Genomic DNA, 72,089 nt, shown 5'->3' with positions numbered 1-72,089 from the left:
GCTGACCTCACACTCTTAATTAAATATCCAGTTTACTACCACTAATGTGAACTGCCAGCTCCATTATCTATTAAATAATTTTATTGTTTTCTAGATTTTTCTTAGAACATTTTAAAAAATCGGGGGGAGGAGCCAAGATGGCCGAGTAGGAACAGCTCCGGTCTACAGCTCCCAGCGCGAGCGACGCAGAAGACGGGTGATTTCTGCATTTCCATCTGAGGTACCGTGTTCATCTCACTAGGGAGTGCCAGACAGTGGGTGCAGGTCAGTCGGTGAGCGCACCGTGTGCCAGCCGAAGCAGGGGCGAGGCATTGCCTCACTCGGGAAGCACAAGGGGTCAGGGAGTTCCCCTTCCAGGGGTGACAGACGGCACCTGGAAAATCGGGCCACTCCCAACCGAATACTGTGCTTTTCCGACGGGCTTAGGAAACGGTGCCCCAGGAGAGTATAGCCCGCACCTGGCTCAGAGGGTCCTATGCCCACGGAGTCTCGCTGATTGCTAGCACAGCAGTCTGAGATCAAACAGCAAGTCGGCAGCAAGGCGGGGGGAGGGGCGCCCGCCATTGCCCGGGCTCGCTTAGGTAAACAAAGCAGCCGGGAAGCTTGAACTGGGTGGAGCCCACCACAGCTCAAGGAGGCCTGCCTGCCTCTGTAGGCTCCACCTCTGGGGGCAGGGAACAGACAAACAAAAAGACAGCAGTAACCTCTGCAGACTTAAATGTCCCTGTCTGACAGCTTTGAGGAGAGCAGTGGTTCTCCCAGCACGCAACTGGAGATCTGAGAAGGGGCTGACTGCCTCCTCAAGTGGGTCCCTGACCCCTGACCCCCGAGCAGCCTAACTGGGAGGCACCCCCCAGCAGGGGCAGACTGACACCTCACACGGCCGGCCAGGTACTCCAACAGACCTGCAGCTGAGGGTTCTGTCTGTTAGAAGGAAAACTAACAGAAAGGACATCCACACCAAAAACCCATCTGTACATCACCATCATCAAAGACCAAAAGTAGATAAAACCACAAAGATGGGGAAAAAACAGAGCAGAAAAACTGGAAACTCTAAAAACCAGAGTACCTCTCCTCCTCCAAAGGAACGCAGTTCCTCACCAGCAACGGAACAAAGCTGGACAGAGAATGACTTTGACGAGCTGAGAGAAGAAGGCTTCAGACGATCAAATTACTCCGAGCTACGGGAGGATATTCAAACCAAAGGCAAAGAAGTTGAAAACTTTGAAAAAAAATTAGAAGAATGTATAACTAGAATAACCAATACAGAGAAGTGCTTAAAGGAGCTGATGGAGCTGAAAACCAAGGCTCGAGAACTACGTGAAGAATGCAGAAGCCTCAGGAGCCGATGCGATCAAATGGAAGAAAGGGTATCAGCCCTGGAAGATGAAATGAATGAAATGAAGCAAGAAGGGAAGTTTAGAGAAAAAAGAATAAAAAGAAACGAGCAAAGCCTCCAAGAAATGTGGGACTATGTGAAAAGACCAAATCTACGTCTGATTGGTGTACCTGAAAGTGACGGGGAGAATGGAAACAAGTTGGAAAACACTCTGCAGGATATTATCCAGGAGAACTTCCCCAATCTAGCAAGGCAGGCCAACATTCAGATTCAGGAAATACAGAGAACGCCACAAAGATACTCCTCGAGAAGAGCAACTCCAAGACACATAATTGTCAGATTCACCAAAGTTGAAATGAAGGAAAAAATGTTAAGGGCAGCCAGAGAGAAAGGTCGGTTACCATTAAAGGGAAGCCCATCAGACTAACAGCGGATCTCTCGGCAGAAACCCTACAAGCCAGAAGAGAGTGGGGGCCAATATTCAACATTCTTAAAGAAAAGAATTTTCAACCCAGAATTTCATATCCTGCCAAACTAAGCTTCATAAGTGAAGGAGAAATAAAATACTTTACAGACAAGCAAATGCTGAGAGATTTTGTCACCACCAGGCCTGCCCTAAAAGAGCTCCTGAAGGAAGCGCTAAACATGGAAAGGCACAACCAGTACCAGCCACTGCAAAATCATACCGAAATGTAAAGAACATCGAGACTAGGAAGAGACTGCATCAACTAACGAGCAAAATATCCAGCTAACATCATAATGACAGGATCAAATTCACACATAACAATATTAACTTTAAATGTAAATGGACTAAATGCTCCAATTAAAAGACACAGACTGGCAAATTGGATAAAGACTCAAGACCCATCAGTGTGCTGTATTCAGGAAACCCATCTCACGTGCAGAGACACACATAGGCTCAAAATAAAAGGATGGAGGAAGATCTACCAAGCAAATGGAAAACAAAAAAAGGCAGGGGTTGCAATCCTAGTCTCTGATAAAACAGACTTTAAACCAACAAAGATCAAAAGAGACAAAGAAGGCCATTACATAATGGTAAAGGGATTAATTCAACAAGAAGAGCTAACTATCCTAAATATATATGCACCCAATACAGGAGCACCCAGATTCATAAAGCAAGTCCTCAGTGAACTACAAAGAGACTTAGACTCCCACACATTAATAATGGGAGACTTTAACACCCCACTATCAACATTAGACAGATAAACGAGACAGAAAGTCAACAAGGATACCCAGGAATTGAACTCAGCTCTGCACCAAGCAGACCTAATAGACATCTACAGAACTCTCCACCCCAAATCAACAGACTATACATTTTTTTCAGCACCACACCACACCTATTCCAAAATTGACCATATACTTGGAAGTAAAGCTCTCCTCAATAAATGTAAAAGAACAGAAATTGTAACAAACTGTCTCTCAGATCACAGTGCAATCAAGCTAGAACTCAGGATTAAGAATCTCACTCAAAACCGCTCAACTACGTGGAAACTGAACAACCTGCTCCTGAATGACTACTGGGTCCATAACGAAATGAAGGCAGAAATAAAGATGTTCTTTGAAACCAACGAGAACCAAGACACAACATACCAGACTCTCTGGGATGCATTCAAAGCAGTGTGTAGAGGGAAATTTATAGCACTAAATGCCCACAAGAGAAAGCAGGAAAGATCCAAAATTGACACCCTAACATCACAATTAAAAGAACTAGACAAGCAAGAGCAAACACATTCAAAAGCTAGCAGAAGGCAAGAAATAACTAAAATCAGAGCAGAACTGAAGGAAATAGAGACACAAAAAAACCCTTCAAAAAATAAATGAATCCAGGAGCTGGTTTTTTGAAAGGATCAACAAAATTGATAGACCGCTAGCAAGATTAATAAAGAAAAAAAGAGAGAAGAATCAAATAGATGCAATAAAAAATGATAAAGGGGATATCACCACCGATCCCACAGAAATACAAACTACCATCAGAGAATATTACAAACACCTCTATGCAAATAAACTAGAAAATCTAGAAGAAATGGATAAATTCCTCAACACATACACCCTCCCAAGACTAAACCAGGAAGAAGTTGTATCTCTGAATAGACCAATAACAGGAGCTGAAATTGTGGCAATAATCAATAGCTTACCAACCAAAAAAAGTCCAGGTCCAGATGGATTCACAGCCGAATTCTACCAGAAGTACAAGGAGGAGCTGGTACCATTCCTTCTGAAACTATTCCAATCAATAGAAAAAGAGGGAATCCTCCCTAACTCATTTTATGAGGCCAGCATCATCCTGATACCAAAGCCTGGCAGAGACACAACAAAAAAAGAGAATTTTAGACCAATATCCTTGATGAACATTGATGCAAAAATCCTCAATAAAATACTGGCAAACAGAATCCAGCAGCACATCAAAAAGCTTATCCACCATGATCAAGTGGGCTTCATCCCTGGGATGCAAGGCTGGTTCAATATACGCAAATCAATAAATGTAATCCAGCATATAAACAGAACGAAAGACAAAAACCACATGATTATCTCAATAGATGCAGAAAAGGCCTTTGACAAAATTCAACAACCCTTCATGCTAAAAACTCTCAATAAATTAGGTATTGATGGGACGTATCTCAAAATAATAAGAGCTATTTATGACAAACCCACAGCCAATATCATACTGAATGGGCAAAAACTGGAAGCATTCCCTTTGAAAACTGGCACAAGACAGGGATGCCCTCTCTCACCACTTCTATTCAACATAGTGTTGGAAGTTCTGGCCAGGGCAATTAGGCAGGAGAAGGAAATCAAGGGTATTCAATTAGGAAAAGAGGAAATCAAATTGTCCCTGTTTGCAGATGACATGATAGTATATCTAGAAAACCCCATTGTCTCAGCCCAAAATCTCCTTAAGCTGATAAGCAACTTCAGCAAAGTCTCAGGATACAAAATCAATGTACAAAAATCACAAGCATTCTTATACATCAATAACAGACAAACAGAGAGCCAAATCATGAGTGAACTCCCATTCACAATTGCTTCAAAGAGAATAAAATACCTAGGAATCCAACTTACAAGGGATGGGAAAGACCTCTTCAAGGAGAACTACAAACCACTGCTCAAGGAAATAAAAGAGGATACAAACAAATGGAAGAACATTCCATGCTCATGGGTAGGAAGAATCAATATCATGAAAATGGCCATCCTTCCCAAGGTAATTTACAGATTCAATGCCATCCCCATCAAGCTACCAATGACTTTCTTCACAGAATTGGAAAAAACTACTTTAAAGTTCATATGGAACCAAAAAAGAGCCCGCATTGCCAAGTCAATCCTAAGCCAAAAGAACAAAGCTGGAGGCATCACACTACCTGACTTCAAACTATACTACAAGGCTACAGTAACCAAAACAGCATGGTACTGGTACCAAAACAGAGATATAGATCAATGGAACAGAACAGAGCCATCAGAAATAATGCCACATATCTACAAGTATCTGATCTTTGACAAACCTGACAAAAACAAGAAATAGGGAAAGGATTCCCTATTTAATAAATGGTGCTGGGAAAACTGGCTAGCCATATGTAGAAAGCTGAAACTGGATCCCTTCCTTACACCTTATACAAAAATCAATTCAAGATGGATTAAAGACTTAGATGTTAGACCTAAAACCATAAAAACCCTAGAAGAAAACCTAGGCATTACCATTCAGGACATAGGCATGGGCAAGGACTTCATGTCTAAAACACCAAAAGCAATGGCAACAAAAGCCAAAATTGACAAATGGGATCTAATTAAACTCAAGAGCTTCTGCACAGCAAAAGAAACTACCATCAGAGTGAACAGGCAACCTACAAAATGGGAGAAAATTTTCGCAACCTACTCATCTGACAAAGGGCTAATATCCAGAATCTACAATGAACTCCAACAAATTTACAAGAAAAAAACAAACAACCCCATCAAAAAGTGGGCGAAGGACATGAACAGACACTTCTCAAAAGAAGACATTTATGCAGCCAAAAAACACATGAAAAAATGCTCACCATCACTGGCCATCAGAGAAATGCAAATCAAAACCACAATGAGATACCATCTCACACCAGTTAGAATGGCAATCATTAAAAAGTCAGGAAACAACAGGTGCTGGAGAGGATGTGGAGAAATAGGAACACTTTTACACTGTTGGTGGGACTGTAAACTAGTTCAACCCTTGTGGAAGTCAGTGTGGCGATTCCTCAGGGATCTAGAACTAGAAATTCCATTTGACCCAGCCATCCCATTACTGGGTATATACCCAAAGGACTATAAATCATGCTGCTATAAAGACACATGCACACGTATGTTTATTGCAGCATTATTCACAATAGCAAAGACTTGGAACCAACCCAAATGTCCAACAATGATAGACTGGATTAAGAAAATGTGGCACATATACACCATGGAATACTATGCAGCCATAAAAAATGATGAATTCACGTCCTTTGTAGGGACATGGATGAAATTGGAAATCATCATTCTCAGTAAACTATCGCAAGAACAAAAAACCAAACACCGCATATTCTCACTCATAGGTGGGAATTGAACAATGAGAACAGATGGACACAGGAAGAGGAACATCACACTCTGGGGACTGTTGTGGGGTGGGGGGAGGGGGGAGGGATAGCATTGGGAGATATACCTAATGCTAGATGACGAGTTGGTGGGTGCAGCGCACCAGCATGGCACATGTATACATATGTAACTTACCTGCACATTGCGCACATGTACCATAAAACCTAAAGTATAATAATAATAATAATAATAATAATAAAAGAAAAAAAAAATAAAGTGCTGGGATTAGAGGCAAAAGAAAATAAAAATAAAAATAAAGATAACAATGAAGACAAAAAAAAAAAAAAAAAGACAAACACTTAGATTTCATCCTAATTGGAAGTTTGAGTGTTTGGCACTGTCTTGTGTACATGCTAGCAATAAGGCATGAAAGGTTTAAAATCTTTGTTGATCTTATTAGAAATTCTTTTTTATATTAATTTTCTTGGTTGTAACTAAGGTTCTTCCAGTTGACTGTATTTGGTCTTAAGCTATAACAGACTGCTAAGGCAGAAGATAAGAATTGGATGTTCTCGTCGATCATGTATACATCTTCCTGAAAGAGATTATTTAAATAGATGCCTAATAAATTATAGTATATTCTTACAATAGAATTCTATTTTGCCATTTAAAATGACACTGTAAGGAAAAATTTATTGCCACAAGGTGGTCTCTGCAATGTATTTTTAAGGCAATAAAGGTAGTCACAAAATAGCAAAAAAAAAAAAAAAAAAAAAAAAGAACATTTTAAAAAATCATAAAATTTTCTAGGCTCTAAATTTGTTTCTAGATTTTTTTATATTTTGTTATTATTATACTTTAAGTTTTAGGGTACATGTGCACAACGTGCAGGTTTGTTACATATGTGTACATGTGCCATGTTGGTGTGCTGCACCCATTAACTCCTCATTTAGCATTAGGTATATCTCTTAATGCTATCCCTCCCCTCTCCCCCCACCCCACAACAGGCCCTGGTGTGTGATGTTCCCCTTCCTGTGTCCATGTGCTCTCATTGTTCAATTCCCACCTATGAGTGAGAACATGTGGTGTTTGGTTTTTTGTCCTTGAGATAGTTTGCTGAGAATGATGGATTCCAGCTTCACCCATGTCCCTACAAAGGACATGAACTCATCATTTTTTATGGCTGCATAGTATTCCATGGTGTATATGTGCCACATTTTCTTAATCCAGTCTATCATTGTTGGACATTTGGGTTGGTTCCAAGTCTTTGCTATTGTGAATAGTGCTGCAATAAACATGTGTGTGCATGTGTCTTTATAGCAGCATGATTTACAATCCTTTGGGTATATACCCAGTAATGGGATGGCTGGGTCAAATGGTATTTCTAGTTCTAGAGCCCTGAGGAATCGCCACACTGACTTCCAAAATGGTTAAACTAGTTTACAGTTCCTCCAACAGTGTAAAAGTGTTCCTATTTCTCCACATCCTCTCCAGCACCTGTTGTTTCCTGACTTTTTAATGATCGCCATTCTAACTGGTGGGAGATGGTATCTCATTGTGGTTTTCATTTGCATTTCTTTGATGGTCAGTGATGATGAGCATTTTTTCATGTGTCTTTTGGCTGCATACATGTCTTCTTTTGAGAAGTGTCTGTTCACATCCTTTGCCCACTTTTTGATGGGGTTGTTTGTTTTTTTCTTGTAAATTTGTTTGAGTTCATTGTAGATTCTGGATATTAGCCCTTTGTCAGATGAGTAGGTCGTGAAAATTTTCTCCCATTCCGTAGGTTGCCTGTTCACTCTGATGGTAGTTTCTTTTGCTGTGCAGAAGCTCTTTAGTTTCATTAGATCCATGTATCAATTTTGGCTTTTGTTGCCATTGCTTTTGGTGTTTTAGACATGAAGTCCTTGCCCATGCCTATGCCCTGAATGGTATTGCCTAGGTTTTCTTCTAGGGTTTTTATGGTTTTAGGTCTAACATTTAAGTCTTTAATCCATCTTGAATTAATTTTTGTATAAGGTGTAAGGAAGGAATCCAGTTTCAGCTTTCTACAAGTGGCTAAGCCAGTTTTCCCAGCACCATTTATCAAATAGGGAATCCTTTCCCCATTGCTTGTTTTTGTCAGCTTTGTCAAAGATCAGATAGTTGTAGATATGCAACATTATTTCTGGGGGCTCTGTTCTGTTCTGTTGGTCTATATCTCTGTTTTGGTACCAGTACCATGCTGTTTTGGTTACTGTAGCCCTGTAGTATAGTTTGAAGTCAGGTAGCGTGATGCCTCTAGCTTTGTTCTTTTGGCTTAGGATTGACTTGGCAATACGGGCTCTTTTTTGATTCCATGTGAACTTTAAAGTAGTTTTTTCCAATTCTGTGAAGAAAGTCATTGGTAGCTTGATGGGGATGGCATTGAATCTGTAAATTACCTTGGGCAGTATGGCCATTTTCACGATATTGATTCTTTCTACCCATGAGCATGGAGTGTTCTTCCATTTGTTGGCATCCTCTTTTATTTCCTTGAGCAGTGGTTTGTAGTTCTCCTTGAAGAGGTCCTTCACGTCCCTTGTAAGTTGGATTCCTAGGTATTTTTTTCTCTTTGAAGCAATTGTGAATGGGAGTTCACTCATGATTTGGCTCTCTGTTTGTCTGTTATTGGTGTATAAGAATGCCTGTGATTTTTGTACATTGATTTTGTATCCTGAGACTTTGCTGAAGTTGCTTATCAGCTTAAGGAGATTTGGGGCTGAGACAATGGGGTTTTCTAGATATAGTCATGTCATCTGCAAACAGGGACAATTTGACTTCCTCTTTTCCTAATTGAATGCCCTTTACTTCCTTCTCCTGCCTGATTGCCCTGGCCAGAACTTCCAACACTATGTTAAATAGGAGTGGTGAGAGAGGGCATCCCTGTCTTGTGCCAGTTTTCAAAGGGAATGCTCCTAGTTTTTGTCCATTCAGTATGATATTGTCTGTGGGTTTGTCATAGATAGCTCTTATTATTTTGAGATACGTCCCATCAATACCTAATTTATTGAGAGTTTATAGCATGAAGGGTTGTTGAATTTTGTCAAAGGCCTTTTCTGCATCTATTGAGATAATCATGTGGTTTTTGTCTTTGGTTCTGTTTATATGCTGGATTACATTTATTTATTTGTGTATGTTGAACCAGCCTTGCATCCCAGGGATGAAGCCCACTTGATCATGGTGGATAAGCTTTTTGATGTGCTGCTGGATTCGGTTTGCCAGTATTTTATTGAGGATTTTTGCATCCATGTTCATCAAGGATATTGGTCTAAAATTCTCTTTTTTTGTTGTGTCTCTGCCAGGCTTTGGTATCAGGATGATGCTGGCCTCATAAAATGAGGTAGGGAGGATTCCCTCTTTTTCTGTTGATTGGAATAGTTTCAGAAGGAATGGTACAAGCTCCTCCTTGTACCTCTGGTAGAATTTGGCTGTGAATCCATCCGGTCCTGGACTTTTTTTGGTTGGTAAGCTATTAATTATTGCCTCAATTTCAGCTCCTGTTATTGGTCTATTCAGAGATTCAACTTCTTCCTGGTTTAGTCTTGGGAGGGTGTATGTGTTGAGGAATTTATCCATTTCTTCTAGATTTTCTAGCTTATTTGCATAGAGGTGTTTATAGTATTCTCTGATGGTAGTTTGTATTTCTGTGGGATTGGTGGTGATATCCCCTTTGTCATTCTTTATCGCGTCTATTTGCGTCTTCTCTCTTTTCTTCTTTATTAGTCTTACTAGCAGTCTATCAATTTTGTTGATCTTTTCAACAAAACCAGCTCCTGGATTCATTGATTTTTTGAATGTTTTTTTTTGTGTGTCTCTATTTCCTTCAGTTCTGCTCTGATCTTAGTTATTTCTTGCCTTCTGCTAGCTTTTGAATGTGTTTGCTCTTGCTTCTCTAGTTCTTTTAATTGTGATGTTAGGGTGTCAATTTTAGATCTTTCCTGCTTTCTCTTTTGGACATTTAGTGCTATAAATTTCCCTCTACACACTGCTTTGAATGTGTCCCAGAGATTCTGGTATGTTGTGTCTTTGTTCTCATTGGTTTCAAAGAACATCTTTATTTCTGCCTTTATTTTGTTATGTACCCAGTAGTCATTCAGGAGCAGGTTGTTCAGTTTCCATGTAGTTGAGCGGTTTTGGGTGAGTTTCTTAATCCTGAGTTCTAGTTTGATTGCACTGTGGTCTGAGAGACAGTTTGTTATAATTTCTGTTCTTTTACATTTGCTGAGGAGTGCTTTACTTCCAAGTATGTGGTCAATTTTGGAAGAGGTGTGGTGTGGTGCTGCAAAGAATGTATATTCTGTTGACTTGTGGTGGAGAGTTCTGTAGATGTCTATTAAGTCTGCTTGGTGCAGAGCTGAGTTCAATTCCTTGATATCCTTGTTAGCTTTCTGTCTCATTGATCTGTCCAATGTTGACAGTGGGGTGTTAAAGTCTCTCATTATTATTGTGTGGGAGTCTAAGTATCTTCGTAGGTCACTAAGGACTTGCTTTATGAATCTGGGAGCTCCTGTATTGGGTGCATATATATTTAGGATACTGAGCTCTTCTTGTTGAATTTATCTCTTTACCATTATGTAATGGCCTTCTTTGTCTCTTTTGATCTTTGTTGGTTTAAAGTCTGTTTTATCAGAGACTAGGATTGCAACCCCTGCCTTTTTTTGTTTTTCATTTGCTTGGTGGATCTTACTCCATCCCTTTATTTTGAGCCTATGTGTGTCTCTGCACGTGAGATGGGTTTCCTGAATACAGCACACTGATGGGTCTTGACTCTTTATCCAATTTGCCAGTCTGTGTCTTTTAATTGGAGCATTTAGCCCATTTACATTTAAGGTTAGTATTGTTATGTGTGAATTTGATCTGTCATTATGATGTTAGCTGGTTATTTTGCTCGTTAGTTGATGCAGTTTCTTCCTAGCCTTGATGGTCTTTACAATTTGGCATGTTTTTGCAGTGGCTGGTACCAGTTGTTCCTTTCCATGTTTAGTGCTTCCTTCAGGAGCTCTTTTAGGGCAGTCCTGGTGGTGACAAAATCTCTCAGCATTTGCTTGTTTGTAAAGTATTTTATTTCTCCTTCACTTATGAAGCTTAGTTTGGCTGGACATGAAACTCTGGGTTGAAAATTCTTTTCTTTAAGAATGTTGAATATTGGCCCCCACTCTCTTCTGGCTTGCAGAGTTTCTCCCGAGAGATCAGCTGTTAGTCTGATGGGCTTCCCTTTGTGGGTAACCTGACCTTTCTTTCTGGTTGCCCTTAACATTTTTTTCCTTCATTTCAACTTTGGTGAATCTGACAATTATGTGTCTTGGAGTTGCTCTTCTCGAGAAGTATCTTTGTGGTGTTCTCTGTATTTCCTGAATTTGAATGTTGGCCTGCCTTGCTAGATTAGGGAAATTCTCCTGGATAATATTCTGCAGAGTGTTTTCCAACTTGGTCCCATTCTCCCCGTCACTTTCAGGTACACCAATCAGACTTAGATTTGGTCTTTCCACATATTCCCATATTTCTTGGAGGCTTTGTTTGTTTCTTTTTATTCTTTTTTCTCTAAACTTCTCTTCTCACTTCATTTCATTCATTTCATCTTCCATCGCTGATACCCTTTCTTCCAGTTGATTGCATCGGCTACTGAGGCTTGTGTATTCGTCACGTAGTTCTCGTGCCATGGTTTTCAGCTCCATCAGGTCGTTTAAGGACTTCTCTGCATTGGTTATTCTAGTTAGTCATTCACCTAGTTTTTTTTCAAGGTTTTTAACTTTTTTGCCATGGGTTCGAATTTCCTCCTTTAGCTCAGAGTAGTTTGATCTTCTGAAGCCTTCTTCTCTCAACTTGTCAAAGTCATTCTCCATCCAGCTTTGTTCCGTTGCTGGTGAGGAGCTGCGTTCCTTTGGAGGAGGTGAGGTGCTCTGATTTTTAGAGTTTCTGGTTTTTCTGCTCTGTTTTTTCCCTATCTTTGTGGTTTTATCTACCTTTGGTCTTTGATGATAGTGATGGGTTTTTGGTGTGGATGTCCTTTCTGTTTGTTAGTTTTCCTTCTAACAGTCAGGACCCTCAGCTGCACGTCTGTTGGATTTTGCTGGAGGTCCACTCCAGACCCTGTTTGCCTGGGTATCAGCAGCAGTGGCTGCAGAACAGCGGATATTGGTGAACTGCAAATGTTGCTGTCTGATCGTTCCTCTGGAAATTTTGTCTCACAGGTATACCTGGCCATGTGAGGTGTCAGACCGCCCCTACTGGTGGGTGCCTCCCAGTTAGACTACTCAGGGGTCAGGGACCCACTTGAGGAGGCAGTCTGCCCGTTCTCAGATCTCCAGCTGCGTGCTGGGAGAACCACTAGTCTCTTCAAAGCTGTCAGAGAGGGACATTTAAGTCTGCAGAGGTTACTGCTGCCTTTTGTTTTTCTGTGCCCTGCCCCCAGAGGTGGAGCCTTCAGAGGCAGGCAGGCCTCCTTAAGCTCTGGTGGGCTCCACCCAGTTTCAGCTTCCCCACCGCTTTGTTTACCTACTCAAGCCTTGGCATGGTGGGTGCCCCTCCCCCAGCCTCGCTGCTGCCTTGCTGTTTGATCTCAGACTGCTGTGCTGGCAATGAGTGAGGCTCTGTGGGCATAGGACCCTCTGAGCCAGGTGTGGGATATAATCTCCTGGTGTGCCATTTGTTAAGCCCGTTGGAAAAGCGCAGTATTAGGGTGGGAGTGACCCGATTTTCCAGGTGCCATCTGTCACCCCTTTCTTTCACTAGGAAAGGGAACTCCCTGACCCCTTGCGCTTCCTGGGTGAGGCGATGCCTCACCCTGCTTCGGCTCACACACAATGTGCTGCACCCACTGTCCGGCACTCCCCAGTGAGATGAATGGTACCTCAGTTGGAAATGCAGAAATCTCCCATCTTCTGTGTCGCTCACGCTGGGAGCTGTAGACTGGAGCTGTTCCTATTTGGCCATCTTGGCTCCACCCCTCTTCTAGATTTTTTATTCTGTTTGATTGGTCTGGCCCATGCCAGTTCCTAGTTTTAATGTATTACAGTATCTTATAGGGCTAGTCTGCTTTTATTACTTTTGTTCCCCAAGTTTTCTTTGATATCTCATATATTTAAATTTTTAAGCACTCAGTTTTTCTGTAATATTTAGTACATGTAAAATGTTATATATTAGATTATAATTATTGGAACATAAAAGCACTACAAAAATAGGAGTTACCGTTTTATAATATTAGAGTGGGGTAGACCTTTCTAAATATGATGCAAACTCCAGAAGCCATAGAATAAAATAATTCTAATATATACAAATACAAATACAAAAAAATAACATAAGCAGAATCAAAAGCAAGGAACAAACTAAGGCAAATGTTTTTAAACTCATCACCAAATGAAGATTTCTTTCAAAAATAAGCTCTTACAAATCAGTAAAAAATTTGTGAAGGATGTAAACAGTTCAAAGGAAATAATATTGAAAATGTCTCTCAAATATCTGAAAAGATGTACAACTACTTCACTCATACTAAGAGAAATGCAACTTAAAACTACTAATACACCATTTTCAACAAGTAGGCAAAGAAAAAACATTTGCTAACATTGTATTAGTGAGTACAGATGAAAGTCACTCTCACATATGGCTAATTAGGTGTGTCATTGTTTACAACCTCCACAAAAGGTAATTTCACAATACTTATCAAAGTTAACTCAGCAACTTTATTCCTAGGTACTTACCTTACATATATACTCATATTTGTGTAAAATGACCTATACACAAGTAAATGAATTTTACCATTGTAAGAATCAAAGATTAGAAATAACATAAATCCCTCAAAGGAAGACTGGTTAAAAAATTATGATACACCTATGCAGTGGGTAAGATTATTTTACACAGCTTCAAAAATAAAAGAAGCAGCTCAATATTTTCTTTTTTGGGTACATTGTCAAAACACACAGTTAAATGAAGAAAAGCAACAAAGCAACTTTCTGAACAGTGTACACAGTAGCTACCTTTTGTGTGACTAAATTGTATGCTTATTTATACATAAATATGTCCAAACAAGGTGTTTTTCAGAATCAAAGAGAGCGCTATTAATAATCAATCTGTGACAACAGCCATCACTTGGAACCAACTTGAGTAGACCACAATAATCTATTACCTATTTATCTCTCTATCTATCTATCTCTCTATCTATCTATCTAGCTAGCTAGCTATCTATCTGTCAAAGTTAACTCAGCAACTTTATTTATCTACCTACCTATCTATGTACCTATGTATCTATCTTTATCTATCTATCTGTCTGTCTGTCTTTCTGTCTGTCTGTCTCTAATCTTATGTTGACTTGCTTAAAACACAGAGTATCTCTGGAGGGATACACAACAAAGTAGTAATAGTTGATAACTCTTGTAAGGGGAACAGGAAACAGGGTAGCTGGAGGAAATGGGGAAGAAAGAGACTAACTTTTCACTATGTACTTCTTTGTATATTTTGAATCTGGTACTATTTGTAAGAATAAACCTATTCAAAATACATAAATAAATAAGTGTGAATGGTACATAGCATCAAATACACCTCTCTCCTCCTTTTCACCACTGCCTCCTCACAAGTATGTTCTTTTACCCCTTAATTCCTGTTATTCCCTTAGAATCTTTTGCCTTGTCTGATCCTTAGAGTCTAAGGTAATATTCAGTCCTAAGATAAAAACTACAGGACTACTTAAGGTCTCTACTACCTTCCTGCCTCTTGATGTTAAAAAAAAACTCCAGAGCTTGCCCTAAGAGGCTGCTATGGTTTGAATGTGGTCCTAATTTCATGTGTTGAAAACGTAATCCCAAATGTTGCAGTATTGAAAGTGGGGCCTTTAAGGGGTTGTTGGATTATGAGAGCTCTGCCCTCATGAATGGATTACTTCATTCATAGGTTAATGGATTAGTAGGTTATCATGGGAATGGAACTGGCAGTTTTAAAAGAAGATAAAGAGAGATCTGAGCTGGCAGGCTCAGCCCCCTTATCACATCATGACCTTCACTGCCTTGGGACTTAGCAGAGTTCCCCACCAGCAAGAAGGCCTTCACCAGATGAAGACTCTCTACCTTGTCTTACCGGCCTTCATAACTGTAATAAATACATTATTTTCTTTATAAAGGACTCAGTTTCAGGTATTCTGTTATAAGCAAAAGAAAATGGACAAAGGCAGAGGTAAATGAATCTGCAGAGAACATGGGACAATGAATATCATTGGCATTTACACGTGTTCTCAAGAATCTCTGGTGGGAGGTCATGAGAGAACTTTGGGGACTTATAATGATTATTATGTTTATCATCACCAATGGTAATTCTCTAGGCAGCAGTTCTTTTTTTCTTTTTGAGATGGAGTCTAGCTCTGTCACCCAGGCTGGAGTGCAGTAGCATGATCTCGGTTCACTGCCACTTGCGCCTCCAGGGTTCAAGCGATTCTCCTGCCTCAGCCTCCCAAATAGCTGGGATTACAGGCACCCGCCACCACGCCCAGCTAATTTCTGTATTTTTTAGTAGAGATGGGGTTTCACTGTGTTGACCAGGCTGGTCTCGAACTCATGACTTCATGATCCTCCAGCCTTGGCCTCCCAAAGTGCTGGGATTACAAGCATGAGCCACCGTGCCTGGCCTAGGCAGCATTTCTTAAGTGTATTCTGTGAAATATCAATCTCTCAAGGTACTATTTAATTTTTTCCCTTGTGGCCGACGAAGTTTGCAAAACTAGTAAAATATATCCTTTTTGGATGACGATGGTACACACTGATATTTTAAGAGCCTGATTAATTTTACAATAAAAAGGTCCTCTTTAATTTGCATTTGAATTAGAGTTTCTAAACTTATTTGACCCCAGAATCATTTTTACCCACCCATCTCTCCAAAATTAGTCATGACCTACTGTGGCAGTGTAAGGTAGAAGCAGCATAAATTGTAATAACCAAAAGGGGACAAATGTTGGAGCAGTGAATAATAAATGCCAATCTGAATTTGTAAAGTTAGTTTCTTAGAAGACTAATTGTAAACATATGATATAATAAAAAACATGAGATGATAAATAATTCAGCAAATAAAAAACTTGCTAACAATGGGTGTTTTGAAACTTGAAAACAATCCTCTTCTGTAGGCTGGACACTATCAATTATCATATTTTTGCTCTTCACATGTTTAGCAGATCCTGTGATTGCCAAAGTGGTCATCAGGTCAAGCCCTTTCTGAATGAGCACAAATTTAAATTACACAAGTCTAAATCAGTGTCAAATTGCTTGAGCATGCAACCTCTAGAATAGGATTAACAAACTCTGTATTCTGATTTTGTTTTTCCCTAGAATGTCTAACACAGTGGTTGGCAATGATAGAATTAAAGGGTATGTTGGGAGGGAGTGAAAAACAAGAAGAAGAAAAGAAAAGATGTGACCATGGTCAGAAAATAGAAAATAAAAAGAGGAAAAATAGGTGCTGTGGCAGCTGTCTGAGTCCATTTGAGTTTCTATAACAGATACCTTAGCTGGGTAGCTTACAAACAATCAAAATTTATTTCTGATGGTTCTGGAAGCTGGCAAGTCCAAGATCAAGTCTTAGGCAAATTGTGTGTCTGGTGAGGATCCACTTCCTCATAAATGGCACCTTCTCACTGTGTCCTCATGTTAGAAGGGGTGAGCAAGCTCCCTTGGCCTTTATTTATTTATTTATTTTTGAGATGAGTCTTGCTCTGTCGCCCAGGCTGGAGTGCAGTGGTGCCATCTTGGCTAACTATAACCTCTGCCTCCCGGGTTCATGCCATTCTCCTGCCTCAGCCTCCCAAGTAGCTGGGACTACAGGGGCCCGCCACCATGCCTGGCTATTTTTTTTTTTTTAATTTTTAGTAGAGATGGGGTTTCACCGTGTTAGCCAGGATGATCTCAATCTCCTGACCTCGTCATCCACCTGCCTTGGCCTCCCAAAATGCTGGGATTACAGGCGTTAGCCACTGCACCCAGTCCCCTTGGCCTTATTTTATAAGAGCACTAATCCCATTCATAGGGGATAGGCCTCTCAAATTTTGGTCCCACCTTCTAATATCACTGTCTTGGGAGTTAGGATTCCACCATATAAATTTTGGAAAGACACAAACATTTAGACCATAACAACAGAGATGGACACTTGCTATGTTTCAAATGTCACTTAGTGGCCTCAAAAGTGAGGGTCATCTGTCCTGGACTGTAAGTCTTCATGTTCTCTGTTCTCATGCTAGGCACTTTTGAGTCTAGATAGAGGTGATATGTTTATTAGATAAAACTATTTGTTGAGTGGTCAGCAGTGATTTCAAATTTGGCTCTAAGGTTTACTGGCTCTAATGGGATGATTTAGAAATCAGAAAGGCAGCATGGCGATCACTCTGGGTTAAGAATGTGAGCTCTGAAGTCGTCTTTAGGTTTAACTTCTGGCTGTACTGTTCAGTAACTGTGCAATGTTGAGAATGTTGATTTATCTCTGAAGTTTGTTTCCTTGCACACAAATGGAAATAATAATACCTTCACCATATATTGCTATAAGAGATAAATGAGAAAATATCAGGTACAGTGTGTGGCGCATGGTATATACTCAATAATGGCTGTGTTTATTGTTATTATATTACTTGTAATATAGTTCTCCACCTACTGTAAGGTGGTTAATACCTCCATGACTTGGCTTATTGAAATAATAATGCTTTTCTAGAGCGATTTGCCTCATACAGTATGAACCACAAACTCTCTAGAATGCAAATTTTTAAAAATCTTCAATATTATGTACAACAAAAATTTCTTTATTCTTTTTTGTTGTCAGGACTGGGGACCTTCTATTAGCCAGTATTCCTAGTATGATGGATACTTTGCTTAATTTAACAAGTATTTAATTTAAAGAGAAACAAGGACCTCCTCAGTGTGAAAGTTATGCTAAAACTCTACCCTAATGAATCTGGCATTCTGCTCTTTAAATATTTTGGAGTTTACTTTTGTATACGGTTCAAAACTGTGAAGGAAAGAAAAAGAGGCTATAGTGAAGTTACTGCTGTTTTGTTTTTAAACCACTCTTTGTGGAGAATATTTTAGATAACCATATTTTTGAATTACTAATTTAGAACTGGGGAAAAAGGAGGTAGGAGGGAGATGGGGCAGAAGAGAAAGGAAGGGGATATTTTTGTTCACTGGAGTTGAATATCTATGGCATGGGCTGTGTGATTTTGGAAATATTTCTTTAATGTGGGTTATGAAATGTTGTTTTAATTTGAGTTTGTTATTATAACCAATAAGATTGCTATCATGAGCAAAGTTTACCTGCCCCGAGACAGAATTTTCCAAATGATTCTTTATTAGTAATAAAATAGCCAAATCTCATTAAACACTTGAACTAATTGAATAGGCTTTGATAAGATATTTAGCTCTTTCAGATAACTTATCTCTGGGAATTTTGTTTGTCATCTAATATGGCAGGTATCATTATTTCCACTTCAATGATGAGAAACTCAGGGCCGAAATAGTGAACTTGGCTTAAGTCTAGTTAGAATAAAGATAAGGACTTCCTGCCTCAGGTCCACAGCAAACATGTACTAAGTGGGCTCAAAACAACTTTGTCCAGGATAATGATGCATTCATAGCTGCTTGAGCTGCAGGCAAGGCCACTCACATGACACCTCTCTTCCCTTAACTCTGTGGTGCTTTCCTATTCTCCACACAGTGGCCAGAAAGGTTTTATAAAAACAAAGATCCTATTCTGTGTACTCTGCATATTTCTGTGTCTCCTCATCTTCCTGATAAAGTCCAGATTCCCAAGGGTATTCCCAAGGATAAAGTGACAGGGATGACAAGGCCCCCCACTTGTTTCTTGATGATTTCTTCAGCTTGAATTTATTCTGTTCTCCCTCCCTCTCTCTTTAGCTGCTCTGAGCTTCTTTTATTTCTACTTCTTATCTCTTTATTTTTTCTTGCCATCCTCCACTACAGTGACATCTTTCATTTTTAGAAAGCACAACTGAGCACTTTCGACTCTGGGCCCACCCGCGTGCTGTTTCCTCTGCCCACTTTTGAGCAACTTTCTTCTACTCTTCCTTGAGGTCTCAACCGAAACATCATTCCAGAGGAAGGGTTTTTCTACGCAGGTCAGAATTATTTGCTGTATGTTCCCATAGCTGTTTTTATTTCTTCTGACAGTACGTTTATTACACTTACACTGTCTGCTCCACACAGGCAGACGACATTTATGTTCTGTTCATCTCTTCATTATTGCCAAAGCTCAGTGCTTTCACATAATAGAAATCATTTCTTGAATGAATAAATTAGTGGGCAAATGAAGATTTCTCTTCCTCTGTTCTTAAATTCAATGCAAACCACTTTGTGTTGGGTATGACGAGATTGATCCTAACCCTGAGCTTTCAAGGGAGACAGACAGCTTTTAGACAGCTTTTTGGTGACATTGCTGAATATTTTAAGTTCCATGGTACTGAATAGCTGAGGAGGAGTTCTCTTCTTGAATTTCAAGCAGCAAGTCTCTGTCTTGGCAATTAAGCGTTTAAAATTTTAAATTCTCTGTCCCCCAAATACAGGAAACATTGATCTTACAGGAAATATGTAGCTATATTGAGAACATGCACCCAAAGTTCTGAGATTAGTGGGAGCCAAGAGCTGTATCAAAATGCAGCCATTTGTGTTAACTGATAGAGTAGGCAGTCCACATTCTGTGAACTCAAAGTGTAGTCCCTGGACCAGTAGTATCAATATCATCTAAAGATTTGTAGGCAATGTAAGTTCTTAGGCTCCACCTCAGATCTACAGAATAAAAAACTAAAGGAGTGACACCCAGCAGTGTGTGTTTTAATGAATCTTTGATTCTGACGTCTGCTCAAGTTTGAGAACTGCTGTCACAGATTGTGTAGGAAATCCTTCCTAGTGTATTCCTACACAATCTATGACAGCAGTTCTCAAACTTGACTCAGTAAGAACTTAATATTGAGCAAAAAGGGGCTCGCACAGCTGGGAAAAGACTATCAGCTGGGAATGACATGGGGTAAGATGTCATTTAATTTGAAATAGGAGCTGTAGAATGGAGAGTATTTCCTTAACCACAATGTAAAGTGTTCCAGGCATTTTTTCATGAGAGTAAACTAGGAATGGATTATCAGAACTCATCTCAGAGTCTGCATAGTTCATTGTATTTAAGCATGTGTAATAAAATGTTCTTGGCTTTCATTCAAAAGGTCGAAGATCACTTTCTTATATTATGATGTATCAGCAGTGGGATTGGGGTGCTATACCTGATTATTACAGTCAGACTTGGGCATGCAAAACAAGCAGCCCTGACAGAATATTGTAGTTAAAGCAGAAAACTCAACTGAGGACAAAACTCACGAGGGGAAATTGGAGGTACTCTTATGGCAGTTCTGAATGTCATTTTAGTTGTAATTATCGAGTATCCTGGCAATCAAGACAGTGATAAAGATGTGACACACTTTGTGCATTTTTAAATAGCCCCCTGAGCTTCATTATTGCCTCTGTCAGAAGAATAAGAAGAAAATTTGTTTTTTGTCTTATTGTTATATTCCATTGAAATATTTTCCCAAATATATAAGCACGATTGGAAGAAGCTTGATATCTGCATCAGCAGAGTCTCCATAGTCTCCTCAGCTTTTGTAATTCCTTTTATTTTATTACACGTTCTTGTACTTTCTGCAGCATACAAAATTGACTTTAAGTAGCAACAAAAATATTCACATACCTGATCCTGAATAACAGTCATAGCTTTGTACTGTCTACTCTTCAGCTCATATAAAAAAGAAGTGATATTTATGGTATATGAATTAAGATTACTCATTCTATTTCTCTATGGATTTTAAATTATATACTTCAATTAAATCTGACTACCAGGAAATATTTGGGCAGTGGGAGCCTAGTGTTTTGCAAAATTGCTTTCACTGATCTATCCCTTAAGAGTATGACTTTTTCCTCTTGTAATTATTTTAAAATGCACAATTATATTCCTTTTTTTTCCTTTGTTCCTCTCCCTTCATTCCCTCCCTTCCTCCCTCTCTCATCCCCTTCCTATCTCCCTTCCTTCCTTTCTTTCTTTCATTTTTTAAGATGAGTACAGGAAATAATATTGAAAACTCTCTATTATATTTTCTACACACATTTCATTGTTAACATTATTCTCATTTTTAATTTTACCTATATCGAGCACCACGAAGAAAACTTTCTTTAGAAATCAGTAGCAGAAAAATTTTGCTCTGGTGAGGCACTGGTATTTTTCTTCCTTTTTGATAGTGATAATTATATGACTGACTTCTTTTCTTTTTACCTAGGTTAAAAAAAAAAAAGCTCAAAGATAAATATTAAAGGCAGCTTTACTGGCCTTTCAGAATGTTCATATGCTTCTATCATAGTTCTGAATATGTAATAAACTTTCATTTCATGTATCATTTTTACATGATTAAATGCAAGAATGAAATAAAAAAGCTTACTTTTAACTTATAATCAAATAACTTATAAGCTTAAGAATTATGATTACTCGTATTTCCCAGATAGCAACCAAATTGACAAGTCTTAGCATTCATATGCCCACATATCGAAAATAGAACACCAATTTTTTATAAAAATAAATTTAACCATGGCTGAAAATAATTTTCAGTGTGCCATATCCTCAATAAGTCTCTTAGAATCTCACTAATTTGTTTTCATTATTGTTATTGATGTTTTTGGAGCTCCAGTCACGCTATCAGTTAATGTGCGGTACTTACATTGTTATTGATTTTTTTGATATGGGCACTCAACCCAGAGAAATATTTACCAGTAGTTCTGAAAGAATCCATCTTTAACTTTAGAGCAATTGTTCTAAGATCTCAATAAGAAAACCATGATTATATGAAGTTTTAGTTCATTCATTTTCACTGCTATGTAATGTTCAATACCATATTTGTAAGATCTATTTTTCTGTCCATAGATACTTCAGTTCATTATAATATTTACTTCTACACACAATATTATAATGAACATTCTAATGGGGACCCTTATTAATCATTCTTTCAGCAAAGTTTTGTGGGTGATAAAGTTTCTTAGATGGGAAGCCTAAAAGTATATTTATTTTTCATTGACTGAAAATAATAACTTCTTCAGGTAAAGAACTTTAGGTTGACAGTTATTTTAACTTACCACTTTGAATCTATGACTAATTTCCTTCTATATTTTGTTGCTAGCGACATGTCTGCTTTGAGTCGAAGTCATCCCTTTGTGACAAAGCTTTTTGGTAATCTGGTAGTCTTTATGATTTTTAGTATGCATTTTTAGTGTGAATATTCACATTCTTATAAAATAGTCTTAGCATTATATTTTTGAATGTTATAAACCTGTCATTCCTTCTGGTCTCTTCTGTTGGAATTTTTATTAAAATGTTTTCCATTAGGATATTTTAAGTGCTTTTTCATAACTTTTAATTTCTTTGTCTCACTGTGATGTTTTCTTGGTAAATTCGTTATTACTGTGTTCCATTTTGATTAATTTCTCTTTGACTTCTATTCAGAGTTTATTTCAGTATACTCTATTTCAATTAATAGCTATATTTATATCCATTTATATTCCATATTAGTTTATTTCTCATATTCTCTTCCTTTTCCCTTTAGTTTTATTTTATCCCTAAATACCACAGAACACTTATTTTAAAATCATTTTTGGATTGCTTTATTTCCTTTTTATCAGGATAAATTAATCTAGTTTATTTTCTTGGCTGTATTTATGGATTTTCTTCACGTGTAACAAAAGTGCAATATGCAGACTTATCTTGACTGGAACATTTTTCTTTCATTTTTCACTCATACTTGAATATTTACCTCTCTCAATATAATATTGAGGTTATTTGTGAGTTGACTCCTTCCACCTCCGTGAAGCTTTCACTCCTAAACCAGGTCACATCCAAGGTTTAAAGCTCCTGTCCCATTTTAGATTATAACTAGGTTTGTTCAACTTCTAGCTGGAAGGTGGTCATCTCTGCTTTCTCTTATTTTCCTCATTAAAAACCTTTATGAAAGCAATATCCTTGAATAAAGGCAACAGCTTTTTAAAAAGCCTGTCTTTGTATACAAAGAAAACCTAATCTCTGTCTAGTTGCCAAGCAATGAACTTAATGCTGGTCCCTGGTCTCTGTGGGTCACTTTGAGTTTTCATTTTCTCACGGGAATGTCACTTCAGCCATCTCCTCTCCTGTGTCCAGACCGAGAGTCCAGAAGACTTTAGCCCCACTTGCTCCTTTGGTATTTGGTTCTGTCTTTGAACTACAATGACATTTTACCTTTTTTAAAAAAAAAAATTAAAGCTATGTCTTTTTTATTATATTGAAAAATATTTGATCAATTATTGACATGTTTGGAGCAGAAAGCTTGTGTGTGTGTGTTGGGGGATGTGGGTATGTGAAAATTATCTCGCAGCTTCATCTTACCTGAGTATTGTTTCTTAATTTCATAAATTTTTTCACATATAAGGATAGCAACTCTTTCATTGTCATTTTTCTACGAATATTTTACTCAGTTTGTCCCTTTATAAGTTGTAGTTTTGATTACAAGTCTTTTAAACTTTATGATTTCTGTCTTTACTATTCCACTTAAGAAATATCAATCTATATTTTATTCTAGTGCTTTTATGATTCTTAATATTTTTAAATGCCTGTATGTTCAATTTTTCTAAAATATATTTTGATTTGGAATAGTAATATACTACTGTTCCTAAATCATTAATATATTGTTAAATATACTTGTTAATATATCTTAAATATGTTAAATAACCCATCATATGTTCACTGACTTGAAATGTCATTCTAACATTCTAGTTTATGCTAGATAATTCTTTTTTCTTTTCTTAGAGATGAGGTTTCACTATGTTGCGCAGGTTGGTGTGGCAATTCACAGGTGCTATAAGAGTGCACCATATCCTCTAACTCCTGGGCTCAAGTGATCCTCCTGCTTTAGTCTTCAGAGTAGCTGGAACTACAGGCAAATGCCACTACACCCTGCTCTTCTAGATGATTCTTTATATTATATTCTAATTAACTCTTGATTTCAGTACCATTCATTACTTTGTAATGAATTTTAATATAGAGATGTTGCTTCAATAAGTTGCAGACACATGGATAAGAAAGACCAAACTGTGGACCCTGGTGGAGTTTCCTAAAGTATTGCATTTTGAGACCCAAGTCGAATGGCCAACTGTGCCCACCTTCTACCACATGTATGGTTCAACAATTTCCATTTCATGCTCTGGAATGAATTATGAGAATAGATAATTTGCAAATCAGTAAGTTATAGCAGAAAGACTGATAGGTAGACCATATTCCACCACTTACTTGTTGTGTGATCTTCTTGGTCCTATCTTTCCTCATCTGTAAAATAGGATTATATACTCACTGAACAAGGATTTTATGAAAATTCTACTTAATAAATGTAGGCAACAAGGACATTTATCACCCTATGAAGTAAATAATTAATAGAAAATAATTATTGTTTGCAGCAATTTTTTTCTACTAAAAATCAGTGATAAAATGTAGCACGCAGAACTACAGGTGAATATTTCTCTGGGTTGGGTGCCCATACCAAAAACATCAATAATAACAACGAGAACAGATTAGTAAGATTCTAAAGACCTGCTAAGGATATGGCCCATTGAAAATTATTTTCAGCCATGGTTAAATATTGTTTTTGTAAAAAATTGGTTTTCTGAGTTCTGTATGTGGGCATAGGATTACTAAGATATGTGTCATTTGGATTGCTATGTAGGAAACAAGGAATGATCACGTGTGGGAATTTCTATCTAAAGCTGAGCTTTTTCTGAGTCTTAATTCCTGAAATTAAAAGCAAAAAATAAGTTTTTTAACCAATAGCTTGATGAAATATGTTTATACCAAACTAATATGTTGTAAAAAATAGTTCATAAATTTAATCTTCCATAACTTGAGTTATAATTAAAAAAAAGAAAATTTCACTCTTTTTAGATGGATTGAAAAGTAAAGATTTATTTGGGAAGAATATAAAAGAGAAAAAAATTAAGCACTAAGATACTACAAGGGGCTTTTCTTACTTACTTACAATAACATTGCTAGAGTGCTGAAGATCTAATTACAAAAGCAATATATGTTAATTGTAAGAAACTTAAACATAAATAAAAATGTAAAGAAAATAATCACTCATCAACCCACAATACATATAATATTCAGTCATTTTTCTAAAGATAATAATGAGTAAATATGGGGTCATAATAGCCAAATGATTTGGTAATAATACAACAGTAACATCCAAAATGTTATTTTATATTGTTTAATAATATGATTTTAATAGTTGCATGATAATCCATATATAGCCTATGGGTTTTTATTTTTTAGATAATTTGCTATGTAGAACATTTAGGTTGCTTCCAACATTTAGCTGTGATATGTGATACTGCATTAGAGGTAATTAGTAAGTGGAAGTTAGGTTCCAATGTCAGCATGCAAGGCAAAATCTCATAGTAAAAACTGCATCTGAAATTCTCTTAAGCAGTTGCCACCTGTGATATTGATGTTCAGCCTCTCAATAGATTCAACGTGTTCAATTCTTCTTTTAGAGTGTCAGTGAGTATTGTTTTTATTATTTTTTGTTTACAGGTTACAAAAAAATGACACTGACATTTTTTAAGCAAAAGAGTTGTTTATTAGACGATTATCAAGAGATTATCCTTTACTGGGAACCAACAGGCAATAGGATTTGATAAATGGGCAAAAACCAAGAGGCATTCAAAGGCCAGGCTGCATGAAAGAGTCTAGTCTGTGCTTCAGTACTTCTGCTGTAATAGATTGGGACTTCAAATAGCTATTCTGTCTCTGCATCCTTTTCTTCTGATTAAAAGTTCTAGTGGATTGAGCTCAGGTGATGTCCACTGCTTAATTGTACCAGGAAGTGGACAAAGATAGTTTTGTTTTTTTTTTTCCTTTTGGTGGGATAAACCATGAGCAAAAAGAGATAGAAAATGCTCTCCCATGAGAAACTTAATCATGGGGAAATTCCACCCGAAGGGACATCAGGATTCTAACAAGGGGTGGGAGAGCATTTGGATACCAGGAAGCCAAGAGCAACAAATATTGCAGTCTAGCAGGAAAAAAAAAAAAGTTGTGTGTGTGTGTGTGTGTGTGTGTGTGTGGTTAAGTGCCAGAAGAGAATCTGGCTAGAGTTTACAGGTCACGTTGTGTGAACTAGAATATTACTTAGCAAAATGACAGCTCATTGCTGTAAGAAACACTCTGGGACATAGCTCTCTTTTTGTGTTCACTCTTTAGCTTAAGCTCGTAGAATGGAATGACAGGATTTATAATTATTTTTACAAAGGATTTAATGGCCAAAGCTATGTAAGTTAACCTTGTATATGCTGGAACTCCACCTTATGAATAACAACTAAAATCTTTTCTAAGATAAGCAATTTTAGAATATATATATTTTGGGTGGATATCCAATTCTATGAAGTCCTAACTGGATAGAAATGATTTCCTGACTCAACCCTAGGATAGTGTTTAGGGAGCACTTGAACTCGAAATTTCTTAAGATAGTAGAATGTCTCAATAAGATATATGAAGATTTGCCATTTTCTGGTATTTTACAGCTTTCCGTAACTTTGCCTTCACAAACAAAATTTGGCCTCTTCACAAAATTTGGCCTCTTCTATTTTCCTTATAACGTTGTGTCCATTGGTCCTGAATTTCATTATATATTTTATTCTCCACTTCAATGCATTCTTTTCACTCTTAACATACTTTTACTTCATATGCAGAAGAAGCAATCAATTCCCTAAGATAAACTACTCTGTGTCCTGGATTTTTCTTTGACTTCCATGAAAATCTTAGGTTGAAACTCATTCTATTCTCATCCTTATTCCCTTCCTCCTTGCCTTTGGAATGTTGTCTTACCTGCTTGCTCTTTATAAAATGATTTCTCTCACTTTCATTTCACTATCAAACTTTTGAATAAAAATCCAACACCTTCCATTTTTTCAGCACTCACTCTCTATACAATTGTCACACTTCTGTCTCAAAATTACTTTCGTGATAGTCAATAATGAACAAGTAACAAAATTCAGGAGCACTTCTTGGCTTGTACTTGAACTTCTTGGAGGCTTGAGCACCAGAGGTCATACTCTCCTTGAAAATGCAGATTTGTATTACTTATTAATCTAGCCCAAATATTTTAAGTACTTTAATAACTAACCTTGTCCTCACAACACCCTTTAAGGTGGTACCATGATTGCCCCCATTTTACAGATGAGAAAATTGAGGACCAGAGAAGTTAAACGCTTGTCGAAAGACCATTTCAAATGTCCTTGATTCTTTGCTTTCTTATCTCTCATGTGTTAGACTTCTTTGCTGGCTTGCTCCTGGCTTCCTCCTTCCAGTACCCTCTGTGAGCATTTCATTCCTCAAGACCGCTGTTGATCCTCAGTTTGTCGCTTTATTCATTTACTTTAAATAAAGTGATCCTATATTGTTGAGAAGATTATCATCTTATTGAAGAACAATTCTTACTACTCTTGTAACACATTTTGCTCATTTTGAATTCAAAGTTCTGGTTTATTTGACCATTCACATCTAAAAGGTCATTTTCCTTTTCTTCTGCTATTACATCTAATACCTATTTTTTAAGGCCTACCCTTTACTGATCTTCCATGTCTTGTCTGGACTCCAACAACTCTCATTGTCTGAAACAGTCTATTTGGTAATTAATGACCTCTTGCATTTTGTATTTGTTTCTTATATGCATGTATTGTACTTTAAAACTGTACAGAAAGATCTTGCAAGGATAGGGATCTGTGTTTTAATTACTTTATATTCTTTTTCTGTCGTTAGTATTTAGCATCTAACATAGTAGTGAATACACGAAAGGTAATTTATCAGCTAAGTTATTTGGTTACAAACAAGAGAAAACAACTATGGGTAATATAAGCAAAAGCTAAATTGCAGTAAGGATTTTTGGAGCTCATGTTGTTGATAGGAGATGAGGACTAATGATCCATTAGCCACTGACAAGAATGCTGCCACTGGTCAAGATGGAACTCCAACTACTTTCCATATCTTAACTCTTTGCCAAAGATTAAAATTATAGGAAAGAACATCTGATGGCCTGCCTGAGATATGTCTACTTTCTCCCTAAGGAGAAAAGGCTGCTAATTAGAATCTAACCAGGTTGTATTAGATAGAAAAGAGGTCATTCCTCCAAAAGAAATTCCTTTGCTGTTAGAAAAGATGTTAGAAAAGGAAGAAAGATATTGGGGAATAAACAATAAATAAGTTTGTAAGAGGTGCTGAATAAACATTTATTGAATGAATTAGTCAGTAAACTTGTGACATTAATCACCACACTTAGGTTTAGTTTTGCACGATTAGCCTGATGTACTTGTGTTTATTTTTTCTATATAGAGCTGAGCCAACTGGGGACTGAAAAAATTCAGAGAGAGAGAACAATGAAATTCAAGGGCATTGTAAAGATGAATTTAGAACCTCCAACAACAGCAGGCCCTCATTTGGATGCTTGGATTCTAAAATGTTTGCTAAAAGGTAAGTCAGAGCATTTGGTCATATGTCATCTAAACTACCCTTTCACCTGTACCTAAGATGTACGAAGAGGCTGAATGATATAGATACTGGTTTCAAGGTCAGTATAGTAAGTTGAAAAGAGTTATTCTAACCCAGCTCTTTACTGTTAGGCATTCCTTTCCTTCTCTGATTCCTTATAGGTGAAAGAAGGGATTGAAAGATATGAAATGTAAAGTCCCACCAGTTAAAAATTCCACTTTTCCAAAGAGAAACCCTCATTCATATTTTATATAGTTTTAAGGTGACCCATGGCTAATTATTCCTTGCTGGATATAGTTATAGAATCTCCATACTCACACTAGTTAAGGAGGTGAGAACACTTACCAATATCAGAGGAAGCAAATGAAACATAAAACCTTCTCAGCAAACTAACACAAGAACAGAAAACCAAACACCGCACGTTCTCACTCATAAGTGGGAGCTGAACAATGAGAACACATGGACATAGGGAGGGGAACATCACACACCGGGGCCTGTCAGGGGATGGTGGGCTAGGGGAGGGATAGCATTAGGAGAAATGCCTAATGTAGATGACGGGTTGATGGGTGCAGCAAACCACCATGGCATTTGTATACCTACGTAACAAAACTGCACATTCTGCACGCATATCCCAGAACTTAAATTAAAATATACCTTACTCCAAATTATTAATCTGCTAAGTGAAAGGACTGTAATTACAATTTCCTTAAATTCCATTTGTTGGCATGCTGCTTGAAACTATTCTAAAGTTATTTCAAATATACATATTTATGACAAATGACAAATCCATTCAAATAAGACAGTAAGGACTCCTCCAGAATTATTTTATTTATATTTCATCTCCCTTCTAAAACTCATTGGTATAGTTGTGCTTGAATTGATAACTGTTAATCAAATTTTTACTAAACATCTTAAGTCTTATCAGCCATATATTATCTTGATGTTAAATAATATAATACAGATGATCTAGTATAAAGGAAAGATTAAAATCTCAGGCTCTAATATCATACAGACCTGGGTTAAAATGTTTATATGAATTATCAGGATTCTCCTTAGGAGGAGCAATAGATTAGTTTCGAAGGGATATACTTTGAGAGTAAAGAATGAGACCCCCCAAGAGCATGCTTAAAAACAACAGAAACAGAGAGCCAGGACAGGAGTTTGTTTCTTTCCTGATAGAAAGAGTGGGGAAAAGGGCCAAGTCTAAAATTGGCCAAATCCCAAGGAATGCATTGTGTAAGTAAACTTCTTGATGGAGAAATATGTATCTGTAGCTGAAATCAAGGTAGGGCAAAAGAGACAGTACATGTTACAATGTCTGATTTACTTTAAATTACTTCAGCATAGATAGTATGACATGATGTACATACCAATTACCTTACATTTCAACTCTAGAGGTAGACTATTTACTGAATAATGCACCTTGCAGGGGTGGTCAGCTAGCTTGTACCTATAGTTCTCTGTACTTCTCTGAACACCTGAGGCTTTTCATTCTATTATTACTACAGTATTATATTCACACACTCTATTACACTTATCTGTATATTTATCTGCTTTTCTTATTTGAGTTTGAGGTTTGGGGATGGATGGTCCAGGACCATAACCTTACATATTTTTGTAAACTTAACAATTATCAGGGTGCCTGGCACACAGTAGGTATATCATAAAAGTTTCCGAGTAAGTGGTAGAGCAAATGTAGAATGAAAGCTTTTTGAGACCTCTGTTTTTATAGTAGTCACTCTAGTTCAGATATTTGGTTAGAGAGGGAAGTGGAGCTAGTGATGCAGTTTAGCTGTTTGCTTGCATTTTATCCTGTGTGGAGATGTTTGTTTTGTTTTATATTATCCTTTTCCCCTAAAAGAAGAAAAGTGGCTTATACATACAAATAAACTACAGTAGGATAAAAAATAAACAGGTGAATAAAGATGAATGAAGGTAAAATCAAGATAGGAAATTAAGATATACCAGGGATACAGTTGATATGAAAAGTTCATACAACAAAGATGCTACATATTTGATAAGAAGTGAGACATAATAGTGGTTCTGAGCTTCCCTTTAACAAAACAAAGGGAGAAACAAGCCCAGTAGCAAAACTTGCAGTGTTGATGGGCTAAATACAAACCACATACTAAGAAGAATGCCAATTTTTACTTGATCCTTAATTAGGCTTTTGGACATTGTCATACCTGAGAAATATTTCTACCATAGGTGTTCCTTGCTTTGTTTTTCAGCTTTAGTATTTGTGTTTGATTTTTTAAAAAATTATTTCAATCTCTGTTAAATTTCTCTGATAAATTTATGAATTTATTCTCTGTTTTCTTGAAGTTCACTGAACTTCCTTAAAACAGCTATTTTGAATTCTTCGTCTGAGTGATTATGCCTCTCCATCACTTTAGGGTAAGTCTCTAGCACCTTAATTTGTTTGTTTGGTGAGGTCATATTTCCCTGAATTTTCTACTTGCAGATGTGCAATCATGTCTGCACACTGAAGGATTAGGTATCTATTTCAGTCTTCACAGTTTGGCTTTGTTTGTGCCTGTCCTTCTTTAGAGGGCCTTTCAGGGATTCTAAACATACTGACTGCTGTGTTCCCTGATTCTCTGTCCATTCCAGTTGTCCCAGCACTAGAAGACATTCTAAGCCCAAGCTTATTCCAAGTCTTGCAAGGACATCGAAGTTGATGCAGCTTTCTAGCCCAGGTGGACCTGGGGAAGAACCAAGTAGGATACTGAGTCTGTGTGGGGATGCTGGCCACGGTCCCCTGAGTCCAGAAGACTGTCCCGCTAGCTCAGATTGTTGTACCTCCCAGCAGATCTTTAAGTAGGTGGAATAGGTCACCAAATTCAGTAAGAGAGACTGGAGTTTGAGACTGAGATTCTCCCAGGATCTTCTGTGGGAAGGAGGCTGATGGACTTATCTTTTTGGCTAAGACGGATGTGCATCACCCAGCAGGTCTCTGCATGAGTGGTGTAATTTCTCAACTTCAAAAGGAGGGGCAAAAGCTGAGACTATACTCTCCCAGGATCTACTGTGAAATGGAGGCTGCTGTGCCTATCACATTGGCTCAGGTGGGCATGTGTCTCCCAGCAGGTCCTTGCACAAATGGAAAGTTTCCTAACTGCAGCAGGAGAGGCTACAGAATAGACTGGGCTCCCATGGAATCTACTGTGGGACAGAGGCTGAAGAACCTGGTCTTGGCTCAGAGGAATGTGTGTAACCCAACAAGTTTCTGCACAGGTAGGATAGTTCCCTGGCTGAAAAAGAAGGGGCCAGGTAAGGCTATTTTTATTACAGTAATTAGTTGGTAGTACTTGAATTGAGATCATCTCTATTTAGTTTATACAATAAATCCATGTCATCAGGATGTAAGATATTATTTCTATTTTCTACAGCAGGTGGTAGAAAAAGAATACAGCTCATCATCAGGAATTAGTTTAATCTGGTAAGGTACCAATTGTAAACAAAGAAAATATGAATATAAAATTGTTGACTGAGCACAAATATTTGTCTCCCCTATCAGGACCTTTTAATAATCACAAAAAATACAAGATGAAAAAATGAAAAGAATAATAATTGTTCCAGGAAAAATTTGAAATTCTGGCCAATCTTTTCATGTGCCCCCAAACAAAAAGTTTGGGAGCGAATACTAATCCTTATAAAATACATGGGGGCTGGTGGCAGACCGTTAGGGGAAAATACTTTTAAATTTCTAGCTCAGAACTTTCCTGAAGCCCATGTGGCTGAAATATAAATAAATAGTTTTTAAAATAAAATATTGATTTGTATTTACAAAAAATACTTGCAAAATTTAGCTTTTCAGCCGAAGAAGGTGGTATATACTGCAGAACACTTGTAACTGCATGGGATATGTAAATTCATGAGATGTGAAACCTGCACTCTTTTGTCTGTCTGAAGTTAAGCACTGCAAATTTCCAGAGGGCTCAGTTTAAGATTTAGTCCGTTGACTAATGTTCTGCAATAGTATGCAGCAATAAATTAATTGCTTGAGGATTATCTTCTGTTTCGATATATAGTGGTAAATATGAGAGCAGAGGACATTAACGGACAAGAAATGTCAACAAATCTGAAAGAGAGTATTTGGAGACAAGTCGATGAATGAAATAGAACAAAGCATTCCACAACACAGAATTACTGGGGAGGAACTCTTCCAGACAATAGCAAAGAGCAGCTTCTTCCAAGCTGTTTCTGTGTGGTCTGAATAACCCAGATACCAAAAATAAAAAGACATTGTGGAAAGGGGAAATTACAGGGCTGTTTGACTTATTAATATAAATACAAAGAACATAGAGTCAAACAGTGTCTAAAACTAATAAAGAACTATAGCCAATTTTGGTTTATCCCAGAATATAAGGAAGGTTTAATATTAAAAAATCCATAAATATGTCTAACCCCTTATCATATTAAAAGAAACAAGAGGCAATATCTGATTATATTTAATATCCATTCATCATTTTGAAACTCTTCATAAGTTAGAAAAAGATGAATAGAATTCCTTAACCTGATAAACAGTAAATGCTGTGGCATACCATATAGCACTCAAAATAAATGAATCAGAGTGGCATTTAAAAAGAGATAAATCTTGGTATTATAATATTAAATGACATTCTTTCTATAAGGTCAAACAACTAAAGTGAAACAACATGCTTTTAAGAATACATAGATACAGTAAAACTGTATTAAAAGGAAAGCCATGGATTGAATGACATAGGACTCAGGAGGATGGCAGCTTGAAAGGGGAAAGCCAGGGGGCTGGGATGGAGATGCTAGAGCTTATCTGAAGAAATTGACTCTTGTTTGAGATGGTGCTTCCAAAGCAGATTATTTCAGAATTAAAAGCAAGAAATCAACTAAATAAAATCACCAGGCTTGAAATGATGACCACATATCATCATGAACCACAAATTATGATTAATCTAGTTTCCTGTACCAGAGGCCAAATGAAAGAAAAAGGATTTGAAAACAGCAGGATAGTATTTGGAGGGGGATATGCCGAAAAAAAATTTAATTAAGAATTGCAAGATTAGAGTGCGATTTTATACTGACAGGGAAAAGGTGTAATGAAAATGAGGCTGGGGACATAGGAGAGAAAAGGAATAATCAAAGGAGCAGGTAATGCTGAGCAGGCAGGCTAGAAATGGAGCACTGGAGTGATGAGCCTCTGAGAGAGGGATTCTCTCTCATCCTATTAAAACGAGATGAAGCAAAGGGTGTGAACGTGAAAACCTGTGCCGGTGTAGTGGCAGGAACTTGCAGGAGTTCCCCTCTTATGACGTATATTTTCTGTTTAAAATGGGAATCAAGGTCATCTTCTGAGTGAGAGGGGTGGTGGCAGGTAGGAAGCATAAGGAGAGCTGTGTGTTTGTATGATAGTGGTTAAGACAAATGTACATCGGTAATAGACTGGATAAAGAAAATGTGACACATATATACCACGGAATACTATGTAGCCATAAAAAATGATGAGTTCATGTCCTTTGCAGGGACATGGATGAAGCTGGAAACCATCATTCGCAGCAAACTATCACAAGAACAGAAAATCAAACACCGCATGTTCTCACTCATAAGTGAGAGTTGAACAATGAGAACGCATGGACACAGGGAGGAGAACATCACACACTGGGGCCTGTCAGGGGATGGGGGACTAGGGGAGGGATAGCATTAGGAGAAATACCTCATGTAGGCGACGGATTGATGGGTGCAGCACACCACCATGGCACATGGATACCTAGGTAACAAAACTGCACATTCTGCACATGTACCCCAGGAATTAAAGTATAATTTAAAAAAAGAGAGAGAGAAAAAAAAAGAACTGGCTCCACATCAGAGATATTTAGGTTTGGATCCTGGCTCTCAGAGGTCACTATGGATGTGAACATATTTATACATTTCTACTGTGATTGTGGTTCTCTTCCTTCTTTTTTCTCTTACTCTTTTCGTTTTGTTTTGTTTTTTTCCTTACCATTCTTCTTCTTCACTTCTAGTTAAAAAAAATGTCTGTGGAGGAACTGCATTTTATCTGCTTTGGCCATATTTTCATTTCTGTATCAATCAAATATTTCTGGGTAAACAGGAAACTAAAACTGTTTAAGCTTGGCCCAGGTGCCCACTTGGAACCCTCCACAGCAGATAGTGGTATGACATCTGTAAGAAGGTGTCATTTCCCATTCAAAAATAATTTCCTAGAAGAAGGAAGGGTACTATTTTGGGCAGGAAAAATAATAGGAACTCACCATATTATTATAGTTGTTGATGATGTGAGGATTAGGAAGTAAAATTAAATAGAGAAACACTTCTGGCTAGTGTAGAATTTCTAGTTGAGGTCAAGGAGCATGAATTTGTAGTTGCAACAACCTGTAATATAATATTGTATTATTTTTAGCAACAATACTCTGCAAATCTGATGCAGATGAATTTTTCACATTGGTCCAGATTTGAATTCTTCAGAGAAATTAACAGGAGAAAGATGATAATATTGGCAATATGGAGGATGAAGAGGTAGGTAGATGATATGATCAAGGGTATATATGAAAGGTGGTGACAGGACGAGGGAGGAATGGGAGAAAATAGAGGACTGGAAAGGTTTATGGGGAAAATCAGCCTGAAGAAACTGAATTGGTCTGAGATCATGATTACAGATTTGAAAGATTTAATGTTTCAAGAGTTGATAACTATAAGATAATAAGTTTACATATCCATCTATGGAAGTAGTTTACTAATGTGGAATTATGATGATGGAAATGAGAGATTAAAAAACAGATGCTAAGGTTCATCTGGGTCATTCACGTACACGCTGATATCAGCCAAGTCAAGGTTCATCTGGGTCATACACGTACACACTGATATTGCCTGCAAGTCTTGGGGTAAAAGCAGCACATTGAACCAGATGTTAAAGGCTTGAGTGAAAGAGAAGACACACAGTTGTTTACACTTGCTAAATTTATTACAGTGAGGACTAGGAACTATTTTATCCTTAGGGGCTTCAGGCTGAAAATGTGATTTCTTTCCAAGTATTTATCTTCACACCATAACACTTTGGATGTGGAAGTTATTAAAAAGGAATTTTACATGAGGTAAGAATGGGTTAATGAGTCATAAATATGCTTAACACAATGCTCATTATATAGCTAACATTAGATGTCATGAGAATTATCCTAAAAAACAGACGCTAAGGTTCATCTGGGTCATTCATGTACACACTGATATCAGCCAAGTTGCTGGCAAGTGTTGGGGTGAAAGCAGGACATTGAACCAGATGCTAAAAGCTTGAATGAATGAGAAGACACAAAGTTGTTTACACTTGCTAAATTTATTACAGTGATGATCAAGAACTGATTGATTCTCAGGGGCTTCAGGGTGAAAATGCGATTTCTTTCCATGTATTTATCTTCACACATAACGCTTTGGATGTGGAAGTTATTAAAAAGGAATTTTACATGAGGTAAGAATGGGTTAATGAGTCATAAATATGCTTAGCACAATGCTCATTATATAGCTAACATTAGATATTGTGAGACATCCCCTAGAAGTGACATCCCCTGACTTAAAAGAATTTGTAATTTGCAGAAGTTAGGTTTACACATTCAAAACAATTTGAGAATAACAGACTAGTATAGGTACAAAGAGAACAGGTGAGTAAATGTGTACAACAGGTATTTGGAGAAGGGATAGGCCAATTTTATTAGGTTCTTATACGAACTTTGAAGAAAAGAAGTGATGGATACTGCTTTAGAAACTCCTTTATTTTTATGGCTTAGAACTACATTTATATAGTTTTTTCATCTAAGATTAAAATAAAATTTTTCCAAACACAGGACATCCTTTTATTCTTTATTCCCTATTGAGGTGCTCTTTAATTATCTAAAATTTTTAAAGTTTTCTGACTCAGAGGAAATGCCTAATATCATTATCTTCATCCTTTCTTTTCTCCAAAGTACATGCCCTCTGATTTGGGAATTCAAAATGACATTACTCATTTTAAAAACAACAGAAAAAAGCTGGATTTATTGGAATGATTTTTCCTTTGGTTTCTTCCCAAAGTTTTCATAATTTCCACTGATGTATAATTGAAGGAAGAATTTTTTCCCCTCCAAGATCTGAGTAGATCTATTTTGCATAAAGAAAATCAAAAGTTTTTTCACAGAGGTTGATAACAATAAAACTATATAATTTATCAAAATTATGCTCCTTAGCTATTTTTTTTGGGAGAGTCCACGGTGTGCCCCAAACAAAATGCCTTTTCAGCCAGTCACTATATTATTATTCAGTTTGCATTGCTAGGATACGTGGCCTATTGCCATGACATTGTACTCAGTAGTGCCACAGGCAGTAGTACCCTTTGCCAATTAGAAAATATTTCTCGATTCAGAAAAAAAGGGAAGGGATCTTAATTATTGGAATAAGGCCACAGCAGGAAAAAGGATATTTGTTATTACAGTAATAACCTCACACTCACCAAGTCTCCTGGGGGAAAAATTAAGAAAATTAGAAAATGAATATTTTCCTTTAATTTTCCAACTAAGAAAGCCAAATAAAAATATTGACAGTTTTGTCCAGGCGCAGTGACTCACACCTGTAATCTTAGCACTTTGGGAGGCCAAGGCAGGTAGGTCACCTGAGGTCAGGAGTTCAAGGCCAGCCTGACCAACATGGTGAAACCCGTGTCTCTACTAAAAATACAAAACTTAGCTGGGCGTGGTGGCGGGTGCCTGTAATCCCAGCTACTAGGGAGGCTGAGGCAGGAGAATTGCTTAAACCTGGGAGGTGGATGTTGTGGTGAACCAGGATTGCACCACTGCATTCCAGCCTAGGCAGCAGAGTGAGACTCCATCCTGGAAGAAAAAAAATGATAGGTTTACTATTTCTATCATAGTTATATTTCAATAGTGTGGTTCAAAAATCTTGGCTTGAAAGTGAGGGTATATGAAAGATTGTCAAAGAGATTACCACGGTAAGTGGGAAAATAATTAAAAAATTAAATTTCCTGAGAACAGGCAATAATAGCTCTGCCAATGGTTTTTTTTTCCCCCGCCCCGGAGTCTCGCTCTACTGCCCCAGGCTGGAGTGCAGTGCTGCGATCTCGGTTCACTGCAAGCTCCGCCTCCCAGGTTCACGCCATTCTCCGGCCTCAGCCTCCCGAGTAGCTGGGACTACAGGCGCCCGCCACCGCTCCCGGCTAAGTTTTTGTATTTTTAGTAGAGACGGGGTTTCACCGTGGTCTCAATCTCCTGACCTCGTGATCCGCCCGCCTCGGCCTCCCAAAGTGCTGGGATTACAGGCGTGAGCCACTGCGCCCAGCCAATGGTTTTACTTTTGAATATAAATTTGTTTCTACATATGTCTCTCGGAAAAACCCTTGTTATTTAGAATTGAGTTCCAACTTCCTTTTCCTATTTCCAATTTATCATTGACTGGGAAACATTAGAAAGCACGCTTGATGAAGAACATCTATGAATTCTAGCACTTCTACAGAAAAGTAAACTGTTACTCACGTACTGTTCCCATGTGAAGTATCATTGGCAGAGAGAACATGGGAGAGGAGAGGCAAATCCTTACTCCCTTAGGCTGGAGAAGTGGTGGTGTGAACAGGTATGTGCCTATTGTGTCCTTTCTCCTATATTAACAAGGGAAGAGAGCAGGGGTAAGACCCCAAGAAACTTTAAGGCTCTGATGATTTCTTCTTTTCACTCCACAGCCAGAAATACCCAATCAGGCAGACATTTATCCCTGCGGGCTATTTCTTGGCTGCGCATGGGTTGAAGACTCAGGTGTGTGGGGATAAGTGTACTGCTGCCAATTATAGGTTTTGTTTCTTTCAGGCAGCTGGTATTTTCATCAGGCTTACAACGAACTGAAGATAGGAGCCAGCTGTTCCTCCTAAGAGGAGGTGGGATGGGAAGGGTGAAAAGCCTGGGGCCGGCATGCCCACAGCATATTCCTTTTCTTGTTGCTCTGGTTCCGAGCCTCGAAGTGAGTCTGCCTCAGGCAGATGGTGCTCATTCCTTCCTAGGAGCCAGCTTCAGAACTTTGACGTATGGATAGACCAATGCAGTAAGTACGTTTTCAATAAGTCACTTTGTCAAACAAGCACTCAGTTTCCATGCTGACCAAGTGTCCAGTGATGAACTGTGGTCATTGATGTAGGTCAAGCTTACATATATAGGCTGTCCAGGGAGGCTACCACCTCATCAAATAGATAATGTTAAGTTATTCTTCAGATACTTAGAGAAAAGGCTGAGGACTGACTAGGGAAAGGAGGAAAAAGAAAGATGGGTGGTAGCCTTTTGCTTCTCCTAGAATTCCGCAGTTTCCTGTAATGTAGCCTAAATTTGCAAACCTTACTCAACAAAACAATGTTAACTAGCAGGAGTCATCTTTTTTGGAAAGCGAATTAGTAATTAGCTATTATTTCTCAATTAAACTCCTGAGTACTGTGATAAAGAATTTCAGCGATTTCGTAAACGGTTGATGAGTGAACAATTTCAGTTTAGTCACATCGAAATTGCGGTATTTGGAAATTCCTCTTTGGCTTTGGAAATATTTTATTGTTGGTCTCAGTTTTCAATACGGTAAGTTGAGAGGCAGAGTTGCTAATTCATAGGCTGAGGACCAAGGTACCTTGGTTGGAATACTGGCTCTGCCTCATACCAGCTGTGTGGACTTTGGACAAGTTACTTAACCTCTCTGTTACTCAATTTTCTGATTTATAAAATAGGAGTAATAATTATAGTACTGAAGAGTTATTGTAAATATTCAATAAGTAAATATATGTATGCCACTCTGAATCTTGCCTATCACATAGTAAATACTCAATAGATATTAGCTGTCATTCTTTTCTTTTGATAGTGAGATTTGATGTATTTGTGAAATTTGACATATTAGTGCATGGGCTGCATCAGAGGCAGCTAGTGAAACAATCTTTAAGCTAGATCTTAGTCATATAGTATCAAAGATTCTGATCTCAGGTAATCCTCCCACTAGGCTGCTAGAAGTTCTGTCTCTAGGTATGCTCCTTAAGGGACTTGTAGAGGAGGAACTTTACAACTATGAACTGCTGTCCTTCAAGTTTTTCCCTTTTTTTGTCTCTATTAAACTCACTTTCCTGCTCCAAAGGTAAAATAAGAACTCTTAACTTTGGTTCCAAGTTATACTGCAAACGTATTTTCAGTTTGGCACTACATTTTATGTCCATTTCTCCTACTGGACTGTAAATCTCTAGAGGGACTCTACTATTTCTCTAGCATTTAGCACAGAGTGTGGCATGTGGTAGATGAATAGTGAATAAGTCTTGAATGAAATTTATTGAACTCTTGAGTTCTTAGAATCTACAAGCCTTCCAACCCATTCTCCCTTTATGATTTGATGTCATTTTCAACTCAAGTGAAGACCCACTGAATTAGTCTGTTTGGGCTGCTATAACAAAAATTTTATAAACCAGGTAGCTTATAAACAACAAACATTTATTTCTCACAGTTCTGGAGACTGAGAAGTTTAAGATCAAGGCACCAGCAGATTTGGTGTCTGGTGAGGGCTTGCTTTCTCATAGATAATGTCTTCTAACTGTGTCCTCACATGGTGGGAGGGACTAGCTAGCTCTGTGATCTCTTTTATAAGGACACTAATCCAATCACAAGGGTTATGACCTGGTGATCTAATCACCCCAAAGGCCCTGCCTCTTAATCATCACCTTGAGGGTTAGGATTTAAACATGAATTTGGAGGGGAAACACAAACACTCACGTTCTGCACCACTGCCACCACCTGCCCCCAAATTCATGTCGTTCTCACATGCAAAATGCATTTATTCCATTCTAATAGCCCCAAAAGTCTTAACTCAGTTAACTCAAAAGTCTAAGGTTCAGAGTGTGGTGTAAATATCATTTAAATCAGATATGGGTGAGACTCAAGGTATGATTCATCCTTAGGCAGATTTCTCTCCATCCGTGAACTATGAAATCAAACATGTTACATGCTTCCAAAACACAATGGTGAGACAGGTGTAGGACATTCCCATTATAAGGGAATGTCCCAAGTAAGTTGTAAATCCCAACAGGGCAAACAACATTAAATCTTAAGTCTCTAGAATAAGCTTGTTTGACTGCATATTCCACCTTCTGGTCACGACGAGGTGGAGGTTGGGCCCTCAAGGTTCTGGACAGCCTTTACCCTCATGGCTTTCCAGGTGCAGCCCTCATCCCAGCTCTCAAGGGTTGGAGTCATGTGCCTGTGGCTCTCCCAGGCTGGACTTGTATATGCAGACAGTCCTACCAGTCTGAGGTAATGGGGGTGGCCTTGCCCCACAGCTCCAAGGAGCATTCCCCTAGTAGGTGCTCTCTGTGGTGGCCTCAACCCTGTGGCAGCTTTGTGTTTTCAAAGAATTCATAGATTTAAATCCTAACCTCTAAGGTAATGGTATTAAGTGGTGGGACCTTTGGTAGGTGATTAGATCATGAGCATAAAGCCTTTATGATTGAGATTAGCACTCTTGCAAAAAGAGACCACGGAGAGCTAGCTAGTCTCTTTTCCATGTGAGGACACTACAAAAAAAGTGCCATCTATGAGCCAGGAAATAGCCCTTACCAGACACCAAGTCTGCTGCTGCCTTCATCTTGGATTTCTCAGTCTCTAAAACTGTCATAAATAAAAGTGTGTTGTTTGTAAGCCACCCAGTTTATGATATTTTTGTTGTAGTAGCCCCAAAAGACCAAAATGCCTGTTTCATGATGAATAACTTTTATTCTGCCACACTGCACATTGGCTCTTAGGAGCTGCTTACTTTTCTGTTCTTGCTCCAAAGTTTAGGATGCTTCAAGTAAAAGGAAAATCCCACAATCTGTATATGTCATGTTTATGAGTTTCAACTCTATTACATTTTGGAAATTCTGTGCTTACTCTTGGTCATTTCCTTTAATGGTTATTCCAAAATACCTCAGAAGTCCCATTATTTTGTACATCTCATTCTCAGTAGCTAAACTTTTCCTTTCCTTTGCTGAAAAAATAGAGGCCACAGCCATTGGATAACCTTGCCCTTCCTGCTTTTCACTTCCTAATTTATTATTTTCTTGGCTGTATCCCCTCACTCCTTGTCTTTTTTCCTCAAATTCTTCAATGTGTCTTCTGGTTGCTCCAAGATCTCTGTCTGTCAATTATATCTTCTTTCTTTTATATCAATCCTTTCTTTTCTACTGCCTTTTTTCCAGACCAGAAAACAAGTTCTAACATTGTAAAAATTTTCCTCTTAATTCCACTACTACTAAATGAATCAGTTCAACTTCTAATCCACATTTTTCTTTTCAACTTCAACTCTAATTCATGTGTCAAGCATCATTCTCTGGCTTCTATTAATATCTTTTTTATTTTTTTTTGAGATGGAGTCTCATTCTGCCCAGGCTGGAGTGCAGTGGCACGATCTCAGCTCATTGCAACCTCTGCCTTCCGGGTTCAAGCGATTCTCCTGCCTCAGCCTCCTGAGTAGCTGGGACTACAGGCACCTGCCACCATGCCTGGCTAATTTTTGTATTTTTAGTGGAGACAGGGTTTCACCATATTGGCCAGGCTGGTCTCGAATTCCTGACCTTGTGATCCACCCACCTAGGCCTCCCAAAGTTTTGGGATTACAGGCATGAGCCACCGTGCCCAGCCAATACCTTTTGAAAAACAGTTCTCACTGAAGTTTCAAATTTCACATTGCCAAATGTAAAGTCATTGCTTCTTAGCATTCTTGATCCATCTGTGGGCATTCTATACTACTGGCCATTTCCCTTTTTCTTGACATTCTCTTCTCCCTGACACACAATCTCCTAGCCCACTTCAGTCTATCTGGTCTATCCTCCATAGGTTTCAGTAATTCGCCCATCCCCTCTCACTTTTGTTTCATGTTTGTGTTCCCAGTAATTCTTCCTTGGACTTCCCAGTTGGTTTCTTTTTGTTGATTTCATCCAGTTTTATGATTCTAGCTACTGCATAATTATCAACTCCCAAAATAATATCTTACTTTTTGCTTTTCTCCTGAGACCAACATTTTCAGCTGTATACTAAGTATCTTAACATGAATGTCTCATAATTGCCTCAAATTCCATATGGTTCAAAGCAAACTCTTAATCTCATCCATTGGTTGACCATATGAAGACAAAGTGAAGAGTTCAAGAATTCCCTTACGTCATCACAGATGTGAGTTTATTTTTACCTCTGGATGTCACTGAGTAAAGAAAAAGACCCAGAGGGAACTGACTCATGTGACAGCTAATGCTTATTGGAAGTGATGGGAAGCAAGAATTGGGCCAGGCAGATCCCAACTTGGAGAATCTTCCTGGGCAGACAGTTTAAGAAGATACAGTGCAAAGGGAGATCCTGGTTTCTAAATATACATTTGGTTACTGGGCTGTGAGGTCAGAAAAAAATGGACCATGGTGAGAGAGTACAATAAAAGAAATTTGAGGAGGGAACCTGAAACACTTTCCCAACTACTCAGATCTGCATGAAACAGACCTGAAACTTGCAAGTTGGTTCTTGTTACATGTAAAATGTTTATTTAGAAACAGAATGCGGGAGGAGCCAAGATGGCCGAATAGGAACAGCTCCGGTCTACAGCTCCCAGCGAGAGCGACGCAGAAGACGGGTGATTTCTGCATTTCCATCTGAGGTACCGTGTTCATCTCACTAGGGAGTGCCAGACAGTGGGCGCAGGTCAGTGGGTGAGCGCACCGTGCGCCAGCCGAAGCAGGGGCGAGGCATTGCCTCACTCGGGAAGCGCAAGGGGTCAGGGAGTTCCCTTTCCAGGGGTGACAGACGGCACCTGGAAAATCGGGCCACTCCCACCCGAATACTGTGCTTTTCCGATGGGCTTAGGAAACGGTGCCCCAGGAGAGTATAGCCCGCACCTGGCTCAGAGGGTCCTACGCCTACGCCCACGGAGTCTCGGAGTCTCGCTGATTGCTAGCACAGCAGTCTGAGATCAAACAGCAAGTCGGCAGCAAGGCGGGGGGAGGGGCGCCTGCCATTGCCCAGGCTCGCTTAGGTAAACAAAGCAGCCTGGAAGCTTGAACTGGGTGGAGCCCACCACAGCTCAAGAAGGCCTGCCTGCCTCTGTAGGCTCCACCTCTGGGGGCAGGGAACAGACAAACAAAAAGACAGCAGTAACCTCTGCAGACTTAAATGTCCCTGTCTGACAGCTTTGAGGAGAGCAGTGGTTCTCCCAGCACGCAACTGGAGATCTGAGAAGGGGCTGACTGCCTTCTCAAGTGGGTCCCTGACCCCTGACCCCCGAGCAGCCTAACTGGGAGGCACCCCCCAGCAGGGGCAGACTGACACCTCACACGGCCGGCCAGGTACTCCAACAGACCTGCAGCTGAGGGTCCTGTCTGTTAGAAGGAAAACTAACAGAAAGGACATCCACACCAAAAACCCATCTGTACATCACCATCATCAAAGACCAAAAGTAGATAAAACCACAAAGATGGGGAAAAAACAGAGCAGAAAAACTGGAAACTTTAAAAAGCAGAGTACCTCTCCTCCTCCAAAGGAATGCAGTTCCTCACCAGCAACGGAACAAAGCTGGACGGAGAATGACTTTGACGAGCTGAGAGAAGAAGGCTTCAGACGATCAAATTACTCTGAGCTATGGGAGGATATTCAAACCAAAGGCAAAGAAGTTGAAAACTTTGAAAAAAATTTAGAAGAATGTATAACTAGAATAACCAATACAGAGAGTGCTTAAAGGAGCTGATGGAGCTGAAAACCAAGGCTCGAGAACTACGTGAAGAATGCAGAAGCCTCAGGAGCCAATGCGATCAAATGGAAGAAAGGGTGTCAGCCCTGGAAGATGAAATGAATGAAATGAAGCAAGAAGGGAAGTTTAGAGAAAAAAGAATAAAAAGAAACGAGCAAAGCCTCCAAGAAATGTGGGACTATGTGAAAAGACCAAATCTACGTCTGATTGGTGTACCTGAAAGTGACGGGGAGAATGGAACCAAGTTGGAAAACACTCTGCAGGATATTATCCAGGAGAACTTCCCCAATCTAGCAAGGCAGGCCAACATTCAGATTCAGGAAATACAGAGAACGCCACAAAGATACTCCTCGAGAAGAGCAACTCCAAGACACATAATTGTCAGATTCACCAAAGTTGAAATGAAGGAAAAAATGTTAAGGGCAGCCAGAGAGAAAGGTCGGGTTACCATCAAAGGGAAGCCCATCAGACTAACAGCGGATCTCTCGGCAGAAACCCTACAAGCCAGAAGAGAGTGGGGGCCAATATTCGACATTCTTAAAGAAAAGAATTTTCAACCCAGAATTTCATATCCTGCCAAACTAAGCTTCATAAATGAAGGAGAAATAAAATACTTTACAGACAAGCAAATGCTGAGAGATTTTGTCACCACCAGGCCTGCCCTAAAAGAGCTCCTGAAGGAAGCGCTAAACATGGAAAGGCACAACCGGTACCAGCCACTGCAAAATCATGCCAAAATGTAAAGACCATCGAGACTAGGAAGAGACTGCATCAACTAACGAGCAAAATAACCAGCTAACATCATAATGACAGGATCAGAGTCACACATAACAATATTAACTTTAAATGTAAATGGACTAAATGCTCCAATTAAAAGACACAGACTGGCAAATTGGATAAAGACTCAAGACCCATCAGTGTGCTGTATTCAGGAAACCCATCTCACGTGCAGAGACACATATAGGCTCAAAATAAAAGGATGGAGGAAGATCTACCAAGCAAATGGAAAACAAAAAAAGGCAGGGGTTGCAATCCTAGTCTCTGATAAAACAGACTTTAAACCAACAAAGATCAAAAGAGACAAAGAAGGCCATTACATAATGGTAAAGGGATTAATTCAACAAGAAGAGCTAACTATCCTAAATATATATGCACCCAATACAGGAGCACCCAGATTCATAAAGCAAGTCCTGAGTGACCTACAAAGAGATTTAGACTCCCACACATTAATAATGGGAGACTTTAACACCCCACTGTCAACATTAGACGGATCAACAAAACAGAAAGTCAACAAGGATACCCAGGAATTGTACTCAGCTCTGCACCAAGTGGACCTAATAGACATCTACAGAACTCTCCACCCCAAATCAACAGAATATACATTTTTTTCAGCACCACACCACACCTATTCCAAAATTGACCATATACTTGGAAGTAAAACTCTCCTCAATAAATGTAAAAGAACAGAAATTATAACAAACTATCTCTCAGATCACAGTGCAATCAAGCTAGAACTCAGGATTAAGAATCTCACTCAAAACTGCTCAACTATGTGGAAACTGAACAACCTGCTCCTGAATGACTACTGGGTACATAACGAAATGAAGGCAGAAATAAAGATGTTCTTTGAAACCAACGAGAACCAAGACACAACATACCAGAATCTCTGGGATGCATTCAAAGCAGCGTGTAGAGGGAAATTTATAGCACTAAATGCCCACAAGAGAAAGCAGGAAAGATCCAAAATTGACACCCTAACATCACAATTAAAAAACTAGAAAAGCAAGAGCAAACACATTCAAAAGCTAGCAGAAGGCAAGAAATAACTAAAATCGGAGCAGATCTGAAGGAAATAGAGACACAAAAAACCCTTCAAAAAATTAATGAATCCAGAAGCTGGTTTTTTGAAAGGATCAACAAAATTGATAGACTGCTAGCAAGATTAATAAAGAAAAAAAGAGAGAAGAATCAAATAGATGCAATAAAAAATGATAAAGGGGATATCACCACCGATCCCACAGAAATACAAACTACCATCAGAGAATACTACAAACACCTCTACGCAAATAAACTAGAAAATCTAGAAGAAATGGATAAATTCCTCAACACATACACCCTCCCAAGACTAAACCAGGAAGAAGTTGAATCTCTGAATAGACCAATAACAGGAGCTGAAATTGTGGCAATAATCAATAGCTTACCAACCAAAAAAAGTCCAGGACCAGATGGGTTCACAGCCGAATTCTACCAGAAGTACAAGGAGGAGCTGGTACCATTCCTTCTGAAACTATTCCAATCAATAGAAAAAGAGGGAATCCTCCCTACCTCATTTTATGAGGCCAGCATCATCCTGATACCAAAGCCTGGCAGAGACACAACAAAAAAAGAGAATTTTAGACCAATATCCTTGATGAACATTGATGCAAAAATCCTCAATAAAATACTGGCAAACAGAATCCAGCAGCACATCAAAAAGCTTATCCACCATGATCAAGTGGGCTTCATCCCTGGGATGCAAGGCTGGTTCAATATACGCAAATCAATAAATGTAATCCAGCATATAAACAGAACCAAAGTCAAAAACCACATGATCGTCTCAATAGATGCAGAAAAGGCCTTTGACAAAATTCAACAACCCTTCATGCTAAAAACTCTCAATCAATTAGGTATTGATGGGACGTATCTCAAAATAATAAGAGCTATCTGTGACAAACCCACAGCCAATATCATACTGAATGGGCAAAAACTGGAAGCATTCCCTTTGAAAACTGGCACAAGACAGGGATGCGCTCTCTCACCACTTCTATTCAACATAGTGTTGGAAGTTCTGGCCAGGGCAATTAGGCAAGAGAAGGAAATCAAGGGTATTCAATTAGGAAAAGAGGAAGTCAAATTGTCCCTGTTTGCAGATGACATGATAGTATATCTAGAAAACCCCATTGTCTCAGCCCAAAATCTCCTTAAGCTGATAAGCAACTTCAGCAAAGTCTCAGGATACAAAATCAATGTACAAAAATCACAAGCATTCTTATACATCAATAACAGAGAAACAGAGAGCCAAATCATGAGTGAACTCCCATTCACAATTGCTTCAAAGAGAATAAAATACCTAGGAATCCAACTTACAAGGGATGGGAAGCACCTTCTCAAGGAGAACTACAAACCACTGCTCAAGGAAATAAAAGAGGATACAAACAAATGGAAGAACATTCCATGCTCATGGGTAGGAAGAATCAATATCATGAAAATGGCCATCCTTCCCAAGGTAATTTACAGATTCAATGCCATCCCCATCAAGTTACCAATGACTTTCTTCACAGAATTGGAAAAAACTACTTTAAAGTTCATATGGAACCAAAAAAGAGCCCGCATCGCCAAGTCAATCCTAAGCCAAAAGAACAAAGCTGGAGGCATCACGCTACCTGACTTCAAACTATACTACAAGGCTACAGTAACCAAAACAGCATGGTACTGGTACCAAAACAGAGATATAGATCAATGGAACAGAACAGAGCCCCAGAAATAATGCCGCATATCTACAACTATCTGATCTTTGACAAACCTGAGAAAAACAAGAAATGGGGAAAGGATTCCCTATTTAATAAATGGTGCTGGGAAAACTGGCTAGCCATATGTAGAAAGCTGAAACTGGATCCCTTCCTTACACCTTATACAAAAATCAATTCAAGATGGATTAAAGACTTAAACGTTAGACCTAAAACCATAAAAACCCTAGAAGAAAACCTAGGCAATACCATTCAGAACATAGGCATGGGCAAGGACTTCATGCCTAAAACACCAAAAGCAATGGCAACAAAAGCCAAAATTGACAAATGGGATCTAATTAAACTCAAGAGCTTCTGCACAGCAAAGGAAACTACCATCAGAGTGAACAGGCAACCTACAAAATGGGAGAAAATTTTCGCAACCTACTCATCTGACAAAGGGCTAATATCCAGAATCTACAATGAACTCCAACAAATTTACAAGAGAAAAACAAACAACCCCATCAAAAAGTGGGCGAAGGACATGAACAGACACTTCTCAAAAGAAGACATTTATGCAGCCAAAAAACACATGAAAAAATGCTCACCATCACTGGCCATCAGAGAAATGCAAATCAAAACCACAATGAGATACCATCTCACACCAGTTAGAATGGCAATCATTAAAAAGTCAGGAAACAACAGGTGCTGGAGAGGATGTGGAGAAATAGGAACACTTTTACACTGTTGGTGGGACTGTAAACTAGTTCAACCTTTGTGGAAGTCAGTGTGGTGATTCCTCAGGGATCTAGAACTAGAACTTCCATTTGACCCAGCCATCCCATTACTGCGTATATACCCAAAGGACTATAAATCATGCTGCTATAAAGACACATGCACACGTATGTTTACTGCGGCATTATTCACAATAGCAGACTTGGAACCAACCCAAATGTCCAACAATGATAGACTGGATTAAGAAAATGTGGCACATATACACCATGGAATACTATGCAGCCATAAAAAATGATGAGTTCATGTCCTTTGTAGGGACATGGATGAAATTGGAAATCATCATTCTCGGTAAACTATTGCAAGAACAAAAAACCAAACACCGCATATTCTCACTCATAGGTGGGAATTGAACAATGAGAACACATGGACACAGGAAGGGGAACATCACACTTCGGGGACTGTTGTGGGGTGGGGGGAGGGGGGAGGGATAGCATTGGGAGATATACCTAATGCTAGATGACGAGTTGGTGGGTGCAGCGCACCAGCATGGCACATGTATACATATGTAACTTACCTGCATGTTGCGCACATGTACCATAGAGCCTAAAGTATAATAATAATAATAATAATAATAAAAAGAAAAAAAAAAGAAACAGAATGCTTGTTTCCCAGTGCCACAAAGAAATAGCACTCAAACATAAATTTAATTCTCTCAGCAAGGCAATCTTTACTTTCTGCAGAAAGGGTGTTCATTACAGATGGAACAATGGCGAGAGCACATCTCAACAAAGGAGGGAAGTAATTTTTATCTCGTATGCAGTTTGTCCTTGCTACTGGGTCCTGTCTCCATTGGCTGGAGCCAGACCACACAATATAAACTAAAATCCAATTGGCTAATAATTTAAAACTTTTCTAAATAGTTAAACGCAATAGACAGACAAAGGAAAAGAGAAAGTTCCTTACAAAAGGACTTAGAAGAGTAATAACATTCCTAAATAAGGAAGGGGCATAGGCTGTGAGCTGGGACATGCCTGTGAGCATGTCTAGCATAGATATCTTGGTTAAAGTACAAGGACATAGAATGTACTACGTGCCTGTGAGCATGTCCAGCATAAAGTTAGTCTTTAAAAGAAACTATTATTTCTAACACTTATGATTTATTCTTCAACAAGAAGAGAAATTTGAAGAGGAAATTTTTATTTTCTACAGTTCTGAATAGGGTCATCTTTTGGAACAAACCTTAGGGAAAAAGCATGTTTCTTTGACACTGGAAAATTTACTTTGTGTAATGTTTGTTGGAAGTTTGCCTAAGCATTTATAGTGCTTTGTCCTCTCTCTCCATCAGAATTGTTGGTAGTCTTAGAAAGGTAAAATTTTAATATATTAGACCAGAGAATATAGTTAATTACTAAGAATACCTCAAATTACGCTTCTTTAATTTTCTCCTCCTTCTTTTATTTCTAGCTTCTGTCTCTTTTGTCCTTTTTATTTCTTTTCTCTACTTCTGTTGAAGTGTATATTAAGGAAAACTATTCAAAGTGTTCTTCAATCTTTAGGATACCACTCTATTCCTTGTGAGGATTGAATACATATTTTTGTCCAAATAATTATTGAATAAGAGCTGGCGTATTTTATGGTGCTAAAGATTGAGTAGATGCTCAAAGAAACAGAACTCTGAACCTACCTCTCAGACACTCACTCAACAATTTTGTGTTTAGTGAAAACTGGAGGACGTTGTGTGAAGTGAAAAAAGCCAGGCACTGAAAAGCAAATGTTGCGTGTTCTAACTCATATGTGAGAGCTAAAATATTTGATTTTCTGAAGGTAGAGAGTGGAATGATGGTTATCACAGTGTCAGAAGGTTGTGGGTAGAGGGGGCTAAGATGGAGTTGGTTAATGGGTACAAAAACACAGCCAGGCAGTAGGAATAAGATCTAGCGTTTGGTAGTGAAATAGGATGACTCAAGTTAACAATAATTTATTGTATAGTTCAAAATGACTAGGGAAGTAGATTTGGGATATTCCCAACACAAAGAAATGATACATCTTTGAGATGATGGATATCTCAGTTACCCTGATATGATGATTACACATTGGATGATTTTATCAAAATATTACCTGTACCCTATACATATGTACAACTATTATGTACCTGTAAAAATTAAAGAGAATTAGGCAGCCTGCATGTATTAGAGCTTCAGGCATGTTGCAGCAGGCCCGTCCTATCTAGAGTGTATCCCTGTTATTCTCTTGTTCTCTTGGTTAATAAGCAGATTAAACTTTCCCAGGCTCTTTGTCTTCCATTACAGAGCAGCCTACTGGGATCTTGAAGTTGACAATGATATGACATATATGGATATAATGGTCGTTGTATTAATTTCCTAAGACTGCTGTAATAAATTACCATAAACTGGGTAGCTTCAAACGACAGAAATTTATTCTGTCACAGTTCTGGAGCCAGAAATAAAAAAAATCAAGGTATTTATTATCGGTGTTTCTTTCTTCTAGAGGCTCTGGGGAAGAATCTGTTTCTTTCCCCTCTCCTAGCTTCTGGTAGCAGCTGGTAGTGCTTTGTGTTCCTTGGTTTGTAGACTCATCACTCCAAACTCTGCTTTCCTTTTCACATGGCCTTCCCCTCTGTGTCTCAAATCTGTCTCTTCTTTCTCTGCAAGGATACCAGTGATTATATTAGGGTACAACCCTAAATCCAGGCTACTCTGCTGAGATCCTTAACTAAATTAAACCTGCAAAGATTCTATCTCTAAATAAGGTCTCGTTCCCAAGTACCAGGGGCTAAGACTAGACGTATCTTTGGGGGGAACATAATTCAACCCGCTACAGTGGCCACTGTTGCTTTCTCAGACCTTAAAAATAAGACTTCTGGGAATTCAATATGAGCCTACCATGAATATGGAAAATGGGTTGAAGATTTAAACGAATAAAATTGCTTGGATTCTTATCACACTTTGCCTCTGTTGTTGCAGAATTTGTTCTTTACAGGTTTTAGGCAGTTGAAAAGAAGGTGACTATTTCAGGACTCTAAAAAAGTTAAAAAAATTATTTGAGATATGCTTCACATTTTTGCTCACTTCTATTATTATTTATAGTTACTAAATTTTGCAGTGGTATATATATTTATTAGAATTACAGAGAAACCAAAATAAGTGAATTTGGCTTTTGAGTTTCCCACCCACATATGAAGACTCCTAATTCTTTGGTGCATAACCTTGAGATTATATTTAGCTTACTAGATATTTACACATTCATATATATCTATAAATCCATATGTAGCAGTTAACATGCATATATATTTGTCACATTTTTATTCGTAATATATAACTTTTTAAGAAGTCAATAAATATACATCTTGTTGATGTTTTAAAACATTTTCATAAATTATTTGACACTTCCATTTCATCCCATCCCACCACAAATTAGAGTTTAATTCTCCTCCTATTTGAATATGGGCTAGACTTAGTGACTTGATTCTAAAGGATATTATATGGCAGAATGATACCATGTTAATTCTGAGGTTGGGTCATAAAAGGTGACACAGCTTCTGTTTGGCTCTTTCTCTTTTGGAAAATGTACCTATGCAGGAATCCCTGAGTCAGCAAGGTAAGAAGTCTGGCTATTCTGAAACAGACATGCTGGAGAGAACACGTGGAAAAACCGTGTTAAAGAAAGAATTGCCCAAGAAGCCACAGCTATTCCAGCTCTCAAATGCTTGGCTTATCCCAGCCAATCACCAGAGATACATGATGATTTTGGTCCCCAACATTTTAGCCACCTGAAATGACTCTAAGTAGAGCAGAGTCGTTTCTGATGAGCCCTGAACAAATTGCATATTTGTAAGGAAAGAAATGCTGTTGCTGTCTTTAGTCATTATGTTTTGGAATATCTTATATAGCAAGATAACTTGAACACATTTCCTTGATGTCTCTAAATGGCTGTACAGTGTTTTAATATTACGGGTGTGTCACCTTTAGTTTCTTATTGTTGGACATGGAATTTTTCAAGTTTTTGTTGTTTTAAAAATCAGAAAAACCTTGAACATAGATATCTGTTCTCTTGTTCAATTATTATTTTAAGTTGAAATCCTGGAAATGCTAGGTAGTACACAAAAGTGTGTCATGGTGGTTGTTTTGTCACAAGGATCCCAAATTGCACATGGTCATTATTTGTAATCTTGCCAATTTAAGGCAGACAGCAGTTTTCTTCATTGACATGTAGATGTTATAACTGATTTTCTAATAGTTCTATTACTGGGGATACATCTTATTGTGATTTATTATTATGATTCATTTAATTTACTACTAACGTTTTATACATCCTGTCTTATGTCAGGGTCAGGGCACACATAGAAAATACTAGTACTTGTACGATAGCCCAAGGTAAACTACAGAAGGTTGGAGGTCACCTATATGAAATATGAAAAAAAATTATATTTTTATAAGAAATGATATTAATATAATGATATTTATCCTTAAATTTGAATAAAACTTCCAACTTCCAAATAAATTATTTCTGAATTTACTATGATGAAGTTTACCTTGCTCCCATGGACATAACTTTTATTGTAAATATGTACTAGCATTTGTGCTTGAAAACATTACACATAATTTTCTGATGAAGGCTGGTTTCGTTCTCTTTAAATTTTTGTAGGTCATTGTCTTAGTTCATTTGTGCTACTATAGCAAAATACCTGAGACTGGTTCATTTATAAAGAATAGAAATTTATTTCTCACAGTTCTTCAGACTGGGAAATCCAAGGTCAAGTTAATGTCAGTTTCAGTGTCTGGTGAGGGCCTAGCCTCTGCTTCTAAGATGACATCTTGTTCCTACATCCTCCATAGGGGACGAATGCTGAGTCCTGAGATAGCAGAAGGGACAGAAGAGCAAAAGGGTCTACCTAGTTCCCTCCATTCCTTATAAAGTCACTAACCCTGTTAGTGAGGGCTCTGCCCTCCTAACTTAATCACCATGTAAAGGCCCCATCTCTTAATACTGTTACATTGAGGATTAAGTTTTAACATTAATATTGGAGAGAATGCAAACATTTAAACCATAGCAGTCATCATCAACAAGAAACTTTATTAACATAGGCAGGTAATACATTCTAAATACACTTTACATCCACTGAAATGTTTTACATTGTCACCACTGAAATTATATTTCAAGCTGAAGTTTTCCTTTATTTCATTGATAAATGTAATGTTGACATTTCTTACCATAATGTGAGTGGGCTTTGAATCCAACCAAACTTTTTAACAGTATTTCAAAATCATGGTGGAGCTTTTATTTGGAGAACATACTGCATTATAAGAACATCTCATCATTAGTTTAAAGACCTCTAGAGAGAGCATATGCCACAAACATATGGGTTCCACAGCCCAGAGATGTACCCCTGGGATTCTCTGTCACCATTGGGAATGGGACACACATCCCTGAGCAGGCATCTGACTGCTGAAGTAGATGTCCAGTGAAAGCAGCAACTTGCCCATGCTCAGTAAGCTGTGGCAGAGCAGCAAGTGCCAGGTATAGCTTATCCCTCATCTTGATTTTCATCTGTGACAGCAGCTGGGCATGCCACCCTCATCTCACCCACTCACCCAGCTCAGATCTTTGAACCCACCACCAAGATCATCACTGTCTGAGGCAAAAGGTGTCAGGGCTCAAGCTGCTCAAGCCTTGTCCCGTTGCCTCATGGGCTGAGAAAAATTGCTACTCCCCTGCACACCTGCCAGCAGTTTTCTGGACAAGCTTTGCACTAACGGATTTAACTTGCTAATATTTTATTTGTGAATTCTGTGTAAAATATTCATAATTATGTTTACCTTCATTCTCCTTTTTTGTGGTACCCATGTTTAGTCTATGATACAGCTAATTATGTTGGCTTCATACAAATCATGGAGTTTTTCATTGTTTTCTCTGTTCTGGAAGAGAATAAATAGGCTAAGGATGATTGACCAGTTAAATGCATTCTAGAACTTATTCCTAACAATACATAGATTTAGAGCATTTAAAATACAGGTTTTAAGGTTGGTTTTGACTTCAGATGATCTTTTTATCGAATGTTCTGTAAATTTTGATAATTTACTTTTTTAAGAAATGTATTCTTTTCATTGAGGTTTTTGAGTTTTCAGTGGTCTTGCACACAGGATTCTCTCATAATTTAAATAAATTTCTCTAGTTTGGTGTTAATCTCCATAGTGGTCAATATTGCAAGTTACAAGTCTTCTAGGATTCCAATAACGGCATTATCATTTCCTGGCTTTGTGGCTAGAACAAGTTTCTTAATGCTCTGAGGCTCAGTTGACTCTGGAAAATTGGAATACGAGTATCTACCTGATAAGGCTGTAGTTTTAAATTTTCTAATGATTGTAAAGTACTCAACAAAGTCTCTGGTACGTAGACGGCTGCACATAAATGATAGTTTTTATCCTTCTATTTCTTATTCTAATTGTTGTATATTAGTGCCTTCTTTCTTTTTTTGATTAAGTTTGCCATTTCATATTGTGGTTTTTCTTCTTAAAGGAACAAGTTTTTGAGTTTATATACTTATCCTACTGTTCCTGTTTTTAATCTACTATATACTCAGCATTTAATTCTTAGTTCTTTTTCTGCTTTTTGTAGGTACTTTTTTATTCTTTAAAAATATTTTACATTAATATTTTATTTTATGAGAGCCAAGTTTGTATAAATTAAAAATTCTACATTATCTTGGTATAATAAATTTTCCCACAAATGACTTTTGTAATGTATCTTTTACTTTTTGATTTCTAAAATTAGCATACAGTATTTTGTTCTGTTACTTTTTAGCTTCTATTCTCAAATTTTACTTCTTATTTTCTGTACTCTGTGTTTAAGAAAAATTTTTAATGCTCTGAATTTCCTTCTGAATACAGTTTTAGCATTTTCGTTGTTTTTAACATTTATTCTCTAATTTCAGTTTTGCTGCAGGAGTTATTGAATAGAATAACCTAATATTTTATTTTATTGCTTCAATTTCTTTTTATTTTTCTTCTGTCTTCTTAGAAAGCTTCTCATGTTCAGTGACTCAATTGTCCTAAGTTTTTTTTTTTCAACTTTTAAGTTCAGGGGTACATGTGCAGATTTGTTATACAGGTGAACTTGTGTCATGGGGGTTTGTTGTAACGATTATTTCATCACCCAAGTATTGAGCCTAGTACCTATTAGTTATTATTCCTGATCCTCTCCCTCCTCCAAGCCTCCACCCTCAAATAGGCTCCAGTGTCTGTTGTTCCCCTCTTTGTGTCCATGTGTTCTCATCATTTAGCTCCCACTTATAAATGAGAACATGCAGTATTTGGTTTTCTGTTCCTGCATTAGTTTGCTGAGGATAATGGCCTTCAGCTCCAACTATGTTCCTGCAAACATTCCTGCAAAGAATATAATCTCTCTTTTTTAATGGCTGCATAGTATTCCGTGGTATAGATGTACTAAATTTTCTTTTTTTTCCCTTTAGCCTTTAGGTTCTGGGGTACATGTGAAAGCTGTGCAGGTTTTTTACGCAGGTAAACGTGTGCCATGGTGGTTTGCTGCACAGATCAACCTATCACATAGGTATTAAGCCCAGCATCCATTAGTTATTCTTTCTGATGCTCTTCCTCTCCACTCCATGTTCCCAGTAGGCCTCCAGTGTGTGTTGTTCCCCTTCATGTCTTCTCATTTTTTAGCTCCAACTTATAAGTGAGAACATGTGGTGTTTGTTTTTCTGTTCTGGTGTTAGTTTGCTGAGGATAATGGCTTCCAGCTCCATCCATGTCCCTGCAAAGGACATAATCTTGTTCCTTTTTATGGCTGCATAATATTCCGTGGTGTATGTGTACCACATTTTCTTTATCCAGTCTATAATTGATGGGCATTTGGGTTGATTCCATGTCTTTGCTATTATGAATACTGCTGCAATGAACATATGTGTGCATGTATATTTACAATACATTAATTTCTATTCTTTTGGGTATATGCCCACTAATGGGATTACTGGGTATCAAATACCAATGGGTAAAATGGTATTTCTGCCTTTAGGTCTTTGAGGAATCACCACACTGTTTTCCACAATGGTTGAACTAATTTACACTCCCACCAACAGTGTAAAAGCATTTCTTTTTCTCCACAACCTCGCCAGCATCTGTTTTTTCTGGACTTTTTAATATTCACCATTCTGATTGTCATGAGATTGTATCTCATTGTGGTGTTGAATTGCATTTCTCTAATGATCAGTGATGTTGAACTTTTTTCATATGTTTGTTGGCCACATAAATATCTCTTTTAAGAAGTGTCTGTTTGTGAACTTTGTCCACTTTTTAATGGGGTTGTTTGTTTTTTCTTGTAAATTTGTTTAAGTTCCTTGTAGACTCTGGATATTAGATCTTTGTCAGATGAATAGATTGCAAAAACTTTCTCCTATCCTGTAGGTTGTTCACTCTGATGATAGTTTCTTTTGCTGTGCAGAAGCTCTTTGGTTTAACTAGGTCCCATTTGTCAATTTTTGCTTTTGTTACAATTGCTTCTGAGGTTTTCATTATGAAATCTTCGCTGTGCCTATTTCCTGAATGGTATTGTCTAGATTTTCTTCTAGGGTTTTTACAGTTTTGGGTTTTACATTTAAGTCTTCTATCCATCTTGAGTTGATTTTTGTGTAAGGTGTAAGGAAGGGGTCCAGTTTCAATTTTCTGCATATGGCTAGCCAGTTCTCCCAGCACCATTTATTAAATAGGGAATCCTTTTCCCATTGCTTTTTTTTTTTTTTTGGAAATGTTTTGGACTATTTTTTTTTTAATTGTACTTTAAGTTCTAGGGTGCATGTGCACAATGTGCAGGTTTGTTACATATGTATACATGCACCATGTTGGTGTGCTGCACCCATTAACTCGTCATTTAGCATTAGGTATATCTCCTAATGCTATCCCTCCCCACTTCCCCCCACCCCACAACAGGCCCCAGTGTGTGATGTTCCCCTTCCTGTGTCCAAGTGTTTTCATTGTTCAATTCCTACCTATGAGTGAGAACATTTGGTGTTTGGTTTTTTGTCCTTGGTGATAGTTTGCTGAGAATTATGGTTTCCAGCTTCATCCATGTCCCTACAAAGGACATAAACTCATCTCTTTTAATGGCTGCATAGTATTCCATGGTGTTTATGTGCCACATTTCCTTAATCCAGTCTATCATTGTTGGACATTTGGGTTGGTTCCAAGTCTTTGCTATTGTGAATAGTGCCGCAATAAACATACGTGTGCATGTGTCTTTATAGCAGCATGATTTATAATCCTTTGGGTATATACCCAGTAATGGGATGGCTGAGTCAAATGGTATTTCTAGTTCTAGATCCTTGAGAAATTGCCACACTGTCTTCCACAATGGTTGAACTAGTTTACAGTCCCACCAACAGTGTAAAAGTGTTCCTGTTTCTCCACATGCTCTCCAGCACCTGTTGTTTCCTGACTTTTTAATGATTGCCATTCTAACTGGTGGGAGATGGTATCTCATTGTGGTTTTGATTTGCATTTCTCTGATGGCCAGTGATGATGGGCATTTTTTCATGTGTCTGTTGGCTGCACAAGTGTCTTCTTTTGAGAAGGGTCTGTTCATATCCTTTGCCCACTTGTTGATGGGGTTGTTTGCTTTTTTCTTGTAAATTTGTTTGAGTTCATTGTAGATTCTGGATATTAGCCCTTTGTCAGATGAGTAGATTGCAAAAATTTTCTCCCATTCTGTAGGTTACCTGTTCACTCTAATGGTAGTGGAACCAAAAAGGGGCCCGCATTGCCAAGACAATACTAAGCCAAAAGAACAAAGCAGGAGACATCATGCTACCTGACTTCAAACTATACTACAAGGCTATAGTAACCAAAACAGCATGGTACTGGTACCCAAACAGAGTTATAGACCAATGGAACAGAACAGAGCCCTCAGAAATAATACCACACATCTACAACCATCTGATCTTTGACAAACCTGACAAGAACAAGAAATGGGGAAAGGATTCCCTATTTAATAAGTGGTGCTGGGAAAACTGGCTAGCCATATGTAGAAAGCTGAAACTGGATCCCTTCCTTACACCTTATGCAAAGATTAATTCAAGATGGATTAAAGACTTAAATGTTAGACCCAAAACCATACAAACTCTAGAAGAAAACCTAGGCAATACCATTCAGGACATAGGCATGGGCAAGGACTTCATGTCTAAAACACCAAAAGCAATGGCAACAAAAGCCAGAATTGACAAATGGGATCTAATTAAACTAAAGAGCTTCTGCACAGCAAAAGAAACTCCCATTGCTTGTTTTTATCAGGTTTATTGAAGATCAGATGTACCACTTTTTCTTTCTCCAGTCTACCATTGATGGATATTTAGGCTGATTCCATATCTTTGCTATTGTGAATAGTGTTGCAATGAACATATGTGTGCAAATTTATGATAGAACAATTTATATTGTTTTGGATATTTACACAGTAATGGGATTGCTGGGTTGAATGGTATTTATGTTTTTAAGTCTTTGAGGAATCTACAGACTCTTCCACAACTAATTTACTCTCCCACCAACAATATATAAGCATTCTTTGTTCTCCAAAACCTTGCTAGCATCTGTTATTTTTTGACTTTTTAATGATAGCCATTCTGACTTGTGTGAGATAGTATCTAAATGTGGTTTTGAGTTGGACTTCTCTAATGACCAGTGATGTTGAGATTTTTTTCATATGCTTGTTGGCTACATGTATATCTTCTTTTGAAATGTGTCTGTTTATGTCCTTTGCCCATTTTTAATGGGGTTGTTTGTTCTTGTAAATTTGTTTCAGTTTCTTATAGATGCTGGATAATAGACTTTTGTCAGATGCATGGTTTGCAAAAATTTTCTTCCATTCTATAGGTTATGTCTTCACTCTGTTGATAATTTTATTTGCTGTGCAGAAGCTCTTTAGTTAACTAGATCTCATTTGTCAATTTTTGCTTTTGTTGCAATTGCTTTTGGCATCTTTGTCATGAAATCTTTTCCATTCTTATGTCCAGAATGGTATTGCCTATCAAAGAAATCAGAGATGACACAAACAAATGAAAAAACATTCCATGCTCATGGATAAGAAGAATCAATATTAAAATGGTCATATTGCCCAAAGCAATTTATAGATTCAATGCTATTCTTATTAAACTACCATTGACATTTTCCACAGAACTAGAAAAAAAACTATTTTAAAATTCATGTGGAACCAAAAAAGAGCCTGAATAGCCAAGGCAATTATAAGCAAAAAGAACAAAGCTGGAGGTATCACAATACCCAAATTCAAAATATATTACAGGAATACAGTAACTAAAACAGCATGAGATTGGTACAAAAACAGATCCATGGACCAATGGAACAGAATAGAGAACTCAGAAATAAGGCCACACTTCTATAATTATTGGACCTTCAACAAACCTGACAAAAATAAGCAAGGGGGACAAGATTCACTATTCAATAAATGGTGCTGGGATATCTGGCTAGCCATGTGCAGAAAGTTGAAACTGGACCCCTTCCTTATGCCATATACAAAAATTAACTCAGGATGGATTAAATACTTAAACATAAAGCCCCCAAAACTATAAAAACCCCAAAAGACAACCTAGGCAATACCATTATGTCCTAAGTTTTAATTTTACAACTGTCTCCAATGTAGATTAGTTGTTACCTTGTGGCTTTAGAATTCCTGAAATTACTCTTTATCACACCCATCTTCCTCTTCATCTTATTTTGTTACTTTTTATTTCAATATTTTCCCTTTATATATTCTTTTCCCAATTTTATAAAGGCCAAGTCTTCTTTTACTCTTTCTAGAATGTCAATAAGTTCCCAAAATTTTCTTTTAGATGCTTCTGTAATACATTTTCTAAAACACTTCTTTGACCCTACAGAAGGCATTTTATTTTGCTTTACATTAATTTTTTCCCCATATCTTATTTTTAATTTTTATTTACCTTTTTGCATTTTTGAATAGGTAAAATAGACCCAGACTTTTTCACTATAATGATAGTTGAGATTCTTTGCTTAAATCTGCAAGTGGAGGTTGTATTAATGGGCTCAGATTCCATTATATTTCTAGTTAATACAAAAATTTCATCTTTTTTCCATTGTCTATTGAATCTTCTTTCTCCTTCTTCTTTATGGTACTCTAAACTGGTATCTGTATATTACTTACTTCCAGAATATGCTATTACAAGGGCTCTTTTCTGCTTCCCTTTATAGTGCTTAAATTGTAGGCACTGTAATCCTTAAAAATTTATTGCTTCACTGCTAGTTTCCCCTTATCTTCTACTTAAGCGTTGTCTGAAATTTGGAGTGTCTTCCAGGTGATACAGTCCTCTAGACCTGCATTCTTTAGAGAGCCCAGCTGTAGCTCATTTCCAACCATACCCAAACCAACAGGGGTAGAGGTCTGTGGGTCCAACAGGAAGTATACACCTGTAGCCCACACATTTCCTTGTAAAACATGCAAGGGGAACCTCGTCCCTCACTAACAGTTGTTCTCTTCTTCTTTTTTTTATGTTTTATAGTAGCCATCTGAAGAGGTGTCAGATAATACTTCATTATGGTTTTGATTTGCATTTCCCTTATGATTATTGATGCTGAGCATCTCATCATATACCTGTGGGCCATTCGTATGTCTTCTTTAGGGAAATGTTTGTTCAAGTATTTCGTTATTTTGTAATCAGGGTTTCTGTTGTTTTATTGCATTATTTTTCCTTTTTGCTATTTGAGTTGAAGGAGTTCCTTACATAGTTGGGATATTAACCCCTTATCAGATGTATGGTTCACAAGTATTTTCTTCCATTCCATAGGTTGCCTCTTACTCTGATTAAAAGTTTTTAGTTTGGTGTAGTCTCACTTGTGTATTTTTGCTTTTTTTTTTTTTGGCTGTGCTTTTTGTGTCATAGCCGAGAAATCATTACCTAGATCAATGTCATGAGGGTTTCCCTCCGTTTTCTCCTAGGAATTTTGTAGTTTCAGGTCTTACATTGAACCCATTTTGAGTTGATTTTTGTGTATGATTTGACTTTTGTGTATGATATAAAAAGTCCAATTTTATTCTTTTTCCAAATTCCACTGATAAAAGAAATTAAAATTTCCCCATTATGTATTCTTGGCACCCTTGTCAGAGATCAGTTGACTTTATATGTGGATATATGTGGTGTATGTGCAGATTTGCTTCTCAGCTCTCTATTCTGTTCCATTGGTCTACATATCTGTCTTATACCAGTATCATACTATTTTATTTACTTTAGTTTTATAATTCATTTTGAAATCAGAAAATGTTATGCCTCTAGCTTTGTTCTTTTCTCAAGACCATTTTGGCAATTTGGGTCTTTTGTGGTTTCATATTAATTTTTGAATTTTTTTTTCTGTTTCTGAAAAAAAACTGCCAATGAGATTTCCATAGGGATTGCACTGAATCTGTAAATCATTTTGGGTAATATGGATATTTTAACAATGTTGAATTTTGCAGTCAATAAACACGGGACATATTTTTGTTTATTTGTGTGTGTTTTAATTTCTTTTATCCATATTTCATTGTCTTTAATGTATAAGTATTTCAGCTCCTTAAGTTTATTTCTTAGTAGTTTATTTTTTATGTCAATGTAAATGGGGTTGTTTTCTTAATTGTTTATGTATAGAAATATCACTGATTTTTATATGTTGATTTTGTATGATCCAAAATTTTTGACTTTGGTTTCTAGTTCTATGCTTTTTATATTTTGAGTGTGTTTGTTAAATCTTTAGGGTTTTATACAGATAAGATCATGCCATGTGCAAACAGAGTTAATTTTATTGCTTCCTTTCTGATTTGGAGACTTTTTGTTTCTTTGTCACCCCTAATTGCTCTGGCTAGGACTTTCAGTACTGTCTCACTAGAGTAGGCATCCTGGTCTTATTCCTGATCCTAGAGGGAAAGCTTTCAAGTTTTCACCATTGTGAAAAATATTAACTGCATTTTTTCATATATGACCTGTATCGTGTTGAGGTTATTTTCTTATCTTCTTGTTTTGTTGAGTGTTTTTATCACGAAAAAGTGTTGAAATTTGTGTCTTTCATGCCCACAGACGGAGATGGGTGTTGTGAATGGTGGTGGGCTACACAGACCGTGTGGTGCGAGCTTTTCGCTGGGAGGAGCTAGGTGAGGGTCCTGAACATCTGACCGGGCAGCTGGTGTCCCTCAAGAAATGGTTGCTGGAGAGTCAGGTGGACAGCCTCTCAGTGACTCTGGGGCCGCTGGGTATTCCTGAACTGATGGTGTCTTAGCCAGGCTGTGCTTATGCAATTCTAATGTGTATGTGGAAAAAGGACACAGGGTCCCCTCCTGCCTCTGAAGGGGTCATGGATGGCAGTAGGGAGACCCTAGCTGCCCGAGATGTGGTGCTGCACCAGACATCTGGCAGTATCCACAACAAGAATATCTCCACTCACCTAATTGGCAACAACAAATAAGGCCATGGCACTGAGAGTGGTGGCTCTGGCATCTTTGCCGTGAGCACACTGGATGGGATACTGAAGCTCATGGAGGAAGCAGACAAGCTGTTGTGGTCAGCACAGGTGGTTCACCAGCTTTTCGCCCTGGAAAAATTGGGATGTCACTGGCAATGGGCATGAGGAGGTAGTTGCATGTGCCTGGGATGGACAGACATATATTATTGATCACAATCGCACTGTCATCCACTTCCAAGTGGATAAAAATATCCGTGCCTTCTGTGCAGGCCTGTATGCCTGCCCGGGGATGCAACAGCTCCTGCCTCGTATATGTCACTTTCAACCAGAAGATCTATGTGTACTGGGAGGTGCAGTTGGAGTGGATGGAGTCTACCAATCTGCTGAACGGCTGGAGACCAAGCCTGAGTACCATAGCCTGCTGCAGGAGCTGGGCATGGATCCTGACAACCTCCCTGTGGCTCATGCCCTGCTTCACCAAACACTCTACCATCTGACAAACCACCACAGTGTGTTCCCTCAAGCCTCCAGGATCCCACCTAGCTGTACTTGCCTCATAGCTGGTGAAGTATTCTTCTGAACCCCCACCCTACCTCCTCAAGGTATCTTTGATATTGGCAGGATAGGGAATATGCATTACAGAAGTACAGGATTTGACTCTGGGCATGAAAGATGGCAGCAGCCCTAGGGTGACCACGAGCTATACACCTCACAATCTTTTTGGTGAAAGAAGAGACAAGTTGACCCTCTGCCCATTTTCTTATGGATGTCACCCATCACACCAGCAAGGTCATAGGACCCTGGCCTTGTTCCAAATCACCTGGGACATGTCCCACTCCCCACTTTCACTGTGTAGAAAACAGAGACTTGTTTGCATGGCCCCAATACCCATAAGGAAACCGGGCTTTAGGCCCAGGGAAGCAGTGGAGGTAAGGGCTCCACCCCATCTTAAGCTCTGTCTTTTATGGCACAATTCCAAGTTCTTGATATTAGTAATTGTTAAAGGAATGGCAAATTGTTTTGTTTTGAGGGGTCTTTCAGCGCAATCTACAATCTGGTCTTACCCATATTCCTAACAACCGTGAGATGATTTTCCTCCATTTACCAAAGCAGCTGGGTCAGTGCTTTCTCATGTTGCCATATTCTTCAGGTATTAGCTTCAGAAGCCCTGTTCCCATTTTTCCCCCCACCCATTCCCTCATAAAACACCTTATTGTCTGTAAGACAATAGACATTTAAAATGTGATGCAGACTCATGATCCAGAACACAATCAGAATTATATCTTAGGCCATTTAAAAAAAAAAAAAGAAATTTGTCAGATGTTTTTTCTGCATTTGTTGAAATGATCATGTGTTTTTGCCCTTCGTTTGGTTAACGTGGTATATCACATTTATTGACATGCATATGGTAAACTATCCTTGCATCCAAGAAATAAATGTTACTTGGTCATGGGGTATACCTTTAATATGTTGTTGAACTTGGTTTGCCAGTATTTTGTGGAGGATTTTTTTTCATCTATGTTAACCAGACATATTAACCTGTGGTTTTCTTTTTTTAATATCATTTTTTTTTTTGCCTGGCTTTAGTATCAGGGTAGTGCTGATCTCATAAAATAAGTTTGAAAGTGTTCTGTGTTTTTAATTTTTAGGAAGAATTGAGAAGGATTAATGTTAAATTTTTAGATGTTTGATAGAATTCAACACTTGAAGTCATCTGGTCCTGGGCTTTGTTTTTATTAGAAAGATTTTGGCTACTAATTCAATTTACTTACTATTTATAGATCTGTTCAGATTTTCTATTTATGTATTATTCAGCCTTGATAGGTTATATGTTTATCTTAATTTATGCATTTCTTCTAGGTTATCCAATTTGTTGGCATATAATTGTTCATAATAGTCACTTATGGTCATTTTTATTTCTGAGACATCTGTTATAATATCTCCACTTTCATTTCTGATTTTATTTGTTGGAATCCCTCTCTTTCTTAATCTAGCTAAAGATTTGTCAATTTTGCTTATCTTTTAAAAAAATCAAATCTTATTTTGTTGCTATTTTCTATTATTTTTCTATTCTGTTTTATTTATTTCTGCTTTAACCTTTATTATTTCTCTCCTCCTACCTTTGGGCTTAGTTTGTTTTTCTAGTTCTTTGAGGTCTAAAGTTAGGTAATTTATTTGAAATCTTTCTTCTTTTTAATATAGATGTTTATTGCTCTAAATGTCCTCTTAGTACTGCTTTTGCTGCATCCTATAAGTTTTGGTATGTTGTGTTTTTGTTTTAATTTGTCTCAATATATTTTTAAATTTGACTTTTGATTTATTCTTTGAACCATTTGTTATTCAAGAGTATGTTTTAAATTTCCACATATTCATAGATTTTCCGGTTTCCCATCTGCTATTAATTTCTAGTCTCACTCTATCGTGATCAGTAAAGAAACTCAGCATGATTTGATTTTTCATAAGTCTGTTAAGATTGGTTTTGTTACCTAACATGATCTATCCTGGAGAAAATTGCATGTATACTTGGCAAGAATGTTCAATTGCTGTTGTGTGGAATGTTCTGTATATGTCTATTAGGCCCATTTAGTCTAACATGTTGTTCAAGTCCACCTGTGTCCTTATTGATTGTCTAACTCTTCTACCCATTATTGAAAGTGGAGTACTGAAGTCTCCTATTATTATTGTGTTTCTGTATTTTCCCTTTTATTTCTCTTCATGTTTGCTTTACATATTTGGGTGCTCTGATGTTTAGTGCATATATATTATATATATATATATATATATGCACACACATAATTGTGATATCTTCCTGGTGAGTTGACCCTTTTAGCATTCTATATTTTCCTCTATCTTGAGAGAGTTTTTGACTTAAAGTCTATTTTGTTTGATATAAGTATAGCCACCATGCTTTCTTTTGGTTATTATTTGCATAGGATGTGTATGTGTATATATATATGTATATATACATATATACATATACACACATATGTGCACACACACACACATATTTTTATCTTTTCAATTTTAGCCTATGTGTCTCCTAAAATCTCAGGTGAATCAGTTGAGCACAGCATATAGTTGAATCTTTTTGTCTACCCATTCAGTTACTCTGTGTCTTTTGATTGAAGAGGTCATTCCATTAACATTTCAAGTGAATGTTAGAGAACAACTTACTGTTGTCATTCTGTTAATAGTTTTCTGTTTTGTGATTCTTTTGTACCTTTTCTTCTCTTGCTGTCTTCCTTTATGTTACATTGAGTTTTTGGTATTGGTATGCTTTGATTTCTTTCTCCTTTATGTAGATGTTTTCTTTGTGGTTACCACCAGGCTTACATAAAACAACTTATTGTTATAACAATCTATTTTAAACTGTAAACAGCTCAACTTCAATCACATATAAAACTCTATACTTTAACTTCTCTCCTTCATACATATACTTTGTTATTATTGTCACAAGTTACCTTTATTCATATTGTTTCTTTTAACATATTTTTATTTATTGTGATTTTTAATACTTTTGTCTTTTAACTTTTATACTAGAATTAAAAATGATTTACCCACCACCATTATGATATTACAGTATTCTGTATTTTTCTTTATATCTATTTCTTTCAGTAAGTTTTATACTTTTACATACTTTCATATTTCCCTTTGACATCCTTTCATGTTAACTGGAAAAACTCCCTTTAGCATTTCTTTTAAGGTGGATCTAGTGATGATGAACTTCCTCAGCTTTTATTTGTCCGGGGAAATCTTTATTTCTGCTTCATTTTTGAAAGACGGTTTTTCCAGCTATAATATTCTTGGTTGTCAGGTTATTTTTTTTCCTTTATTTCAGCATTTAAGTCCCACATTTTTCTGGCCAGCAATGTTTTGCTGAGAAATCCACGGGAGGTTTATGGTGCTGTCCTAGTATGTGACAAGTTGTTTTTCTTTTGCTGCTTTCAAAACTTTGTCTTGATTGTTGCCAATTTTAATGTTTTGGTATAGATATGCCAATTTTAATATGTCTCGGTGTGGATTTTTTTTGAATTTATCTTATTTGTTTCCGGAATTTGGATGTGTTCTTTGTGCATAAGAATTACTTGGGAAATGAATTTCATCAATAAGTCCTATTGGTAAATGTTTGCTATGTGATAACTTTTCATTAATTATGGTAGACAAAACATAAACTTTTTTTTCCTTTTGAAGCACATTGAAATTACTATAAAGAAAAAGTGATGAGAATTATATTAGGGGACATCAGTGGGTCAAAGAGTTTGGCACATTTCAGGAAGATAAAAAGCGGATGGTTTGGTAGTGGTGAATAAACTAAAGCACAGGGAGCTGTACCCCAGAGCTCACAGAAGGAATGACTGAAACAGAAGTGAGAATGGTTTTCCTTTCCAGAGAAATGCCACCACAAAACAGCAAATAATGAGAGCAGGATAACAGATGTGGGAGGAGAAATAGGAAATGAGGGAATTGATTAAAGAACTGTCTGTGTATTACCCCCTAAACCCCAAACACTGGGACAAATTGTTCCCAGATTTAAATCAGGTAAATAATCTCTAATAAAGTTTAGTAATCACCCAGGAAAGTTTAAAACTCAAAACATACAGTTATAAGAATATTATTTAGATTAATGGAGGTAATAAAAACCAAAAAGGGAAAACATTTTTAAAAATCCACCTGTAAGAAAGGGACCAGGAGCAAAGCATGGGGAGAGAGAAATTAACTTTCATTATTTATTTCAATTTTACTTTAAATTTAATGGCTTCTATGATGTTTAAAATTTTAATTCCATGTACATTCATTACTTTACAATGAATAATTAAATAATTATTGCTAAATGTTTGTTTTTGGTTATGGTTAATTTTTTCACTCATTTATTCATTCAATCAATATATCTTCCATTCTTATTATGGGTCAAACATTGTTATAGAATTTAAGAATAGTGGTCATTGCCTCATTGATTTTATATTCTACTGAGGGATGCTGAGGATTAACAAGGGAACTACAGAAATGAATAAAATATTTCCAGATAGTGATAAGGCTTTAAAGAAAATAAAATAGGATAATGAGATTTGATGTATTTAAGGTTAAGGATATACATTATGTGAGGGGTCAGTAACGCAACTCTATGGAAGAGATCCTTGAGCGAGGGCATGCTTGTTGGGTGGAGAGAACTAGGATCTAAGGTCCTTGTTGGGCCCAAGGAACAAGTGCCAGTACAGTAAATAAGGGGAGAGAGTATGGGATCCAGATGAAGAAGGGTCTTATAAACCATGGCAGTGTGGATTTTATTACAGTTGTAAAGGAGAATGACCGAAATGTTCTCTGGGTTTATCCACATTGTTGCAAAGGACAGGATTTCCTTTTCCTTTTAGGATGAATAGTACTTCAGTGTGTATGTGTGTATCACATTTTCTTTATCCATCCATTTGTTGATAGAAACCTAGGTTGATTCCATATCTTGGCTATTGTGAATAATGCTGCAATGCACACGAGAGTACAGATATTTCTTCAATATACTGATTTCATTTCCTTAAATATGTACCCAGGAGTGAGATTTCTGGGTCATATGGTAATTCTATTTTTAATTATTGAACTCAATCCAGACATTCCACAATGTATGCATATTACAAAACATCATGTTGTACACAATAAGATATAAAAATTTTATTTATCAATTGGCAAAAAAAAATAGAAAGGGCATATTCTGAAAACTATGGACCTTACTTCAATTGGTATACATTTAACTTAATAAAAATGTCCCTATATCTTTGTTGTTCTTATTTTACTATAGTCCATTGGGTTTCATTGGACTTCAGACTAAGATTCAGGAGTTGTACACCCAATAATGTAATAAAAACTATACTTTTTTTTTCATTTTGGTTTTCATGGTTACTGTGGACAACAATTCTTTTTCATGGTGCTCAGGACAGAACAGTTTCCTATAAATGTGCTGTGGTTTATTTTGTCTCTTCAAGCTGATGACTAAGATTATAAACTGAAATATACATATTGGAGTACAATTTCCAAGAATAGACCTGTGACAAACATAACCTTATTAACTCACATTTCTCACCACTCTTGTTCCCACAGAGACACCAGTGGAATTCTGCATTTATGTTCTTGCTAAAGTTTTGCATTAGAGATTGCTAAAGTATCTTCTCCTTGTCTACCTCCCTTTCCTTTCACTTTTTCTTTCCATTTATCAGCTTCCTCTTACCAATATTCTCAGTCTTCTACTTTCTTTCCTTTTTCCTCTATTTCTTTTCTCCATTTTTCCTGCTGATTTCTTTCCTGTCTTAACTCTTTTTTTCCCTCTTCTTCCACTTCCACCTCATTGTCTTGCCTCCCCTCCCATCCTATTTTTCTTAAGTCTTAAAGGTATCTCCTTTATTTTTAGAGACTACAAAAAGTCTTACACTAGCTCTTCTTCTTGTTTTCTATTTTCTGTTTGGCCCCCTTTCCCTTATGTCTTTGTGGGTTAAGGGAGGTGGTAATAATGGGACATGGTAGGTGGTAAAAATGTAGTGATCGGCAACAGAGAGGTTAAGATAGGCGTTTCAAACTCAAACCATCCCAGTGATATGGTTTGGCTGTGTCCCACCCAAATCTCATCTTGAATTCTCAGATGTTATGAGGGCGGGCAGGAATCCAGTGGGAAGTAATTGAATCATGGGGGTGGGTTTTTCCCATGCTGTTCTCATGATAGTGAATAAGTCTCACAAGATCTGGTAGTTTTAAAAGCAGGAGTTTCCCAGCACAAGCTCTCTCTTTTTGCATGCTGCCATCCATGTTAGACATGACTTGCTCCTTTTTGCCTTCTGCCATGATTGTGAGACCTCACCAGACATGTGGAACTGTAAGTCCATTAAACCTCTTTCTTATGTAAATTGCCCAGTCTTGAGTATGTCTTTATCAGTAGCACAAAAATTGACTAATACAGCAAATTGGTACCAGGAGTGGAGTGCTGCTGAAAAGATACTCCAAAATTATGGAAGCGACTTTGGATCTGGGTAACAGGCAGAAGTTGGAACAGTTTGGAAGCTCAGAAGAAGACAAAAAAATGTGGCAAAGTTTGAAACTTCCTAGAGACTTCTTGAATGGCTTTTCCCAAAATGCTGATAGCGATATGGACAATAAGGTCCAGGCTGAAGGGGTCTCAGATGAAAATGAGGAACTTGTTGGAAACTGGAGCAACAGTGACTCTTGTTATGTTTTAGCAAAGAGACTGGTGGCATTGTGCCCCCAACCTAGAGATTTGTGAAACTTTGAACTTGAAAGGGATGATTTAGAGTATCTTGCTGGAAGAAATTTCTAAGCAGCAAAACATTCAAGAGATGATTTGGGTGCTGTTAAAGGCATTCAGTTTTATAAGGGAAGCAGAGCATAAAAGTTCAGAAAATTTGCAGCCTGACAATGTGATAGAAAAGAAAATCCCATTTTCTGAGGAGAAATTCAAGCTGGCTGCAGAAATTCATGTAAGTAATGAGAAGCTGAATATTAATCCTCAAGACAATGGGGAAAATGTCTCCAAGGCATGTCAGAGGTCTTCACAGCAGCTGCTCCCATCACAGGCATAGAGGCTGAGGAGGAAAAAGTGGTTTCATGGGCCAGACCTGGGATCCCTGGGCTGTGTGCAGTCTAGGGACTTGGTACTCTGAGTCCCAGCTGCTCTAGCCATGGCTAAAAGGGGCCAATGTAGACTCAGGCCACGGCTTCAGAGGGTGTAAGCCCCAAGCCTTGGCAGCTTCCATGTGGTGTTGAGCCTGCAAGTGCACAGAAGTCAAGAATTGGGTTTGGGAACCTCCACCTAGATTTCAGAAGATGTATGGAAATGCGTGGATGCCCAGGAAGAAGTTTGCTGCAGGGGTGGGGCCCTCATGGAGAACCTCTGCTAGGGCAGTGCAGAAGGGAAATGTGGGGTTGGAGCCTGCACACAGAGTCCCTAGTGGGGCACTGCCTCGTGGAGCTGTGAGAAGAGGGCCACCGTTCTCCAGACCCCAGAATGGTAGATCGACAGGCAGCTTGCACCATGTGCATGGAAAAGCTGCAGACGCTCAAGACCAGCCTGTGAAAGCAGCTGGGAGGGAGGCTATACCCTGCAAATCCAAAGGAGCAGAGCTGCCCAAGACCAAGGGAACCCACCTCTTGCATCAGCGTGACCTGGATGTGAGACGTGGAGTCAAAGGAGATCCTTTTGGTGCTTTAAGTTTGACTGCCTTGCTGGATTTCTGACTTCCATGGGGCCTGTATCCCCTTGTTTTGGGTCAATGTATCCCATTTAGAATGGCTGTATTTACCCAATGCCTGTACAGCCATTGTATCTAGGAAGTAACTAACTTGCTTTTGATTTTACAGGCTCATAGGCAGAAAGAACTAGCCTTGTCTCAGATGAGACTTTGGACTGTGGACTTTTGAGTTAATGCTGAAATGAGTTAAGACTTTGGGGGACTATTAGGAAGGCATGATTGATTTTGAAATATGAGGACATGAGATATGGGAGGGGCTGGGGTTTGGCTGTGCTCCCACCCAAATCTCATACTGAATTCCCATGTGTTGTGGGAGGGACCTAGTTGGAGGTAATTGAATCATGGGGCAGGTCTTTCCCATGCTGTTCTCGTGATAGTGAATACATCTCACAAGATCCGATGGTTTTAAAAACAGGAGTTTCCATGCACAAACTCTCTCACTTTTTGCATGCTGCCATCCATGTAAGACATGACTTGCTCCTCTTTGCCTTCTGCCATGATTATGAGGTCTCCCCAGCCATGGGGAAATGTAAGTCCATTAAACCATTTCTTTCTTTCTTTTTTTTTTTTTTTGTAAATTGCCCAGTCTTGAGTATGTCTTTATCAGCAACATAAAAATGGACTAATACACCAAGTATCCTTTTAAACCTTGATCTGAAAAGTCAAGGATCTTAGGTAATTGAATCTTCGTACACACTAAAAAACTTTAGCGATATGATTTGTTAGGCTTTGTTTTATAATTTGTAAATAAAACTTACTAAAATATAAACTTTTTATCGTTTGCTTTTAAATTCTTGGTGTTGTTTCTAATAATACCAACAACTATTTCAAGCCCATATTTGTTACCAAAATATTTATTATTGTCAAGGGTGTGATAAATATTTAGAGCTCTTTTAGTTAAGGAGAATAATAGAATTAGATTTAT

The 72,089-nt window shown here is 37.9% G+C and overlaps 1 pseudogene; it reads left to right on the top strand.

The window, feature by feature from the left end:
• Positions 1 to 22,101: 22,101 nt before the first annotated feature.
• LOC129036224 (KICSTOR complex protein ITFG2-like) lies at positions 22,102 to 63,464 on the top strand (annotated as a pseudogene).
• The last annotated feature ends 8,625 nt before the right edge of the window (positions 63,465 to 72,089 follow it).

This window comes from Pongo pygmaeus, chromosome 4 (assembly GCF_028885625.2).
Source record: "Pongo pygmaeus isolate AG05252 chromosome 4, NHGRI_mPonPyg2-v2.0_pri, whole genome shotgun sequence".
Lineage (NCBI taxonomy): Eukaryota > Metazoa > Chordata > Mammalia > Primates > Hominidae > Pongo > Pongo pygmaeus.
The sequence above is the reverse complement of the archived record's forward strand: the minus strand, read 5'-3'. Positions and strand labels throughout refer to the sequence as shown.